This window comes from Emydura macquarii, unplaced genomic scaffold (assembly GCF_026122565.2).
Source record: "Emydura macquarii macquarii isolate MOO-44397 ecotype Brisbane River unplaced genomic scaffold, CSIRO-AGI_Emac_v2 contig_3530, whole genome shotgun sequence".
Taxonomy (NCBI): domain Eukaryota; kingdom Metazoa; phylum Chordata; order Testudines; family Chelidae; genus Emydura; species Emydura macquarii.
The window spans coordinates 6759760-6831848 of record NW_027133667.1 but is presented as its reverse complement, the minus strand read 5'-3'; the positions used below and the strand labels follow the sequence as shown (position 1 = coordinate 6831848).

Sequence of the window (72089 nt, the reverse complement as noted above, 5' to 3'; positions counted from 1 at the left end):
CCCACTGAGTCAGCCACATCGAAGGATGCTGGAAGCGCTGCTATAGCTACCATGGTACCCTTCTCCATGATAGTATTAAAATCTATGGCCTGGTCTTGGGGCAGAGCCTCAGCAAAGCGTCTCAGGGAGCCCCACAGGTTAAAATTATACCTGCCCAGGAGAGCCTGCTGATTGGCAATCCTAAACTGGAGGCTTGCCGTAGAATACATTTTTCTCCCAAATGAGTCCAGCTTCTTGTTATCCTTGTTCTTGGGAGTGGACCTGGGCTGTCCCTGCCTATCCCTCTGGTTGGCAGTGTCAACCACCAGGGTTCCAGGGGCAGGATGAGTAAACAGATACTCAAACCCCTTACCTGGAACGTAATATTTCTTCTCGGCCGCCTTTGACGTCGGGGCGACCGAGGAAGGGGTTTGCCACGGGGCCTTCACTATTTTAAGGAGTCCTTTGTGGACTGGGAGGACTACTAAAGGTGGGGCAGCCGGCGCCGGTACATTAAAGATACTGTCTACGGCCTCTTTCAGTTCCTCCACCTCCAGCCCCAAGTCAGAGGCAAAGCTCTTGAGCAGCTCCTGGTGCACCCTGAAGTCATCCAGTGGTGCAGAGTGGTCCTGGGAGACTGCCACAGCTGGCGAGGAGGAGGAGGATTGCATGGGTGCAGCCTGCGGGAGTGCCTCCTCCTGGCGAAGTGCGGTACCTGCTGAGGTTCCCTTACGCGGCTCTGACTCTTCATCCGAAGAGTAATGCCCATGGGCCTTCTCCAGTACCGGCGGCATGGACTGCATCCCCAAAGATTTGGTTATTGGGGTGCCCATCCTACCTGGAGACCCCAGGGGGCCCAATAAGGCCATTGGGGTGGCCACTGTCCGAATCCGGGGGCAGCATTGGGAATGTCAGCTCACCTGATGACTACTCCCTCCCCCCGGAAGACCCTGAAGCAGCATTGAAGTCCGAGGCCCTGCTCCTGCAGTACTGTGCTGGGGGTAGCGGTGTCACGGGCACTCCGCCTTACTGGAGAACGCCCCCTAGATGCCTCCGACTTGGAGGACGATGAAGGATGCCTTCGGCGCTGTGAACAGTGCCGATGAGCGGGGTCACGCTCTGAAGAGCTAGAAGTACCGGAGTGTCGCCTTGGCACTGACGATTTCCAGTGCCACTTGCCCTGTGGCTCCGTAGCAGCCTTCGGTGACTCCTCAGTACCGATCCAGACTCCAACGACTGGGTTCTACGCTTCCTCAGTGGTGCTGGGTCTTCCTCCAACAACCAGGTTCTGTGCCGCCTCAGTGCGGGCCAACTCCTTGGTGCCGGTGAGCGGGAACGGGAGCTGTCTGAGTGTTGCTGGGTGGATCTCGACCAGTGCTGACTCCTAGCTTGAGCTGCTTCCAGTGCCGGGGATTGATGTCGGCACCTGGAGGGAGACTCCAAGTTCTGCGTCGGAGCAGGTTGGCCTGGAGCGACTGCTAGGGGACTGGCTGTACTCTACCCTAGGTGACCGTCTTGCGGGAGATCCTCCTTCTGTACTGGGGATCTCCTCTACTATTCAGGGGGACCCAGTGTGGGTTTCCCCTGCGGCAGCATGGGTTTCCCCTGCAGCACTAGCCCCTTCTCCCTTGGCAGAGAGCGGGGTGCAGGCGGCATAGCAAAGCCAACAAGGCTCTTGCCCCCTGAAAAGCCTCCGGCGTCACAGAGACAGACTTCCAGGAGTTGGGGGAGGCTCCCTAACTGGAGATGCAGCACCAGAGAAAGGGTCGCTACGGGCCGAGCTCGGTGCGTCTCGGTTCTCAACCCCCCCCATACTGATGGCGTGGCGGGGATGTCTGCGTTCCATGTGCTGCTTCTTCCTTTTCTTTGGCTCTGGGGTAGCGGCGTCATGCTGACGGTACACCCTGTACCGATGTCACACTCGGTATCGAGACGGACTGGGTCGGCTTGGAAGCCGGTCAGAGCGCAGCCTCCATAAGGAGGTCTCTCAACCATATTTCTCTGTCTTTCAGAGTCCTCGGTTAGAAAGCCTTGCAGATTTCACATTTATCCTTGCGGTGGGCTTCCCCAAGCACTTAAGGCAGCTGTCGCGGGGGTCGCTAAACAAGTGCCGGGTAACTGTGTACGTAGGTGTGCACACACCTATAATGGAATGGACTTGAGCAAGCACGCGAAGAAGTACAAAACCTTACTCCTGATTGGGTTATATCTCTGAAGCAAGCAAATAAACTGAAATCCAGCCTTTGCTCCTAGTAGCCTCCAATAATGAGATTTTGCCTTTACATCTTGTGCTGAGGAATAGAGATATTATTACATGAAATGTAACTTAAAGCCTAAAAGAAGTAATATTTCTCAGTCAAAAGGTGTCCAGGTCCCCTTTGGTACATTGTACTTATATCGATAGGACATCTCAAAAGAGATGCAGCATTTCGGACCCAGTCTTTTTTTACTCTTGCGATTAATTGCAATTATTTTTTAATCATTTGACAGCCATTCTTTTCTCCTGTAAACCAAGAAAACAGGAATCTGAAAGTGATTGGGTGAATATATGTGGATCTTTATGCTGTCATTTAGCCTCCAACAGGGTTAAAGTAAGGTTCCATTTTCTAATGTAGACAGGGGCATAACCATGTTTAACAGTTATGCTACAGCCTTGATATGTCCTGGACATACACTGGGGCCCAGAGCTTCTTTTCAGTATAGAACCGCACTTTAAGAAGATCTGATGCATTTTTAATATTTGCATGGTATGTTTGTGTTTGAAAATTCAAACTGTATCAAGTGCTTAGCCCTAAAAAGATAGTCAACAAACTTGAACTCCTCCCTCCTATGCTCTCAGGATGGTCTCCCAGAGTACAGTTTGCTTAGCCATTTTCTAAAAATCGGGCACTCTGTAGTCATGGGATGGGTCCAGAGAGCATAAGATATCTGAGTCCTGCTACAACATCAAAATGCTGAAAATGCAGCCAACTAATAGCGTTCTGCCAAGCCAAATTTAGGATTGATGGGTCAGACACGCATGAGTGGTTCAGGCAGGTTCACATTTCTGCCTGAGCCGTTCACCCAGCCCTAATTGCCTTCTGTAGTTTTAGCAACCCTGAGAAAAATATACTTAGACTGCACTGATTTTCTGAGACACACTTGTGTAGCAGCAGCAAGTTGGTATATCAGCCTCCTGCAGTAACCACTGAGTCTTGGGGGAAGAGGGAGAGTCAATCATTGTTACTACCACCACATTCTGAATTCACTTAGTGCTCGTGGTCCCCTTGTACATATGCATTCTGACAGAATCTTTAATTGTGTGATCACATGCTATTTTTTTTCCAGGGGACCCCAGCCTCATTCAGTGCATAGGATGGATGTACAAGATGGCAGAATTAAGGTTACATGGGCAACCATAAAGCTGGCATTTCCTAACTTTTGACTTTGCAACCTGACTAACATTGTTAGGGTTTTATTTTGTATGTAAATAATGAGGGAGCAGCTGAGGGCTCTATCTATTTTAACCAATTCTTTTCCTCTCCAGTAACTGCCTTGGGGTTGCGGGAACTCCCTTGGTAACGAGTGCCCTGGGCTAGCATGATGAATGAGGAAAATCCTACAGTCAAACGTGTAGGAGTGTCTAAATATACTTCATATGGCATTATCTGTCAGAAGGGATAAATGTGAATGCAAAACACAGCAGGTTGTTATTTGACTTTGAGGGTGGAGTGTTTTCCAAAAGACAATGCCGGCTATATTTACAAGCAGTCAGTCAGAATGCCATCTGGTCTTTTGTTGTTTTGTTTAGAGATGGGTTTATTTTACTAGTTATGAAATTTTTACATATTACTTGGAGGATGTGTTTAGCACCTGTCACAATGCCTTGCATGATCAGTTTCTCCAGAATATGAGCTGACGTACTATAGTGTAGTCCTGAGTCACTGGCATGCATGCAAAAAATAAAATAAAATCATGCTGTACTTTTTGCAAGGGCTGGGTGGTAAATCTCAGAGTGCTAGGCGGCCAGATTCAGATCCGGTAATTCCATTCAAATTGTGACAACATGGTGTGGTGTCATGTTTACCAGGCTAGCTGCCGTTCTGTCATCTTCCTAGTCTCTCTGACACCTTCAGGTGTCAGGCCTCCTGGTTATACCTGTCCCAGGGTCAAATTCTGCAATTCTCCCCAGCTTAGACCAGGTTCTGGGCTACAGTTCATACAGCACCTATGGTGCTTAAGTCGACCTACTGTAAGATCTCTAGTGTAGCCATAGACCAAATCTTCAAAGCTAATAGTCCTGGCATTGTCATGTAACAATTCTCAAGTGTTTGCTGAGACAGTCTTGAACTTGAGCTTGAACTATTCTTTCCCTTCCTGACTGTTTGCTGGGACAGTCTCTGTGGTGTTAAGCCAATATAGTCAGACAGTGAACATTACAGCGACCAGGTCAACATACACTGTTCAGAAATTATTGCAGAGCATCTCCAAAGCCATCATCACATCATGTTCCTTCTTTTTTTTCCCCCTTTTTCTCAGTTTTGTTTCTTTTACGTATTCAGCAGCTGTGACACATGGATGTATGGTATAATCACATATATCTTATTCCTATTCAAATGCTGTTCTTCTCTGCCTCTTGCTGGACATACTTAAAGAGCTGTGACACATTCCAAAGTGATTTAGCTAATGAAATTCAAGGGATGACTATATTTTTCGCTTTTAAAAAATGGACACTTTTGTAATAACATTTTGTAGAATTGTGATATAGTCAGACAAAGTGTGCTTTAAAAAAATGACTTGCTATTGTTACTGCCCGGTTCTAACTCAATAGTGACTCGTAACTATTTTTTTGAGTGGAGGATTTTTGCTAGTAACATCCCACTCTGAATGAGTTTAGCTTTTATGAGTTTATGTCAAGGAGTCAGCTTGGGTCCAAGGAGTTGCCTTCTCTCTCTGATGGCAGGGCTGCCCAGTGGCAAGAGTCCAATGCGCTGCCCTCTCTCTAGTAGCATGCCCACACAATGGTGAAAGTCCCATTGGGCCGATATAGCCAGCGGCAGTATGGTCCAATGGCTAGAGTCCTAGTGGGCCACCATGACCAGTGGCAGTATCATCCAATGGCTAAAGCCCCAGTAGGCTGCTTTCCTTAGCAGCAAGGTCACCAAGCGGGGAGGGCAGGGGAACACAGGCCCACCCTACTGCATCAGGTTTCAACCCATGGCCCTTCAAAACCAGTTACCCTGTTAAAAGGCTCAGGCCCTCATATCCCCAAGCGCATTCCCTGTGTCGCTTCCTACCTTTTGCTCCACCTCTGGTATCTCCTCTGTTGGCTGCAGCTCATTCATCCCCTTTGGCACAACTTGGGTACCTGGCCTAGGCGGTTCAGAGTCTCAGGGACCGCTCAGCAGGAGGCTGCAGCACATGTCTGCTCCCCTCCTCTTCCAGCCCAGACTGACCTGTGCTGCTTATATGTTCCCTCCACTGGGCGCATGCCCAGTGAAGGTGAAGAGGTGTGGCCTCTTGAACCCAAAGCAGTTTTGGCTTGTGTTGCCAATGCGGGGTTGATACACCCCGTCACAGTTTATTTATGAGTTCAGGGTGACTGCTGGTGTACAGAGACCACTGCCTAGCATGCTGACCCATACTGTCTCACTGTTTCCTTTAATTTCCCATCTGACTGTATCCACCTGTTCTCTCGCATCTTATGCTTCAGTTGTAAGCCCATTGGGCCAAGGACCATCTTTTTGGTCTGTGTTCGTACAGCACCTAGCAAAATGAGGTCCTGGTCCATGCCTGGGGCTCCTCAGTGCTGCAGTAGTACAAATAAATAATACTAATAACAAGTAGTTCCATGTCCCAGTGATCTCTCTTTCTCGCACACTAAAAACCTCCTGGGGTGGGATAATTGCTCCATCATTGTACTAGCTGACGGCAGTGAAAACTGGTTTACGAGACTGTGCTGGACTTGGAAGGCACCAAGTCAACTGTACAGTTCACTGACGCAAAGAACCTTTCACAAATTGAACAGAGCTTTTGTAACTAGATTAACTATGGAGGTGGGAAGATAGAGTACAGTGTGCAAAGACAGGTAAAACCGGTTGGCTTGGGGCTACAGTACAGTCTGAACCATAATATTGCTCTGCAGAGCGAGAGACAGGACGAACACTCAGTTTGTTGAAGCAGCTATTGTGGGTGTGGGTGTGTGTGTGTCTGCTGACGATCAGAAGCCTAACGTCAGAATGGAACCCTTTTGCCAAATGGTCCTAGACGGCATTTTTCAGAACCTCATAATGCTTTAGAAGCCCAGAGGCTTGCCTACACTAACAGTGCTGCAGCAGACAACCCTGTTACCTCTTAAGTCTCTTATAAATCATCAAGCTATGACTTAGGGGTAACTTTTTCAAAAATTCCTAATACACATGGGCTCTACTGACTGGACTGTCCTGGTTCTGCCATTAATTGCAATTTATTTTCTAGGGCAAGATGGAATGAAAGCCTTTGAAACTGCTTTTGAGCAATGTAAGATTACTTGTAATCCCATAACACACCTGGGCACCAGGTGAACTGCCCATTAGGGGAGGCTAATCCATAGCCCCACCCCTTCCATGAGGCCCCGCCCCTCCTGCTACCTCCTTTGCCATCGCCCAGAGTTGCCCTCATACTGCAGCTGGAGGAGCCCCCCCTCCAGAGCCGGGCCACCCCTGAGTCCCGACAGGGCGGTCCTGGCACCCCCAGCCACACATGGCGCCTGCTGCTGAGTCCCGGCCGGGTGGCCCCAGTGCCGGGTGGCCCCAACCACCCCGAGTCCTGGCCAGCAGCCGCAGCACCAGCAAGGCGGCCCGAACCATGCATGGCTCGGGCCGCCCCAGAGCACTGGCTGCACATGGCCCTGGCCACCCCCGGAGCACCAGGTGGGCGGCCCTGGCTATGCCCGCCGATGGCTCCAGCCACCCCAGAGCACTGGGGAGGCAGCCCTCGTGCCAGGTGGAGTTCCTGCCACCCCAAATTCCCACTGGGCGGCCTCAAGTCCCAGCCAGCGGCCCCAGTGCCAGGCAGCCCGAGCCAGGCAGTCCAAATTCTGGGTGACCCAGACCAACTGCTGGCTCATCCCCCTCCAGGCCCACCTCATTCGGGGGAGGCTGAGCAAGGACAGGAAGCTGCTGAAGAGCCCAGCGACACAGCAGGAGGGGGTGAGGCCTCGGTGTGGAGCATGGATGGGGCCACGCCTGGCTGTTTGGGAAGGCTAAGCCTTCTCCTGCCTATAATACCTGACACCCATGATAACACCTCGCATTTATAAGCACAAGGCTAATTATTCTATATATATTTCTACAACATCCATCACAGAGTATCTGGGCACTCAGGATGCAAGGCAACTGTTCACTATCAGAATATTTCTTGGGCAGGATTGACAAACTGGGAACAGACTTTTCAACACACCGTCTTCTTTGAATAGCAAAGGAACCCATGCGTTATCTTTTGCCAATCCATCTTCATCATAGTGAGGGTAGCAGAGTGTTATGATACTCTGACCTGGCGGCATAACAATTTCTGTGTGAAGTTCTTTCACCTGATCTCCTTAAATACAGTCATTTCATTCCACATTGTGGTACCTCTCTCCATTCCTTTTGCTCAGTGTCCAGGATTTACCAAGTGCCAGCTGCAACGTCAGCATAATTCATTTATTTAACCTATTGTCTGTGGCACCTAATCACTTCAAGCAAAGCTGGCACTTGCCTTTAACCCTACAATCAACTACATTAAGTTTCACGGAGGTGGGGCTAACTTCTCCCATTTAAAGCTACAGAAAAAGGAAAGCAAAGTTGATCTGTCTTTCTGGTTTACAATATATTATCAAGGGAAGGTCTACAATTTCTAAACGGATTGATTTTCATAGTACAGTTTTGGAGAATTAAGGATTATAATGCCTTTTTCTCTGAGTAATATAAGCCAGTGGGAAGAGATAAGGCCAAGATTCTCAAAGATATTTAGGCATCTAACTCCCCCTGAAATCAAAAGGAATGAGACATCTAAATATATTTGATGATCATGGCCTGAAGCTTTTAGTAATCCTATAAGAATTTACAAGACCACTCAGCAAAACGGTTTGCATTTGCAGAAAAATAAGCGAGAAAGATTTTGACTCCATTGATTAATATTTTATTAAAGGTCCCAACATCTGGAAAATAAAGTGGCTTTGGGGTTAGCACTTGAAAGCAATCTGTTGATTAAAGCATCCCAAAATGATTGCATAGAAGTGTTTAGCCTTCATTCTTTTCTCAGTCATCCTTGACATTTGGCTGATGCTCTTCATTCATCAGCTAAATGAGACTCTAACAAGTTCTTTAAGAGAGTTGGATTCTTCTTGATGTGGGGCTTATGTCTGATTCTCTGATTAATGAGATGGTTAAAGGCATGGCTACAGCTGTCCCAACTGGCTTCACTGTGGCTTTTGGAGCTGTAACATGAGAATTATAATGATGGGGCTGCAGAAGGGAAGAATGACAAGAAATACAGGCAGGTGATGGTGTCGGGGAAATCAAGAACTTGACAAAATATAATAAATGAGATATGGTGAGTCCTTTGAAACTACTGATTTTAAGACTCCTTTAAAGAGACACTGGCAAGTTGCTTTAGTCTCAACATTCTCATTTTTAAAATAACATATTTTACAAAGCCTCATATGAACTGAAATGGTTTTGATTCAATTAAAACAAAAGCCAGTAGAAACATTCGAAACTGTAAACATTAAGCTGTGGTGTGAACTCAAACACAACAGGTTTGTTCCAGCTTTTTGAATGAAAACCAGAAGGAGAAAAACTGATTGAAATCAAAGTGAAACTGAGCACCCTAGTTTCACTGTTCAAGCAGAGTTACTGCTCAAGTTAGCTGAAACAAGTGCTGTTATGGTCTCCCTCATGTCCGTTGGGCCATGATCAAGCAGAAACTCCAACCACTGAGCTGGGTTACATTCAGATGGAAAATACCCCACCACAACCAAACCACAATTAACTCAGATTTTCTCCTTCCCATCCCCTCACACCTAAAATGGTCCATTACTTCCTTTCAGCTCCCTGCTTTATGCCAGGGAATTTTTAAAATCATGTAGAAATTATACACAACTATTTCATCGGGAGTACAATGGGCACTAGTTAAAAATTCAATTCAATGGCAAAAAGCTACTTTAACGCAGAGTTCAGGTTGCTTGATGGTATGTCGTCTTTTTGCAGGATGTTGAGTTGGGTGAGAGTGAATGGATTGTAAAAGGAGATAAAGCATGTGTACATTTCAGCAACTGTGCGGTACCAGAGTAGGTCTGTGTGTTGATGGGGCATACTGATCAGTGCTGAAAGCAGGCAGAGTTAAGGTTGCATGGGCAACCTTAACTGTTTATTTCCAGGTTTTCAGAAGGTTGAGACTTACTCAACTCAGCATGATGCAAGGGGACGACATACCGCCAAGCAACGTTAACTCTGTGTTAACATAGGGTTTTTTTGTCATTGAATTTCCCACTTTTTTTTTTTTTAAACCAGAAAAACAGATGCTGTTGGTAAGATTTAGTAGTCATTTAGGCAGCTGTACATACCATGTCTCATAATTTGCATACCGAGCCAGTCAGCTTCTGCCCCCCCCCCGACGAGCTGGCCCCACCAGCACTGCTACAGCACACCTCCCTTGTCATATCCCTGACCAATTCACTGCGTTTCCGCCCCCCTCACACACACCAAACCTGGCCATCTCCCCATTACTGTGCCCAAGCACTCCCTCTGCCCTGCCCCCGCTCCCCGTGCAAGCAGGGAACTCATCTCCCTGAAGTCCTCACTTTCTAATATTGCACAAGTCTACAAAGGTTCAGCTGAGAGATCTCAGTGGCAGGGTGATCATCAGGGGCAATGGCATCAACACATTCCCTCAAACTACCCGGGTGAGCATAACGTGCCTGCACAGACACACTTTCATGGTTTTTTTCTTTATTGGCACATATGCACTGTAATCCTTCCAGACTACGCTAGTGAAAAAAAGTGACCATTCTTAAATACTTCTCTTGGTTTGGGTCCTCCAAAGACTTAATGGGGTCTGCAGCTGCGGATGGTCTTGTCTGGTTTCGCCATTGCCACTACTGGCACAGCTCATTCAGAAAACTGCACTGGTGAAATGACCTCTCCTCTTCCAGCCTGTCTAACTCAATCCCAATCTTTTTCTCTGAAGACACATGGAACTGATCTTGCTTTAAGGTATTTTAGCTTGAGCCAGTCCTGGGTACCATCTGTTACATCTTCCAGCGTCCCTCACCCGTCTTTAAAAACGTCTGGGTGAATGTTCAGGACTTCTTGGCGTGCTGCTGTTTTGCTACGTTCTACTTTGAAAATTTCCTCCCAGTTCAGTTTTTGTTCTTGCAACCAATCTCTGCCTAACAGATTTTGCCTTTATCTCTGGATCACTAGGATCGGTAACTTTTTATTTTGGTTTTTATATTTTACAGGAAAAAATACAGAACATACCACATGGACGGGTGCCCTGGTGTGGGTACGCAGTATCCTGCATTCATGAGTGGGCTCAGTCCTGCTTTGCGTTGCTGCTATGGATATTCCATTGATCACAGGAGCTGAAGCCCCGGTACCTACTTCCCTTTGTACCGATTGTTTAACTCTACCATTTCTTTGTACGGGCCCACATGCTTGCCTTTAGAAAGCACATATTGCATAGCTCTTTTTGTGCATCTTCCATCCCCTCAGGGTGAAAAGCCCTCTGCTTTCTTCCTTGTTGGCTGGTCTTTTGGAGTCTAGCCTCTTGGGCTTGAGAGCTGTTTGATAGTCACCTTTGCGTTTTCTGGCCAAGTGTCCAGTCTTGAGGCATATATGACACCAGGCTCTTTTAAGTTTACAAAAAGGTGCAAAATGAACTCAAACAATTCTCAAACACCACATTCTACAAGACACTACTGTCCGACCCCACTGGAGAATACCAAAAGAAACTAAAACATCTACTTAATAAACTCCCTAAAGAAACACATGAACAAATCTACACAGACACACACCCCGAGCCCTGACCAGGGTTATTCTATCTGCTACCCAAGATCCACAAACCCGGGAATCCTGGACATCCTATCATCTCAGGCACTGGCACTCTCACTACAGGTCTATCAGGCTATATGGACTCTCTCCTCAGGACCTATGCCACCAGCACTCCTAGCTATCTTCATGATACCACTGACTTCCTGAGAAAACTACAACCCATTAGTGATCTCCCAGAAAATACCATCCTAGCCACTATGGATGTAGAAGCTCTCTACACTAACTTTCCACATAAAGATGGACTTCAAGCCATCAAAAACACTCTCCCAGATGATCATGTCACACCTCACAGCTGAACTTTGTCCTGACCCACAACTACTTCAGATCTGGAACCAATCTATACCTCCAAATCAGTGGCACAGCTATGGGCACCCGCATGGCCCCACAGTATGCCAACATTTTTATGGCTGACCTCGAACAACGCTTCCTCAAAACTCGCCCCCTAACACCTCTTCTTTACCTACGCTACATTGATGACATTTTCATCATCTGGACCCACGGGAAAGAGTCCCTCGAAGATTTTCACCAGGATTTTAATAATTTCCATCCCACTATCAACCTCAGCCTGGACCAATCCACACAAGAAATCTACTTCCTGGACACTACAATAAAAATAAAGGATGGGCACATTAATACCACCCTATACCGAAAACCAACTGACCGCAATGCATATCTTCATGCCTCCAGCTTCCACCCTGGACACATTACACGATCCATTGTCTACAGCCAAGCCTTAAGATACAACCGGATTTGCTCTGATCCCTTAGAGACAAACACCTACAGGATCTCCATGAAACATTCCTAAAACTACAATACCCACCTGGAGAAGTAAAGAAACAAATTGACAGAGCCAGAAGTACCTACTTGGGTACCCAGAAGTCACCTACTACAGGACAGACCCAACAAAGAAAACAACGGAACCCCACTGGCCATCACCTACAGTTCCGAGCTAAAATCTTTCCAACACATCACTAAAGATCTACAACCTATCCTAGCAGATAATCCATCTCTCGCTCAGGCAGTGGGCGGCAGACCCATCCTGGCTTACAGACAGCCCCCCAACCTGAAGCAAATACTCACCAGCAACCATACACCCTACAAAAAATCCTACCCAGGAACCTATCCATGCAACAAACCCCGTTGTCAGTTCTGTCCACACATCGTCTCTAATGACATCATCACTGGTCCTAACCACATCAATCACACCATAAGGGGCTCATTCACCTGCATATCCACTAATGTTATATATGCCATCATGTGACAGCAATGCGTCTCTGCCATGTACATTGGCCAAACTGGACTACCACTACGCACAAGGATAAATGGACACAAATCAGACATAAAAAATAACATCCATAAACCAGTGGGAGAACACTTTAATTCCCCAGGGCATTCTGTCTCTGACCTGAAAGTTGCTGTACTTCTCCAAAAAAACCTCCAAAAACAGACTTCAAAGAGAAACTGCTGAGTTAGAAATGATCTGCAAACTTGACACATTCAAACTGGGTTTAAACAGAGACTTGGAGTAGCTGTCTCACTACAGAAGGTAAATTACTTTGCTCACCCATTCTCACCTCCTACTCAATGGTCGTCATTAGGTCTTAAGTACCGGACTCCACCTCCCCCATTGTTCTCAATGCACCTGGATATCTATAAGATGACTCTGTGTTACCTATTTTCTGTATTACTGCATCTGAAGAAGAGAGCTGAAGTCTCTCAAAAGCTTATGCCTGCAAATATTAAATTTGTTAGTCTTTAAAGTGCCACAGAACTCTCATTTTTCCTCCACAAAGGAAACACACCTCAGGAGCCTGTATCCCTGGCAACTGGATTTGTATTTTGTTTATTGAGTCAGTTAGATTCTAAGCACAAATCTTGCTGTTTTCATTGCTGTTGCTAATTCTACTGCCTTGGACCAGGTTAAGTTCCCTTGTGGCAAGCCATTGCCTTTGAATTCTCTCTTTATTAATACCATAAACCAAATCTGTCCTGCAGCATATCCTCTAGGATGTTTCCAAAGGAACAAAATTCATTCATCTTTTTAGTGAGGTCACATACCCAGCTAGTTTCACCTTGGCTCCTCATTCTGCTATGAAACTTGAAATGTTCTACAATAATGCTTGGCTTTGGTGGATAGCGTGCTGTTAGGATCATCTGCAGACCTTTCAAATTTTTATCTCCTGGTTTCTGTGTTTTAATAAATACTTTAAAAAAAGAACAGGTTGTACCGCCACAGGCACGGAGGAAAATAGCTTTCTGGTTGTCCTTATCTATAATCTCATTTGCCAGAAAATAGTGGACCAATCTTTCAACATATTGCTGCCAGTCCTCATTTTCTGTATTAATCGCCATAATTTTCCCATAATACTCTGAGCAACTCCTTGATGACCACTTTACTACACCTTGCATGAACTGCCATGATCTGTCCCCGGTTGCAGGGGAGCCAGTAGCAGTTTCACTGCATTTAGGAGGAAGAATGTGTCTCAGACTGGGCAATGGTGTAAATTCAGGCTATTGGTCTCTGTCCTAGAATCCAAGGAACAGGGAACTCTGAATTTTTGTTGCAGGTTGAGATAACCCCTGAGATACACTAACATCCAGACTAAAGAAACAGAAGCAGCAATCCCTCAGCTTTAATAAGCTGCTTTCTAGGTCACATTACCAGGCTAAGATATTTTTCAATGCTACAGGGGCTGGTGTTCTTGTAGTCTCAGGGGTCATCATGGTTGCTAATTTTTCTCCCCCGCTGAGCTTTGCATGGGCACCGGGCTTAACTTAATATATACCTTATCATTTCTACCCCAAATTGGAGGAGAAAAAAAATCAAAACAAACCCCACAACTCCTATACACAGTCAATGCAGCAGGGCTTGGTTTCACAACATCAGAGAGAAATATTCCAATTTTAAATACCTGTTTTCAATCACATTTAAAAAATAACGAAAACATTTTTACATACATGAAGTTGTTGCTAAAAGACTACAAGGGGAAGACAGGCATACATCTATATTTGGGCACAGAACTTGTGGAAAATGTCCCTTTAAAAATCAAATTATTTTAAGACTCTCCCACTTGATGCATTTGGCGTTAGCTATTTTAAGCAAAGAAAAACCCACAATGAATATATGGAAATGATCTAGGGCAGGAAAATAAGTGGTGTTTGTTAAACTTCCTGGGACAAATTCTGCATTGGATGCATATATGTGGCTCCCACAGAAGTCAATGACACCTCTGTACGTCTGAGAGCAGAATTTAGCTCCCTTGTATCCAGTATTTGCATGTGCTGCCGTGCTGCAGCTCGTTTGGTTATAGATTTAGGTAAGGTAAGATGTGAAATCTGACAAAGTGTTACAATGAATGGGTACAATTCTTGGTCCATTATGTCTTTGCTCTAGTCCCCTGGCAAAAAGAAGACTCTGTAGAGGATTTCTATAATGTGGAGGAGTCCTTTGGTGGATCATGGCCACTGTGATCGCTCCGGTGCCAAAGGCTGGAAATGAAGATGCTGTAAGGGTGATGACTGGGCAAAAGAGGGTTGTAAGTAGGTAGGGCCAGATTCTTAGATAACATAAAATTAGTGTAGCTCCACTGATGTCCATGGGGTGCCAGCGATTTATGCCAGTTGGCAATCTGGTTTATAGAGTTTTATACATTAAAGATCAGCTGTTGACTCAAGGAAAGCTGTGACAAATCTATTAAGACAGTTTCTTGCTTACAGAGGGCATGGCATGTTTTCTGTATTTTAGCCGACTTCTCCTCCTCCCTTCTGCCAGGAACAGGATCATGTCAGAAACCCCTAAGACTTTTAGACTTTCATCTCCTGCTGTTACCTATTCCCACAGCTGACCTCACACTCCTCTAATGGTCATGTTGCAACAATTAACTGCTGGAGAGAAATTAATCCATTTGTCCATACATCCTTTTTGCCAATGGACGATTTATGTCTGCAAGTGAAATTATATGAAGTGGGATCAGATGAACTCCTAAGCAGTAATGTCCCTAATCTCATACTTATATCTTTAGTAATAAAGATAAGGGACCAATCTCCATTCTCATTACCATTTATAGCAGTGGTTCCCAACCCTTTTGGTTTGAGAGCCATAAATATAATTTTTACAACCCTGAAGGGCCACCAGTCTCTGCCAGCAGTCCCCTTCCGCCCTCCCACTGCAGCCAGAGGGAAAGAGTTCAGTGAGGAGGATCTCCCGTCCCCCCTGGCTGCAGCAGGGAACCATCTGGGTCCCTAGGCAGTGACTGCCTTCTGCAGCCAGGGGGATGGGGGAGATCACTGCTTCCCTCCCTCTGGCTCCAGCAGGGACCCAGTGCCTAGGGACCCTGGCAGAGCACTTTGCCATGCTCCCTGCTACAGCCAAGGGGAGGGGAGCGCTGATCTCCCATCCCCTTGGCTGCAGCAAGGAGCCTGCACCAGCAACATGCTTCGCCTGGGTACTTAAGCATCAGCTCCCTTCTGCAGCCATGGGCCACTCAAAAACCCCACAGGCCAGTTTTGGCCCCCAGGCCACAGATTGGGAACCACTGATTTATAGCTATCAACAGAATTATTTTTACACTGAGTGTTGTCCATGAATCAACATCAGTTTTTTAACCCAGTTAGCAATGAATGACACATTCTAGTTCAGCCCAATGTACCAGACGGACACTTACTGATGCAATTTAAAACTCCTTCTGGGACACAGCAAAAAAATTCTGGAAGCAGCGAAAGGTGGGGAGGACAGTGGGCTGAAGATGTTACTGTCAATTATGCTATTGCTGCTGAGATCCCAAAGCAAGAGAGGCTGTTGAGCTGCTGAGCACATGAATACAAGAAATAGAAAAATATAAAGAAAAAACAAAGACAACCTCTGCCTCCGCCCCCCCCCAAAAAAACTTCTAACTTTCTGGATGCTTTTAAAAAGCATATAGTAAAAAAAAAATCTCTGAATATTGTTCCATTTTAGACAGTGTGGAGATAAATCTTTAGTGCTGCGCATGCATGATGAAAGGAAGATTACAACTGCCATTACCAAAAAAAATCACTATTCCCTGAGCAGCACACTTGAAATGTACCCCCTGGGGAATTCCATGTTTAAAAAAATAGCCTGCAAAGAATCTGTTGCATCTCAGAATTTCAAACCTCTCTGTATAAACGCCTATTACACTAGAGGCATTTTCTGTTTGAAACACTGACTAGAATAATAAGCTTAACAAAATTTGCAGTAGAAATCCCTAATAATACCATCTTTGGCTATTGGTATTTTGAAGGACACTGAGAACAGTGTGATATAGCGTAAAGGCAGAAGACAGCAGCAGCTTTCTTCTGGGCATCCAAGTCACATACAAAATCAGTCTCTGTTTTGTCTGATACTTCACAGTTCATGGTGGCTAGGTGTCACTGAGGATACAAATCCACACACAGTTTCTAATATATTTGTAGCCTGCCTTAGTCTTTCAGTGAGTTGTACGCTCTTGTTGTCCGGTTATTGACGAAATCTATCTTCTTTAAGTCAGCCTTTGGAATGAAACAAAAAGATCCAATTACAGTTAATGACAATTCTGATAACTAAGAGAATGCACAGGACAAAGACCAACTGCCAGCCACATACAAAGCGTCTGAAATGTTACTGTAAAAGAATGATCCAGGATTTTATTGATCTTATTTGGTCCAGTAATTCCTCTTGCTACTTTGTCAGCCTAATTTTTCAAAAGTGAGTAGTGATTTTGGGTGCCTCAATTTTTCATTGCCCACTGAGACACCTTAAAAGGGCCTCCTAATTTGCAAAAGGAGAGTGCTCAGCATTTTCTGAAAACCAGGCCCCTTTAAAGGGGTCTCAGTTTGGGCACAAAAAAACACTAGTGCCTTTTGAAAAGTCAGGCCATCGGCCTTAATCTTAACTCTACGACATTCTAATGAATTTGTGGTTGTACACAATGGAGACTAATGCTAAAGGTGATTCAGGTACAGCATTTTACTCCACAATCTGGATTTCCAGGCATATATATATTGCTGTGTATGCAGTACTGGTGAATGAACATGCTATATACAGTGGGGTGATGCTATTTTTTTGGGATGAGAACATGAGCTCCAATTCTGCATGTTGTCTACTGTAACTTTGCTTTTTGCTACTGACAGGAGGTGCAGTAGACTTGCTTGCCAGATGTTATTACTTTTATGTCTGCATGGAGAGCTGTGACAGATTCAACCAATTTATTACATCTACAGTTGAGTGATGCCCTACTTTCAGACTGGAAACAACAGGCAGGGCTAACGGCTGCTCGGATCAGGGGAGGAATCCCAGTCCTGTGGGCTGGGGCGTGACATCACAGCTGGTCTCTTATCACTGCTTTGCTACGGTAGCTCATGCACCTCTGGACAAGAGTTGTACAGATCTTTTACATGAATGGATAATCAGCACCTCCAGGAAGCTGAAAGCTACAAGTCAGAGTGGGAAAGAATCTTTAATACTCTAAATATTCAGGAGTCCTTTGCTGCACCTGCCTCTTTGTCCACTTGATCATAAATCTTGGACCAGGCTCAACAGACTACACTCTAGTTCATCCAGGGTTTCCACAACAATGCATTGGCTTGACCTGGTTTCCTCTCCACTCTGTGACTGTGTGGCAGCGCTGCAGACAATAACTCATGTGGTGGTGGAGCGCCCAATTTGACATCTGGAAGGCGGTTTACAACGCCGAGCCCTCCTTGATACAGAGACTATCCTCTAGTTACAGAACCTGGACACTGATGTATGCATACAACTGGAGAATGCCATTTTTGATCAGATTTCTTGGACAAACTCCAGGGGCTTACACTATATTTTTGGTTAACTCATAAGCCTGCTGAATGGTTGATCTCGCAAAGCATCTCTCTTTTCTCAAGGACTGAACTAGATAATAAAACAATAAAGCCCAGGAAGCTGGGTTCATTTAATTTATTGAGAATTTTAGAAGGTGACAGTTATAAACAGCAGGAAAAAAGAATGAGGACATTTTTAAGAAATGCAGGGAAGAGGCACCCAAGTCAAACAGATTTAAGTGATCCCCGTTTGTGGGCTGAAAAAAGCAATTGCGTAGGTTCCAAATGGAAAGAAGGGAGCTGGTTTGTTAGCCAATTCTGTTTTGGGCGTTTCCTGTTGGTTTGATTTGGCCAACACTCCTTTTGTTTGAATAGATGTAAGATCTGGGCTTTAAAACAACAAAACAAAAAACAAACAAGCAAAACCCCACAAAACTGCCTTGACTGAGGAGCCTCACCCTCCCTTTGTTTTGTTGGTGTCTTATTCTATTGCTACTGTCCCAGCAAACAACAGCATCTACATCAATTTTAGCAGCACATCGGAAGCCCAAAACTGAGATGATCACCAGTCACCAAATCAAGAACATGGAATTGCCCCAGGGTGATCCACATCACGGATCTGTTACCAGCAGTGCAGAACTGCCAGATGTTCTACACTTGTTCTGTATATGGGACATTACACACCATGAACTGCACAAAGAAACCCCCAAAGGAGTTTAATCTGAAGGCAGATTCAATGTTTGCACTAATCCAGATCTTACCTTTTTGTAGGCACTGTGGAGATCAGTATGTGACCACATGGAGTACAGGAGGACTGAGGCAGCTTTGCTGGCTTTGCTGAGTACATTACTGCAATTTGTAAAAATAAACATTTAAAATTCCAATTTGTGAACACGAGTGTTCAGATCTACAGATACGATTGTTTATAATCAGTTTCTCCTTCATTTACCTGACAAGAGTTGAGTTCAAGCTTTCAGATCGCCCAGTATAGCTCGTGGCATCTGTAGCACAGGAAATGCACCTCCCTGTTTTAGCTATTAGTGATGATATTCTCAGCTCAGTCTGAATCCTTCACCATTATGGGGTCTTCATTAAGGGTGAAATACACCACAGCACCGTGGGCCCATCAAAGGCCCTTTGTATCAGTTAAACCCAATATTAAGGGTTAAAGTGATTGGCTGGCCAGCCCGGGGGTGCTCAACAGCTGATTGGTGGCCAGCCCCCTGCAGCAGCTGAAAGCTCTGGCAGCTCTGTTTTTCCCCCCTCCCGCAGGGTGTTTTTAGTAAAAGTCAGGGACAGATTGCAGCTTCCATGAAGTTTTGTTTATTGCCTGCAACCTATGCCTGGCTTTTACTAAAAATACCTGTGACAGAAACTTGACCTCAAATATAAGGTATGTTTAGAATTGCTCCCTCCTTACGGTGGCTGACAGAGTACATATGTTGCACACCCCACCTAATATGGGTATAAAAAGCAATGTAGACAGTGAGACACTGCTTAGGCAAGTAGAGTAAAGACATGTCTGAACCCCATGGATATGTACATAGCTCTCTACATGTGCAAGCAGTGCCTCCCCGTCTACACTACTATTTTTAGCAGCGTAGTGTCCCACTGCTTCCCTGCTGCTGGAGCCATTCCCCACTGCCTCTCTCCTGCCAGAGCCTTTCACTGCCATGTGTAGCTACACACCGCAGACCTACACACACAGCCTGCTTTTCTCTGTTGTGTGTATCTACACATATCTTACACGACACCACCAGAGGTGTGCAGTGTAGACACAGCCATAGCATATCCCCTTCTGAGAAGCCATTTAAAAAGACAGAATAGAGCAGTTATTATAAAGGGCTTCATTGTTTGACCCAATGTGTTTGATTTGAATCACACTACAATTATTATTTAGGCTGTCTATTCCTTTAAGTTACATTTTTTCCAGTGGGTGTTGCTGCTCTTTTATCTCGGGGGGAACTTTATAATGGCTTACCTGTCACTCATGCTGATGTTCATTATCTTTGGTAGGCCATCTGTGTTTAGGAGAAGCCGTGCATTTTGGGTGCTGTTCTGAGTCAAGTTGTACAAGGTGTAGCAGACAGAGGCTGTGGTCTCATTGGCAACATCTGATCCTGGGATAGAGTCAGGAAGCCTGGAGACCAAATCTGTTAAGACGTTTCTGGCTAGAGGATGAAAGGGAAACAAATTCGATTACAAATGTACCACACATACACCACACCACCACGACACGCTAATATCAGGTTTACTCCACCTTTGTTACTGGGTGTCTGCTAATAGGAGGGCTGTCACTTCATAAGAAAGTGGATGATTGTATTTTATAGCTAATTGTGGGTATAATGATGTCTAGCTATAAATGTCGTTAGGCTGATAATTCCTCCCTACAGTATATTTTGCAATGCCCCCCATCCAAAGCAGATTAATATAAATTATATTTTACTCCAAACCATCCAAGATGGAGACGCTTCACTAACTTGCAATTTATTTCACGTAACTGTTATAAAATATTTTTGCACTAATTGTACAAGGTGTGACTATAGCATAAATGTTAATGTAGCAATTCTGAACTGCAAGGTATATTCATTATGGGTCTGATCATGTGAGCTACTGACTTTTTGAACTCTGACTCAAGGCCCTGATTTAAGAAAGAATTTAAGAATGTGCTTAAACCAATCCCTAGTCAGGAAGGCATGTAAACAGCGGCTGAATTTTAAGTGTGCTTAAAGTTACACATGTGCTTAAGAGCCTTTTCAGGAAAATGATGCTTTCCTGCATTGAGACCAAATCAGTGGGTGTTTTAGTACTCAGCATCTCTCTAGAGATGCACAGCAATATGCAGAATGGATCCCTACAATAGAATATATTCAACATACTGGATTAAATGCTGCACTGAGCTGCCTTGGTAAAGTGGGTAAGAGGGCATAAGGAGTCTTCTGTGTTCGTGCTTCTAATCATGTTTATTACGGTAGGGCTTAAGGACTAACTGAGCTAGGCCCGAAGCGTACCTGGTTCCTGTCTGAAAAGCTTATGATCGGAATAGACAAGAGATACAGGATGGGGAGAGGGGCAGAACACACAAGTAGTGTCGACAATAGTATGGCGGCAAACGTCACGTTAATTTCATGATGTATTTTGGATGGGTTTACAGGGTAGAAAGAAAAGGATAGCAGGTGAGGGGGACAAGACAGGGTAAGGGATAAAGCAGGGAAGGTTCGTAATGAAACCGAAGTGAAGAGATGGGAGTGGGGCGTGAGTACTGGAGCAAACAGCCAATCAACACAGGGCAGAGAAAGTCAGAGAACTTTCTACAGTTTTGACTGGAATGTCCAGTGGGTCCCTTCTTTGGCCGCTCTTATTCCTGCTGTCTGGAGTTTGGCTGGCTCTGCGCTGCAATTTTCCCCCAGTGCCCCTCAGCGGGGGGAGGGGAGGCACCAGCTGAACCTAGTGCCCTGTGTGTGAGTGTGTGTGTGTGTGTGTGTGAGTGTGTGTGTGTGTGTGTGAGTGTGTGTGTGAGAGAGAGAGAGAGAGAGAGAGAGAGAGAGAGAGAGAGACACCCAGCAACGTTTTGGGTCCAGAGAGGTTCTGAAGTGAATCATGGCCCTGTTGGGGCCCCATCCAGCCCACTCAATGCATGCAGCAGAACAATGTCTTCCATGAAACTCAAAAGGTACCATGGGCAAGTGTGTCACCCCATGAACAATGTCCCCATGGGGGTAAGGTCCACTGGTTAGGTGTATGTCCTATCAATGCAATTGTTAGGTACCAGAGTCATAGGCGCTATACAGAAACCTATGATAAATAGAGAGACCCATCCCTTCATCGGGCTGAGAAGGTTGTTGCAGTCAGCAGTAAGCTTTAACCAGGTGTTCACTTCTCAGAGGAGTCACCGGTAGCAGCTGGCAATCGTTTGTGGCAACTTGCCTGCCAGGCTTTCCTTGTCCTAGATGGGAGGCCAGTACAGTCATGATTGGCTTGCCGCCAGGTGGCTCTCAGATAAGGGCAGGATTTGCCCACTGTGGACATTCCTTTATGCACCAAGCTTCACACAGACATGAGACAAGTTTCCTATGTATTGGGATAGAACTGAACTGAAATGACAAACTATAGATTCGGAGGGCACCTTAATTTCCCAGGATGCTGTGCTAAATAACTACCAAAGTGATCATGCCAACCAGGAGAGCTTGTTTATTTTTTGCAGGGATTCTGAACATAAAGCATCTTACATAATAGTGTATAAATAAAAGAACGACATGGAAGGTTTCTTAAATTATGTAAACATTTGGTTGTGCGACCTCTAAGCTAGACAACCGGGAGAGACATCACAGAGGCAGGGAAAGAGAAGAAGAGACCCCAATCAGTGCACAAATCCTGAAGTGCTGCCTAATGGAGTCTCCCTGTGGCCACCTAACGATTAATAGAGCCTGCCTTAATTCACATTGACAAATTTGGCTTGATTCTGCACATACTTGCATGGATTTTACACAGTGTAATTCTACTGATTTCAATGGCATTAGACCTGTTTTACACTAGTGACAGTGGGAAGAATCGAAATGAGAATATCTGCCAGCATACAGTGACCTTGACAGGGAGCGGCTACCCTGGAAGGGCCAAATACAGGAATATAATTAATCCTGGGAAACCTCTGAGAATGTGAATTACTTTAAACACAAGACAATCCTCCCTCTCCAAAACTGGACTGATTGAAGTTTTCATTTAACCTTTTCTGAAAACGTATGACGAGAAATACGTAATACTGCTAAACAGAGAGAATTTAGGCCGATGGTCCTCACTTGGGCAAAACCTATATTTTAGTCAATGGGAGCTTTACATGTATAAAGACTGCAGGCACTTGGCCCTAAATCTGTTATATCGACGAATCCTATCTTTTTTTTTTTTTTTTAAAAGGAAAACTAAAAGTAAAGAAGAGACAGAGAGAAAACATGAAAGAAAACCTTTGCTCACCTATTTCACTCTGCAGAGAGGCGTTACGAGACAAGTTCCTGAGCAATGAGATGGCTGCCCTCCTTACGCTTGGATCGCTTACATGCAGCATGTGTTGAATACTCTGAAGGCCATTTGCCTTCTGGACGACAACAGTATGAGCTGTTGAAAATGGCATCTGTCATAAGGCACACAACTTTAATGAGTAATCGTTATGCTTGTACTGCTGTATAAACAACCACCACATTAAGTTATCTCATTTTTTGAAAAATGCAGGCAATGCAGTTACAAGGTGCCCTATAAATCATTTTCAGGAATGTTTGTAATATTAGTCCAGATCCTGAGCTACGTGGAAGCTGGGACAGGAGAGACGGGTGATGCCATAGCAGCTTTAAACCCCCTTTGCACTATCTGATCCTGGGATTGTTTGACCAGTCCGTGGCATACACCAGACGTGTCAATTGATGACAAGGGAAATGTCTCTAAAAAGACCTTGGCTGTGGATGTGCCAGAGGGAATTCTCTACTCGTTTCATAGAGAAATCATTATACTATTAGAAGAAAAAATGTTTTGCATCCTTCTTATACACACCCATGTCTTCATCCCTGTCCCAATGAATTAGCCTCTTACATAGGAGACACATACAGAGAAGGAACAGCCCTTTAATGTGCCATGCAGGAAGTATCCACGGTTCTTAGCCTGGCTCCCCAACTTCCATATTCTTAGATTCTTTCTCATTGATCAATTCTGTGAACTTGCAACTTCACAATGGGGGTCTGAGCTCAAAGCTGTACACATCTCACATTGCAACCCTACTCTCCACATTTCTACATTAAAGAAAAAAGAAACAAGAAACATGACGACTTACTGGTCCACTGCCAGCTGTGAGGTTCTGGAGAGCTCCCAAAGATGCTTCTAGGGTGTAGTTTCTTGTACTTTTTGCTATTAAGAAGAGATATATCCTAATAAGTGTGGAATGCCAGAGCGATTCTACACCTTTGGGACTGCCCTTTTCCTCGGGTAGCAGAGTATCCTGTTGTTTCTAAACATGTAAACAGATCAAACCTTTAGAACTAGAGAACTTATATGACCAGTGCATCACAATCTAAAGTAGCCATTCTGTAACTGTAGCCTAATTTTGCTTTCATTTTTACTAATGTCAATCCGGAATAATGCCCCACCGAAGTCAACAGAATTAAACCAGTGTAAAACTGGTATAAGATCACAATGAGGTTCATTGCCTGGCTTTTCAGAGCCCCAAATACGTCAGACTTCAGTATGTTGTGGACTCAAAGAATGGTTTATAAAATGTAAGTATTTAAAAATATTGGGATATCAGACATAATACTAGCAGCAGAGGCTCACAAACCCGCAGGCTTCTGGTGAAGTGTCATTCACTTTGAAATAAGTTTGTCTGGCTCACGCTGCCAGACAAATTATTAACTGGGAAGGACCCCAGACCTATTGCATCTATCATCAGATCACCATTCACCACCAGCCTCACTGGAACTGCCTAACAATTCAGAGTATAATCAATTCACACATTACCACTTTCATTGTCCTGCTGCGTGTTCCAAAGCACCCCATGCTTTTATCATTGGTAGGAATATTTTTTCTTTGCACATACATGTTCTGGGTATAACTGCTAGGCAGCTCTGACTCTAGCTGGTAGGAGAGGTTGTGAAGAATGCACACGCAGTTCTCTGTGGCCTAAAATAATGGAGAAATGTCATTATAGCTCTCTGCGTGTGTCAAAGAGACAACATAGACATGGGAGGACCGTTTGATTCAGGATCTTCGTGGCCAGCCTTTGGGTTTCGCATAAAGAAGAAACAGACAATAGTGATTAGGCCACTAGAAACTGTAGATGATTTTGAAGACCCCACTAGCTACCTATCTACATCTTTAGGCATATAAATACATTTAAAAAAAATCTAGCTCTAAATCATTTTTAAAAATATAGGGTAGTTTATTATATTCACTAGGAATTTTTGGAAATTTACTCTCTACTTATGTGTGTTATCTTTATAGGACAAAAATGATAAATCCATTATGAAAAATGTCCTATCTGAACTTTCATCTCTGCTAAGTGAAAATTGGTCGTTCCTTCACATTCATTCTCATATTTCGGGGTCTAAGAAATAAATGGCTTGGTTGCCCACCCCAATTAGTACTGGTGAAGAACCCTTTCATTCTGAGGAGTTACCTTGTCATCAGGCTGGTGGTCTGCAGTGGTTCCTTGGATGTAATACACAAGAGAATCAATTAATCCACCACAATCTCTCATCTTTTTCCTTCCTTCTGGACCAGCAGAACTCATGTTTCTGTCCGGAAAGGAATCAATTGGTAAGAAGAGATTTATTCGTAGGTCACTACCTTGTCTCCCTCCCACTCTTTGGCTAAATATTAGAAAAGATATTGAAGTTGTGGGGCCGTGACTTGACTCCTCTTCTGGGTGTCACCAGACATTTGGTAATCAAAAAGTCATCAAATAACAAAAGTCTCTGCTAATTAATATGGTCATCTCAAAATCCCAGAAGTACTCCCAGACAATATTACATACAGTAGAAGGATAGGTGACTGTTTGTGTAGAATAAAGACCTGGGTCAAACCTTCATGCAGAAGCTGAACCAACCCTTTTTTAAAGTTCATACAAGTTGGGTAGACTTTTTCCATTATTTAATTTCCATGTTCCTCTGAAATCACTTAGTTCAGCTCAGAACCGCAAGTGGATGTGTCAACATACCATTTGAAAGAGTATTTTATGATTTCAGCCATGGCATGACAAACTTCAGGTCTTGATGAGCATCCAAACTTTGGGGCATTTATCCAAATCAATTCAATCCTCCAAACCAAGATCACCCATCTATAGTTATACATGGTAAGAAGTTCTGCAATATCTGTACATTAGTTATAAAACTTAGGTGTTGAATAATGGAAGACCACTCCCCTTCTCCATAGCCTGCATTCCCAAATTCCACAAATTATCATAGAACAAGTCAATATTTCCTCAGATCATTGTAATTTAAAGTCTTAGTTATGAGGCCAACTTCTGTAGAGTTTTTTTTTTTTTTTTTTTTTTTTTTTTTTAAGTCCTTATGTATCATTCATAGCGAACTACGTACCAGCAACAGAATTTATTAGGCTGGTTTAAAAGAAAATTATAGAATTTAATAGAGGATTCTATAGATTACATGACCTTTATTGGCTTCATTCCTATTATATTCTCATTTCTATGTTTGTACAACACCTAGTACAAAGGGGTACCAACCTGGTTGGTGTCTAGGTGCTACTGCAATATAAATTATAAATAATAATATTAGGATTTTTAATAAGGATTGCCAGTAGTTCCATTGGAGCTGAACTCCAATTAGGAGTTTGTTCTTCAAATTCACTTTTAGAGTTAAAATTTTAATACTGCATTTCCTCTTTCCCCAGCCTCTCTCTCTACTTCCTGATGCCTGAAAGTAGACACCAGGATGGTGTTGGTGTCACCCGCTGTTAGGTTTTTTGGTTTTGTTTTTTTTTGCTAGCCCAGACTTCAGAGTCAGTAGCCCAGCTACTGCACTGGGACAGTGAACAAGTGGATATTTCCCTCCCTTTTTGTGGCCGTCTTTCACCTCACTTGGTGAGCAAAGGAGAAGGAGATTAATTCTGCTGCAGAAGTAACTTCCCAAACTTGTTGAGTGTTCAAAGGATGCTCAGAGCTCCTGCGAGTGTAAGGCGAATTCAGCCCAGGAGGAGAAAAGGCCCAGAGTGTCTTCATAGCAGCAGTGATGGAAATGTGGCATGAGGAAGAGGGCCTTCCCTGGAAGCGACAGCAGCAGTCTTGCCTCACTTCTTGGAATAAAGAGTTAGGAGATGAGCCACTTGCTGCTGCTGCATGCAAAAGGGAAACATGAGAGGAGGCTTTTGCTAGATCCATTAGGGAAGGCTCCCTTCCCTCCCCGTAGCAATGCTATGAAGAACTGGTCAATAGCCAAGCACCTCCTCCTTCCTCACCTCTTCTCCTCAGGTGGTCAAGGAGGAGCAGAGCAGAGGAGTTTGTTGGCTTATCACCTATAAATATTTAGCTCCCCTTTACTCCCCTGAGTGAAAAGGGGGGGAGGGGGAGAGTATTTACACTCACCTGGTTTAGTGTTCCCATATGGGCACCTAGCCATGATTCGTTGTTTGCTTCAAAGCCCCTTTATGCTGCTCTTTTGATATAAAAGGGGCTTAAAGGCAGCAAGTGAGTGTCTTCACAGCAGGGAATGCCATCTGCATAAGGGCAGCTGACAGGAACACTTTACACTGGTCTCCCTCACAGTCGCAGATGAAGGCGGTTTGCCCGGGGAGTAGAGAGGTAGGGGACATGAGCAGAGCATACTACCCTCTGGCTATTCTTTGCTTCCCATGGCCCATAAGAGGCTACAGGCAACTGGAATCTAAATTAGTTGAGCCCAGAGATGGAGGGCTCCTGAAGAGTTCCAGAACATAAGGCTTAAAACACCGTTCCTTCCCTCCCCCATTCGAGCACAGAGTGCCACTGAATCTGTGCTGCATGATTTCTTCTGCCTCACAGATCAACAGGGAACTGTCCGCCCCAGCTTTTAATCAGAAGATCTGTGGTTTGGGAGATGTACTCTTAATATGAACAATAAAAGTGATTTAAAAACCCAGAATTCCCATGTGAAGTTGATCCCCGAACGAGCTACCAATTTATGCAGACAGCAACGAGGCCAATGCCTTGAAGGCAAACTTATTTCTATATTGAATGTGATCTGAATTTCAGAATGCTGGCATCATAAATCTAAGCCTCACCATTTAGGCCCTAGGCAGTTCTGCTGCTTTACATTTCAGGTTCTTGGCTGGGAAAGAATATAAAATGCAGTCTGATATCGCAGCTCATCACAAACAAAGAAGCAAAATTTCCCTTAAATGAGTCACTCATGATAAATACATCAAAAAGGTTTTACACAAGCAGGCGGCAAATTACAATACATTTAAAATTTTATTATTGCCATTAAGCTGATGAGGTACCACTTTAAAAGTTCCCTGTAGTTTATGCATTGTAAAACAGATATGCTGCCAATGCCGTTCTCGTGCTTTTTTGCCTGTGGTGGTGTTTATACAGTTTAAACAAGGCTACGCTATAACTGCAGTTTTCTTTCAGGTCACGCTTTGTTGCTAGTATCCATAATTCTGAGTTCATTCGTTCTCTTGTGAAATGATACTGACTAGATTGAATTCACTTGGAAATCAAGCTCATTCACGAGGACTTCCATTGATGTCGTTTTGCAATATAATTTTGCTCAGACACAAAACACTTGAAACAAATCATCCCTTTTGCCAGTTTATGGTTACGCTGATAGAGGAGCACACGTAACAACCTTGTCTGTGCACATCAAAAAAAAGTTTCACGTGCGAAATTTCCATTACCAAAGACACACTAGCTGATATGGAATTGTGCTGGTTGAAAATCACTGCACAAAAAGCATCTTAACTTACCAATTTTTGACAGCAACAGCCATAGTGCTTGGATCTGTAATACTGTTAGATCTTACAAAGGGCTAGAGTGCAGCCTTACAATGTAAGAAAGAAGGGGTAGGCACATGGCTGCATGGCCCAGGGAGCAGAACAGAGAACAAATGATGATTCAGAGGCACTACTCATCCTCTGATCTTCCTTTGCTCTGGGAAGTTATTTCATCCCTTTCTTTATTCTCCACTGTGTGCCCAGCCGTGCACGTACACGTGGGGGGCCATTGCTCCTCCTGCTGCCTACCACAACTGGAGCAGGAGAATAACAGGGTGGAGGGAAGCCTCACTTACTTACCAACCAAGTAAGGGCTGTGACCGTGGCCCTAAGCAAGGTCAGGCCAGGTCAGAATGTGAATGAGAGTCCTGCAGGGAGCACCCCCACGGCCAGCGGATTTTGTGACTCTGCAGGCGGTGCTTTTTGTTCTGAGGCTGTAGTGAATCGATGTTGCAGCACTTTCTTTTGGAGGACTCAGAACTGAGGTTTTGATCGCCAGGACAAATCTCATGGCACTTGTCTGTGTACAAGCGTTAGTCCTGGTGATCTGGCCAAACCTGAGCACACACTGGTTTGGGTAATTCTGCCCACCCTAAAGTGCCTCATTTAATTTCCACAAAATATGCTTATTTTGCCTCAAACCCTTGCACAGGGTGATGTCCTGTTGCTGAAGCAGTCCTTTCTCTCTCTCACAAGGGCGTTTCTGGACACTCAACTAATTCTTCTTTGTCAAACACCTTTGGATCCTGAGATGAGAGGGGCATATTAGGGCAAAGGATTACTATAAAAATAAAAAAAGAGGAAAGATTTTTTGAAAGAAACCAAATGATAATCTATGTCTTATAGTACTACCAACAGGAAGGTGGAACTGAACCTGCGGGGCGGTCCGTCCAGCAATGAGACCCATTGGCAGGGCATTGTGGGAATGCTTGTACTGTACTTTGATGGCCTGTGCACCAGCTGTTCTGCTGATAAATGCAGGACTTTGGTACTCCTGCCGCCACAATGAAGGTCGCCGAAATTTTAATTTAAAAGGTGAACTGACAAGCTTTGTGTGTGAAGGCCCGAGAGCAGTGCCTTGCCTTTCTGCGTCATCGGACGATGGCTTTGCGAACACCTCAGGAAGTTCAGGGAGCTGTATACCCTTTGTGCCTTACCCAGTTTTGAAGTGCGACGGCAGCCAGTGCTAAGAATTCAGGAATGTATTTAGTAACCGAGTAAGGCGCTAGGCTGCAAGCTGCTGAGCTGGAAAGAACAAGGAGGAAATGAGTGCGTTGTGAAACTGAAGAGATAGGGCCCTCTGGCAAGAAAAGATAGGGATAACTGGAAGGAAACTTGAGAGGATGGAGATGATGTAAAAAGGTCCTGCAGCAACAGGGGTCAGAGAGGTGTAATATCATTACTAATTGATATTACAGTAGCATCTACAGGTGCCAATTGAGATCAGGGCCCCTTAGGTGAGAGACAGCCCCTATCCTAAAGAGCTTCCAGTCTAAATAGGCCAGACAGAGAAAGGGTGGAAAAAAGGAAATATTATCCCCATTTTATAGATGGGGAACCTAGGCACACAGAAACTAAGTGACTCTTCCAAAGGTGTCACAGGAATTCTGCGGCAAAACTGGGGAATAAATCCAGATCACCTAAGGCCTAGGCCAGTTCCTTAACCAACAGGCCATCTGTCCCTTCAAAAAATGGGGACGCATTCTGCTGTGGGACATTCTAGCTATAAGGTGACCCAGAGGAATGATTTAAAAAAGCTAGAGCTCCTCTACTGAAATAAGGCAGATTGGCAGCTGCGGTATACTGAGTGCTAGCTGCTACACCCTGGTTTGTGTTGTTTGAAAGGAAGAATGAATTCGTATGGAGAAGCAGAAGTGAACAGTAAAGGGGGAAATTAACATTCCAGTGGTTAGTAAGGGCAATACATAGCTCTGATAAGGAAGCAGCCTTCCTGCTCTGCAGTTGAGTTCTGCCTCTCAGTTGCTTCATATAAATCTGCTTCTGCCGCAGCTCAGGCAGAACAATCATGTTCTGTCCACCGCAAGGCATTTATCTCCCGTTATTCATGAAGAACCCTTGTGAATAGGTATTTCATGCCAAAGGGGAGATCAAATTCTCATCAGTGTTCAAAGTACAGCAAAGAAACACAGATAGTCTGGCGTTAAGAACAGGGGTTTGTTTTTTGTTTTCAAGGCAGAGTTATGCCAGCCATGCACTGAAACATCCAAGACCATATATTCAGTATGTAGTTGCTACCATAACATACAGGCTGTGAGGCTACCCAACCCATCTAGTTCCACCCGTGGGAACGAATGAAGCCAAAGCACAGCAGAGCATAATACTTTCAGTTCAAGAGAAAGACATGCAAGTTACCTTTAAAATCCACAACAGGTTCAGTGCCAGGCCTGCAGCACTCCTTTGATGAGCTCATTAAATAGTAAAGCCAATTTTATATATTTGCCTGGTTGGCAGGCAACACACCCTTTCTTTTGATTTTCCTAACTCTGCATGGCAGGACACAAGCCAAAGTTTAATTCCCTTTCAGATACAAATAATGCCACTGTTTCTGTTTCAGGGTCTGGCAGCAACTGAAACATGCCTGATCATTTCCTAATGTTTAGGTTTATGACTGGCAGGATTTGCAAAACTGAGCAAAGGGAGCAAACAATTGGAAAGGGAATCACAAATATCGCAGTAAATAGGGATTTTGATGTTCTGAAAATCACAACGTATGATCATCAGATCACATGCACAGGCTTAAATATTGCAAATATCTTAACATTCTAAAGCAAAATACATGAAAATCAGTTCAACCTTCATTCCTCCCCACCACCCCATTCATGGGCCTGATCCCGGGCTCAAGATCAAGGTTCTAGGTTTCTCCTGACAAAAAGATCACACACATTGGAACAGAGGCGGTGAACATTTTCCTGTGCTCGTTGCAGTGTTTTAGCTATTTGCAATGTTATCACAGCTATTGAAAGCGAATCTTAAATTTAGGACTTATCTCGTATGTAAAAGAAGGAATGAAATATTTTAAAATATTTCAACGTCAATTTTTAAAACATTTTTCTTATTTTTTGTGTCTGCATTTATCTTCTGCAGCTATTCGTTTAGTATCATGAAGAGTGTGTTAATTTTTTGAAAAGCAGCTTTGCAGTTCACCTTTAACACGAGAAATGTGCCATGTGTAATTTTTGAACTTCAAAGTACAGCTTTCATGCTGCAATACAGGCCGCAGGCTACAGACTAACAACAAACATGTCAGTTATTACAAAAGAAAGGACTAATTACAGATTTATACTCTGGCAATATATATATATACACATTAAAACAAATGATTTGCCAGCATAGCACCTTCTGTGCCGTTTTTCACTGTAGCATTCCTGTACTTCTGTAGCATTCCTTTGGATTTCAATGATCCTTTGAATCAGATTCTCCCATTTTTAACACAGACATACAACAGGGGTGATTCCATTGTAGTCAGTGGGACTACAGCAATGTTGAAGTGCAAGAGAAAAATCAGACTATTTCTCTTTATCCTTTATCGGAAATGGACAATTTTATAAGGCCTGGTTTGGGAAGGATCCTAAATTTTATCAGAATATTTTTTTCACTAAGAACTGGGCTACACAACCTGAGTGGTCAGCCTCATTTGTGAGTGTCTCAGTACTATTTGATCTCATTTTGGTCAGAAATACATCTTCTCATGGTATTTCATTACACAAAAATGGGAAGGGCAGAAGAGCGTAAACAAAAAGTATTTTAAAAAAAAAGGTTAATCAAAACTTGGACTCTGAACAGGTTTGTAAATTCCACTGAACTCCATGGAGCTATCCCACGGATGAGTTTGACTCAACGTCCATTTTTATTTGATCCAAAACAGTTCACCCATTGTAATTCTTTATCCTTTACATATCAAGGTTTGTAAAGTTGCCACAATATGCTTTGTAATGAGTGCCCTGCCAGTACTGGGAATAATTCAGTGCCTCTGCATCCTGGCTGACTGTGAAGTGGCTGTTCTGGGTCATATATGCAAGCAAGTAACTAATCAAGCCTAAAATGACAGATGCCCATTGGAAAAGGACACAATGAACAGGCATTTCTATTTGCATGCACGTATAGCTTTGGCACATTTATAGATCCAGGGTTATATTTTTGTTTCCAGGTACAGTACTCCATAGTAAACATTAATGGGGACACAAAAGTTTATACCAAGTAGTTGATGTTTGTCTATATTTGGTTTTATAACCCTCAAAAAATAAAATGTTCTGCCTTGTACATGGTTAAATATTCCTTAGAACTGAAGTTAATTAGTAGTTAGGTTATCTGTGGCCTTGCAGTGCTCCGAGGGGAACAGAATCCTCATTGTTGAACACGTGTCTGCTATAACTACCACTATGTGTGCGCTGTAAAACCAGGATATTTGACAAGGCCGAATGGCTTATGAAATACATTTAGAACAGGAGCAGTGGTTATGCAATATATCCGCAACTACTCCACTAAAGGAGATCTATATACCAAATCCAAAGATAATTTGTTAACAAAACACACATCAGCAAGCTGAAACAGGACAGCTTCTCAGTCTATATTACAAGTTTCATGTTCAGTTCTAGGGACTCCACTGAGGCATGTCCAAAACTACAGCCGTGCTATTTTTCTCATATAATTGACTCATAATTAATTGCAATCTCTGCTCTACTATACCTCTTCTGGGACCTGCTAGCCAAAAACATAAATCTCCTGTGCTTACACTTGTGTTTAGTTCTTGCAAGTCTAGTTCACCTGTCTGAAGTCATAAAAAGGGAATGCGATGCAGAGCCCAATCATCCAGTTCTTCAATGATTTGAACTCCTGGAAGTCAGTGGAAAGACGCCTTTTACTTAGTGCTGGATCAGAACCTAAATGTCTTATTGCTGAATTCACAAATTAAACTGTTACCTATGGTGATTCTTTTCAGTGGGCAATATGTGTGGGGATCTCTGGAGTACAATCTCACTCAAGCAGATGCAGTACAGCAGAATGTGATAGAATTATTTTGGCCAGGTCTTGAGGACCATAAATAATGCAGCTGTGTATCTGAAGTCCTTGCTACATCACAGCTTTGCAGCACTATTACAACAGCTGGGAAGGCAGAGGAGCAAATTCTGCTTGTGATTGATCCCAGTGTCAGACTCACCACAGAAGCTCTTGAATTGCTCATGTACTTGGAACCCCCTCTCCAGAGGGTGCACGAGCCATTTTTTACAATATCCTCAGCTTCATTAATTATAAATGTGACCACATTGCTGAAGCCCTGCCTGTGAGTTGTCAGTGAATCCAGAACTGCAGAAAATGCCCCCATATTAGTGAAATCAATATAACAGGCAGCCTTCTGCCTTGTTTGGCAATATCTTAAGAAACCACTGCAAAATAGCTATACATGTACATAATCTGCTTCACCTTTAATAGAAGGCAACTTTCTAATCAAGGAATTGATATATCAGTCACTTGAATGCTTAAGACAGGTTTCCTGTATGTATGTACTAAGGATACTTACTATAATTTGGAACTTTCCATAACAATGTTTCATTCTAACAGAATAAAAAATAACTAAACAAACCTTACTGGTTTAACTTTTACGTTCCACGGGCAACACTGAGCATTGCAATATTACTTTGCAAATAATAATGCTTCATTTACAGCAATCCTAAACCCACCCTGCTATCCAGAGGGACTGACAAATACCCAAACTGTGTGTGAGTATGTTAAGTATTTAGGGTGTGTATGGCTAGGAGAGAGCAAAAGGGTAGAAACATTTTTGAGAGACTCCCAAATGTAGAGCCACTAGGTATCTGATTGAGGGCTTTGTTGTTCCTAGAAATTATACTAAACAAAATTAAACAGGCATTGATTTTGCAAGTGACATGATAACTGTGTCAGAGACAATACTTTTGTGGAGGAGATACATGTGCTCCGACACCACTTCTCTGTGGAGACCATCACTATCCTTCATCACCTGTAGTTTAGATCAGGAGGTGATAGAGCTTTGCTGCCATGGGTTTGGAAAACCACTCTCACTGGATATCCACTTTCACCCATCCCTCTACGCTTTTCAAAACTGACTGGAATAGTATTTTTTCAATTTTTTTTAAAAATGACTCTCTTCCCTTGTGTTGGACTAACAGACTCTCCCCTGCTCCACATTGACTTCGCAATGGTGCACCTATGATTTTTGAAAAGGCATTTAATATTATAATGTATATTTTGGGCCCAATCATGCAAACCACATCAACAGTTCCCACTCACATGAGCAATCCCCTTGATTTCAATGCGTGACTATTTGCAGGAATAAGGCTTGCATAACTGGGTCCTTGATTACTGGTTATTTTTACTGAAATATTTTAGCCTGTGCACCACTCCTTGGAAAGGATTGTAGGAACTTTATAAATAAAGTTGTTGTTGTTGTTATACTGAACAGCAGCTCTTCAGTTCACATACTAAGTTAGGCATTTCAAAATCTGACCTAAACGTTGGCCTGAAAACAAGATATTCTGCTGTGCTTGGAAGCATGTAAAGTTCAAACACAGTGTTCAGCCCAGTTTTATTATCAGTAGCATTTAGGGTATTTGTAGATTAAAAGCTCACCTCAGGCTTCCCGTGGCATTGTAGAAGATATCGGGGTCAGATACAGCACTCAATTTTGGGTAATCTCTATCTGGCCAACCAGAGTAGGGGATGAGAATGGTCTCGGTCAGTGGCTCCAGGGCGTCTTTGATCAGAAGGGGTTTCAACTGGTCACTGGAGGACAAGTTCCACAGCAAACCTACAATAGCCAAAACAAATTAGAATGGCCATAAGAACTCCTCATACTTTTCAAGTCCTAATCCAAAATCCACTGAAATTAAAGACTCACACGGACTTCAGTAGGCTTTGGATCAGAGGTGAAAATTTGACAGCCTTCTTTTAAAAGGCGGCTCAGTCCCTGCCATCCGCAGTTATGTTAGACCTAAAGCATCGATATGATGGAATCACTATCACTAATTCCCAGTGCACTGTTGGCAAGCTGAGTACCATGCACTGAAGGCAAGGCACAGAGATCTATGGTATTGTATTACGTATGTTTAAATTTAAACAGGAATTTTAATTGAGCAAGTCAGATGTTTAATAGTTCATTTAACATTGAATCGGTATTGCACCGTTGATCTTACTATGCTTACAAACCCTAGCTTTTAACTCAGAGGACTGACAAAGGACTTAAAACAAATTTATTTGATGTCCACAAGCTAAGACTTTGTCCTTAAATATAACTTTGGTTTTTTCCTTTAAAAGGAAATCTCCATAGTATCAACCAAGTATAGAAGAACCTTTCCCCTACGCAGCAGTGACCAATTAATGAAGAGCAATGCCAAAAATCAGGAGACATAGGCAGCTAGCGGGTCACAAGGATCAAAGAACTCCATTTGGCATTTACATTCTTCCAGACACTAGGACAAGCAGGTAAGAAGTTCCCACAGGCCTACATGGTAACAGAAGTGGCTGCATGCTTCTGAGTTTTCACTCAGAGTTTATGGTGAGTTCTTTATTTACTTTCCTTGCTCTCTCTCTCTCATGATATATATTTTATCATGCCATAAAAAGGTAAATGATAAACATTTAAAAAAAAAAAAAAAAGTTCCATGATGTAACTAAACACACAGCTCAAATGAGTGAGAGCTTCCTTCTCCCACCATGGAGCTACTGTAACGTAGTGTAAACAGTATGTCAGAGGATAAAGACAGAAGGATCTGAACCCCATGCTGGGGTTCCAAAGCCCAGCAGGGGATAATGAAAATCTAGGATTTTACATAGGCAAAATATGAAATAGGTATCTACTGAGTCACATATCTACTTTCAAAGGAAATGGAGAAGAAAAGGGAGTGAAGGCACAGAGAAACTGGTTTGCTCTTTCTTCTGTATATAGATAAAGAAACTGTTGGTCACGTAATGATGTCAACAGAGCTATGTAGTACCAGTTCCATTCATGCTACCTGAGAAACTGGTCCTAAGTCTCCTAACATCTTACATCTGTACTCAAAACTCCCCCGGATACATCAGTGGGTGGATTATAGTGAGTATGTGCCTCTGAGACTGAATTGCCGTTCAATTTCTAGAAGCAGCAGTGGAAGCTGTAGCCTGATACTGCAAAGAGAACTACCTGTCTGGAACATGTACGTGTATGAATATGAACCATTGTGTAATTATTACTGTCATTGCATTTTCTTTATATTTGGCAGGTACACAAAGAAAGCTAGATATAAGCTGCTTGACAAGAAACTCCCAATGTTGAGGATGCGGGTGGGTGTGACACACAGGAGATGGTGAGAAACAGTAAAATTCTTTCTTTTTGGGGGGTGGGGATTTAAGTCTGTTTTCCAGAAATCTCACCTTTTCCTATTTTTATTCTCTTTCTAGGTTCACCCCATCAGAGTGCCTCAAATATACAGACAACTGTATCCTCCTAATGCCCTGAGAGTTGAGGAAGTATTATTTCTATTTTATAGATGGGGAACTGTGAGGCACAGTGTGACTGATTTGCCCAAAGTCACATAGCAATTAAGCCCAGATCTCCCCATTCCTCGTTTAGTGCCCTGACTGGAAGACCATTCTACCCCTCCCCTTCACCCCCCGACTCCAAAGTTGCATTAATCTTTCATTTTCTTGATTACCAAACTCACACAAGTTCTTTTAAAAAAGATAAGAACACAGGCAAGCATACCTCAGCTAACTGTGCCTGGTTCAAGGGATGGACTCACTCCCTGCAGATGCAAGTTGGGCAAAAGCCAGAGTGCTGGAGGCTGGATTCACGCTTGAGGATGAGGAGGCAGTATGCCTTGGGGGTTATGCAGATGTGGGCACTTTGAAGTTCTGCTTGGTACCCCTTGGTAGAGGTCACATTGGAGATGCACTGAATCAGCAGATCCTCTGGCTACCTTGGTCATACCCACTTCCATCCCTCCTGCCTGGTCAGTGGGTGGAATTTTAACCAGCAATACTTCACTATAGAATGTTTTGCACATCATCATCATACACTGAAGACACCAAGATGAGAGATTCCTATTACCAAGTTTCTTCCACATTTAATAGCAGAATTCCTCATCTGCCAGATGGTCAGCCAAAGGAAGACTTAGGAAGAGGTGCTGAATACTGTGTATGTTCATAGTCTCTATAGCTAGTTTTAACTAGTTAGAATGGTGTAGCAGAAAAATTAACAGATTAAGGCAGTGATTTTAAAGAGATACTGGATGCTTCTTCTGGGTAAAATATGTAAACTCCTGCTCTGCATTACAAAGAAAATGATTGTTTCTCCAGCTTGGTGCCCTGACTTTCATAAACTTCATCCTTTAAAAAGCAGCATAGTGCAGGCTGATGTTCCTCTTAGCAGCTTATGTATAATGTCTCCTTTATAATACCTAGATACAGTATGTGTTCCAATTACAATAATTACCAGCAGTGGAAAAAACCACTCCATTTTTGGAGTGCTGCCACACCTGTGTATTATGAGAACCTTAAGGAAAAATGAAAATCAGTACAGTAAATAGCAAGTAAAATGGAGGGTCCAAGTAGGATATTTGTGAACTGGTTTGTATAAAACAAAATTCATGTGACAAAACAACATACATACATTTAGCACAGGAACACAGATATTATATAAAAATGGGAAAAATAAATAAATAAAGCACTTTGAACAGAAGACTCACAACTGCCAAAATATTATTTAAAAGGGTGCTGATACTGCAATCACACCCACACATGCTTAATTTTACCCATGTGAGCAATCCCATTGACACTATATGCATGAATCCAGTTACTCACATGCGAAAATGTTTGCAGGATCAGGCCCTTTACATTCAGATATGCTACACAGTATGCTAATAGTGGCGTATATTTCTCCCTTTGGGCTGATTCGTGCAAGATGGGAGGGGTTTCCTTTTAAATTTATATTTCTTTTTATGACAGTTCAGCCTGTCTGTGCTGTAATCCTGCCTGCAGGAGAAATTTTCTTTCATTTTAGATGAATGTTGCACAATAACAAGCTCAAGAGGTTAGACACTCCCCTGCATGCTTATCTGGCTCACCTTCAAAAGCTGATTTTTTGTTTTGGGTGTTATATTTTCTGTTCCCTGCTGAACTCTCTACATAATCAGCAAATATGCTGTTTCAGGCAGACACGGCGGTGAAATGAGGACAGACATATTCACGAATTAAGTGGCAGGCTGCAACTTTTATTAAACTTTAGCACGGGGGAGGATTGCTACCCATCCATCACCCAGACTCTCCTATACCAGGCATTTAATTGGCTCCAGTGCAGGGCTTACAGGGCTCCTTACCTTATAACCGGTAACGTGGGGTAGGTTCTCCTCAGCTCTCTCGGAGTCCTAGCACTCTTCCTCTTGCAAGGGCCACAAAGTTTGACCCTAGCCCACGAGGGCTCATCCTATCCCTTGAACCCAAGGCCCATCACATAATCCCAGATCTTTCACTTCTGGGAGCCATTCATTTTATCCTTTTTAAAACGCACTGGGAACTGGCCACAAGTTGCGATGAATTAACAACTCAACCCAAGTACTTGAGTTAGGCACTAAGGGCATTCCTGCTTAATCCACTGGGGCTTGAAGGTGCTGCAAGGAAGACAAAAAACTCCCTGATCACTGCCAATTGGCCTAGGAGAGAAAAAATTCCTTCCTGGCCCCCAAATTGAATAGTTCCAAAACATCTGTCAGGCCAGGTTCCCGTTCCCATTCCTAGTTTGGGATGGGTAGGGTAAGACTGCTGGAATGGAGCCAAAACAGGCTCCACATGGCCCCTGCACTGGGTTAAATCCTGGGAGTTGGGGAATGCCCTCCCTCTGCCCCACCAATGGCTCCCAGGAGCGGAAAAGCTACCTAGTGTCCCTCAGTGAATGTATCCCCTCACCACCGGTCCCATCGAGTTTCCCCCCTACAGTGAGGCAGGCAGGTGACATTTCTCTCAGCTCCTTCACTCTCCCAACCTGACATACTCTTCTCCTACAATCAATTTGCAACTTCCTTCCCTGCCTAAAAAGAATCTGAAGTTAATTTGCTTGCATGTTAAGCTGGGGACAAATCAAAGTTTTTCCTTTCTTTAACAGTTACAATGTAATTATGAAGCCTACAACAACACCATGGCTTCCGGTGTGCTGTGAGTAGGTTGGAGATCCACAGAAAATGCCACAGGGAACCCTGCAGTTGTTTGCTAGAGATGGATAAAAACACACTGGTTTGACACTACTTCCGATCCCCAGTACTTGCATCACAGCCAGGCAGGCTGGCCGTGCTGGCATGGCTTCCTGCTGACACCCTCTGCTGGGGTTCACAGAGTGCATGGTAGGAGGCAGCACTTGCTGTATGCAGTATTAGCTGCCAGAGTTTCACAGCATAATTTCTTTCATTAAGGGGTACATAATATATAGCACGATTGTTCCAGTCCCCTTTTCCTACCTTGTGTATCCGTCCATGCCACCCCTTTGCAGCGCACTACTTGTTGCCTGGTCTATTGATTCTGTATTATTATATTAATTAACTAGAGAAGCCAGCTAATACTGTAGTTTGGCAGAGTTCTGCCCTGTGACCAGAACCAGAAGTCTTGGAGTTATGAGATCTCCACTGGGCATGAGAAAGATAATTACACTTAGGAAAGATACTCTGTCTCATAGACGTTAAGGCCAGAAGGGACCATTGTGATCAACTAGTCTGACCCACTGCACATTGCAGGCCACAGAACTTCACCCACCCACTCCTGTAATAGATCCCTAACCTCTGGCTGAGTTACCGAAGTCCTCAAATCAAGATTTACAGACTTTGAGGTACAGAGAGTCCATCATTTACTCTAGTTCCAACCAGCAAGTGACCTGTGTCCCAGGTTGCAGAGGAAGGTGAACCCCCGCCCCAGAGTCTCGCCAAACTGACTTGGGGGGAATTCCTTCTTGATCCCAAATATGGTGACCAGTTGAACCCTGAGCATGTTAGAAAGACCCACCACACAGACATTCTGTCTCCCCATCTAGTACCCCATCTCCAGTCACTGGATTTTTGCTACTAGCAGTCGCAGATTGACTCCATGCCATTGTAGGCAATCTCATCAGACCATCCCCTTCATTAATTTATTAATATCAGTCTTAAAATCAGTTAGGTTTTTCGCCCCCACTGCTCCCCTGGGAAGATTGTTCCAAATTTCACTCCTCTGATGTTTAGAAGCCTTCATCTAATTTCAAGCCTAAACTTGTTGATGACCAGTTTATATCCATTTGTTCTTACGTCAACATTGGCACTTAACTTAGATAAAACTCTCCCTCCCTGGTATTTATCCCTCTCATGCATTATAGAGAGCAATCATATCTCCCCATAGCCTTCATTTGGTTAGGCTAAACAAGCCAAGCTCCTGGAGTCTCCTCTCATAAGGCAGGTTTTCCATTCCTCAGAAAATCCTACTAGCCCTTCTCTGCACCGGTTCCAGTTTGAATTCATCTTTCTTAAACTGACAAGCATTGCAAACAGTATTTCAGATGAGGTCTCACCAGTGTCTTGTATAATGGCAATAATACTTCCCTATCTCTCAAGGCAGGTGGTAACATGAGGCTTCATTTCCAGTTCTTAGGAAGCATAATATTTCAAACACTTAAAAGACCTCTTTAAGTGCTATTATTTTTAATAGCTTTTAAATTCAATTCAACATTTTTATTCTCATTTGAGAGAAAAAAAAAATCTTAAAATAAAGTCCCTTCCATCTCCCCATTTTATTTTTCTCCATTTGTGAAAGAACACAGACATGTTTTTCCTTTGTGCGTTAAAGAACATTAACATGGATCCCTGTCTGCTTATTTTCTAGCTTGTACACAAATTATAAAAAGCAGTATCGGGGAGAACGTTTGTCCACTGACTGGCAGTGCTCGCAGAATGATCTGTGTGAAACAGTGACTTTAATTCTCTCACGAATGGATCACTAGATTGTGTTCCTCCTACTGCATATCAGTGTCTCTGATCAGAAGAACTTTGCCTAAACAAATCATCAGGGCCATAACCTGATGTCCTCCCTCATTTTAAACATGGCTCTTACTTAGGCAAACTCATATTGAAATGAATGGGGATATAACTTCAGGAAGAACAGAGGCAAACCTAAGTCATACCACTGGTCATATCATAGTGATCTGTGCATGGGGGAGGACCTCACAGGAGCGCTTTCTCTTCTCACACAAAAAGGCGGTGGCTGGTATTTCTGTGGTAGTGTTCCATGCTTGCCATTGACCCACAGAAAGTCTTCCGCAGGTATGGGGATACTTGAGCAAGGAGAGGATTGGGAGTGGGTGGAGCCAAGACAGGAGTGCATGGTGTTAGGGCCGGGGGGTGAGGCACATTCTATCCCTGGCACCCAGCTTCAGACGAGGGGGAGGTTAACAGAGCCTCTGAGGGGCCACCAGCTGGGGCGGGCCTAGTAGCGCAGCCCCATTGGAGTCTTGATGTCAGGAGGCCAGGGCTCTTGATGTCAGGAGGCCAGTGGCACTCTGTCCCTACTGGATTTCTCAGTGCAGCATGGGTCTGAATGGTCCCCCATTTTTTCTCCAGAGATGTAGGCCATTGAGCCCCTCCATTGTAAGAAGTCAGAAGAAGATTAGAGAGGTGAAATTGCAGTTTCCTGGCCCCTATGTGGCTATTACTCCCTAGGAGAACAAACTGGCCTTGAATAAAGACTTCAGGGTTTGGCCGAGGATAGGGGTCCTAACCAGTTGACAGTGTCCCTTTAAATCCTTGCTCCTCTCCCAGTTTTTTTGACTCAGCAATCATTCAGCTAAATAAACAAACAAACATGTAACATGTACACGTTACAGCAGGCGTGTGCACTGCAAACTTGCATGCAAATACTCTGCAAGCATTACCTGTTATTTGCTTTTTAGTCTCCAAGTCCTTGGTTTGTGTAAGTACATGAAGCAGGACTGGGATCCCGTTCTGCTCAGACACTTTTAGCTTGTTGTTATTGTCTTCATATGCCAAGTTCCTCAAAGCTCCACAGGCCACCCGCACAACGTCCTTATTCGGCACATTCAGGAGCTGTATAAGCTTAGGAATACCACCAAGTGAATAAACCTGGGCAACAAAACCAAAGAGAAGTGTTTTCATTGTTTAGGTTCTGGAAAATAATGCCTTCTCAATTATAGCTTCTGTAAGCTTTTTCATTTGCTTAGGTCTGACTGTGGGCTGAAAGATTTGAACCTCTGATTGTTAAATAGGTAGGGCAATGAATCAGCAGTGACTGTAACTGGACCTGAGTGAATAACTGATTTTTTGGTTCAGTGGATGCACTGAAAAATCTGGGAAAAAATGATTAGTTTTGAACTGAAAATAATTTTTTCCCCTAGGTTTTCCTACTGAAATGAAAAAGAAAATAATTTTGTTTGGGTTTAACGAATAACATTTTAAAACCAAATAGGTCATTTAGAAAAGAAATGTCGAAATGCTTTGTTTCGAAAATGTTTTTGGCTTTACAATTTTTTCCTAGTTTTTTTTAATCTAGCCTAAATTATTCACAAAATGTGATCCGAATTCCTGAATGGTTTCAGTCACCCCCAAACTGCACTTCTCAAATGTGCTATCCACTTGAACCTCCCCCCCAGCTCTACTTGTAACGTTTGTTACAGATCTCATTATCTCAGGGCTTCTGTGTACGTCACAGTCAAAATCCACAACTAAGGGAGGTAGGATAGTTCAAAGTGTGGGGCTGGAATTAAAGAGAGCAGGGTTCTGCTTCCAAATATGCCACAGTCTTTTGCAATCTCACATCAGTCATAGAATCTTGCTGTGTCTTAGCGTCCACATTTATAAAATGTGGATGATAATAATTCTGTACATCACAGGGTTGTCCTTAGGTTTAATTTAATAGTATTTGTAAAATGCCTTGAGCTTCTTGATTGGAAGGTGCTGCAGATGTCCAAAATTATTATTTTCCCACGCTAGCCACTGTGCTGGGAAGGCTGCAGCTTTCCTTGTCCCCAGCTGCATGGGCTGAAGGCATAATAAACAACACATTTTACTTAGTAGGCACTTCTGAGCAGTAAGCGCACTATACAATAATTTAATAAAAATACAAAAAGCACCAAAATACAAATAATTATAAATTAAATCAATAAATGTAGACAATTCTTAAGTCACTGCAGCGCCTAGGGAAGAGAGCTCTCTTCAGTGTATTTTTAGAAGACAAGGTAGTGAGGATCTGACTCAAAAAGAATACAGAATAAAAAGAGCTTTTTACATCACAGCAGCAGTAGGAAAATCAAATCTTTTTCAGGGTTTACATGCTGTGGCAAATCTCAATATCAGTTATCCCAAGATGTGGTGTAAATGAGCTTTGGCTTCTTTAGGAACAGATTTCTTATGCAGTACGTCTTGAAGCCGAACACAATTAGGAATGGTTTAATCCGGTACCCCATAATGCAATAGGATCTTCTAGACAAACTCATCCTTGTGTAGCAGGGACTGTACATAGAAGACTTAGAAATGTGAGATAACTATTATGGGTCGCATGGAGCCTTAAGATAAAAAGAATTTAATCTAACTGGGAGGTACTGAGATCTGGAAGAAATGAAATGCAACAAAGCCTCCTGTTATCTTCATGCCCTGGCAAAGCACTCTGCATGCCTGCCTTTGCTTTGACTCAGCAGCGTAAAAGATAAAGTTTCCTGCTAATACACTGCTGACTTGGTTCCCTGAGCTTTTCAACACTCGTCTTGATTCTAATAGAATGAATTGCAGAAATGTCCATCTCTAAAGATAAGTGGAGCACAAACACTCGGAAGGTCTGTTTTCTCACTGCTACAAAACTGACATGTCCTTCTGACTCCGCTTTTGTTGTTTTCCTTTAAATATTTTTACTGGCTTTCTTTCTGTAATGGACTGTAGAGCTCATGAAAGCTACTGGCCTATTTGGTACCTGTGTTCTGGGCAGAGTCCATGAAAGCTACTGGTTTATTTAAATCCACCAAACAGAAGGCCCACACTCTCAGATGAGGAAGGGGCCATAGGATTTAACAGATTACAGGGGACAAAGAATAAAAATGCGGGGACAGGTGTAGGAGGAAGGGTTAAAACAAGGGACCCAGAAAGGGACACAAAGTAGAAAACCCCAGACAACAGCCACTACTTTGAGAAGGAATGCAAGGAGTCAGACTACAGTCAGCGGAACTCTACCTGAATGTGTGAATGGATCAGGGAAAGGAAAAAAGCCCTCACAGTCAAGCTTCCAGACTTGGAGGCCGAACTCTTCCCTTTACCCACACAAGTACAACACAAGCAGCAGCAATGCAAGCTTCCTTCACGATGCCACACAAATTCTTAACTGTATTCTGCCAGCACTACTCTCCGAGGACATTTCATCCTTCACAACCATTCTGTTCTGAGACTCTCTGCCAAGACTGAAAAGAAGGGTGCTAGTTATACCGGCAGTTTTTAAAATGCAGACATTGGTCCAGTGGGAAATAGATGAAGACTGCCGAAGTAGTGAATGCCTTTTGGTCTCTGCTGAGCTAGCTTTTTATTTAGGTTTCTGATTTTTAATTTTAACTGATCAACACCCCCACTACCAAAGAACCAGTGTTTATCTGATAAACACTGGAAATGGTTACTGCAGCTAAGGGCTTGTCTACCCGGAGCAGTACGCAGAATATGGGGGTGTGATTTCTAAAGCTCATTAACGCGTGCTGGTGCACACTAAATTTCCTGAGCGTGCTTTAACATAGTGCTGTTTGAAACAGTACTCTATTAAAAACACAACAGGGACATTACAAAGATTACTCTTCACAGTAGATACAGGTTTTTTGGTGGTGTATTAATTTCATTTTTGGAATTTATTTTTAGTAATTTGTGAGTTTATGTAGATGTCCAAAACCTGGGTATTTGGAGGCTCTCTGGGTATAGATTGTAAAGAGTAATGTATATTATAATGTATATATATTACTCATTACAGTAGTACAGTATCTCTTTGTAATGTTCTCTAGTGAGCTTTAACGTTGCACTGTTTCAAAGAGCACTACATTAAAGCACAGCAGGGAATGTTTAGTGCACATCGGCAAGGTCTATACAGACCAATTAATGTGCAACGTGTGAGTGTGCTGAGAAACCACACTCCTGTATCTGCATTACTGCTCCATGTACACAAGCCCTTCCAAACAAATAACCACTTCTGGAGATTTTTCCGGTGTTTATTGAATAAATACGGATTTTTTAAAAATAAGGGGCATTTTATCAGTGTCTCTCAGTTAAAGCCAAAAATCAGAAGCCCTAAGTATATGCTACTGTAATGTAATATCCATTACTTATCACAATATATACAAGGAGAAAGCCCAGAAACATGCTGATTTCTGGACATCTACATAAAACTCAAACTGCTAAAAATAAACCCAGAAAAATAAAATGAATAAACTCAGAAAAACAGAAACCTAAGTGTATCTGAGTTGGGAAATAAGCAGGAAAACGTTCTGTAACCAACACAGTAAACCATATAATCCCTTCAACAGCTGGCATTTAATGAAACAAACAAGTAATGATCCATACATACATAAGATTCGTATGCACAGCAACATAACATGTTCCCAGAAAAAGACTACATTAAAATGGAGTTAAGGTTGAGAGTACATATCAGTAACTCAGGGTAGACTACATTACAAAGATGTTGTAATTACCTCGAAACCAAGAAAAGCAGAAAATTCACACAAGATTAAATGTAAAGGAAATCCAAACATGTTATGGTTTGGTAATGCACAGTTTAGGGCACCCAATCAACATTAGCTCTACCCTATACGGACACTAAAAAAGGGAGAAAAGTCAAATGCGTCTTCAAAAATCATTTAATCTAATCAGGATCCACAAACACCAACAAGCATTATTGTATTGATCTTGCATGTTGTCACGTCAGCGCAGAATTAAGATTTCGGCAGCAGGAGAAACTTTCAGTTACGATTTGAAGAATAATGAGGAAAAATAATGAGTATTAATCTGAAAAAAATTCAAATGTAGCTTATGAGTTTTAACTATATGGGAAGACTGAAGGGTCTGTGACAGGACAAAGTTAAGGTTGTCCTGGAATTTCCTTGTTCATTTTTCAATTAAAAAAAAATCACACATGAACCCTAAAGCAGAAACTCAAAGGGAATGTTCCCCTGTGATATTTCTAGCGATTTGAAGATATAAAGTATCAACCTTTTTTATACGTATATAGTAATTTTAACTTTTATGACCAGATTCTCTGCCCCACTCTGGAGCAGCAAATAGCAGCCAGAGCATATGGGGCTAGTTAAATTAGGTTTACAGCTGCTTTATAGCTAGAGCAATGCAAAACAGCCAGAGTGTACACCCCATTTTCTCCTCCCTCAGGTCCTCCAAATCCCCCCTGCCTCTTCCAGCCCCCTGTATTCCCCCTGCACTCCAAACCTCCACCCCTCCAATTTCCCCCTCCCTCCTCCACCTCTGCACATTACCCAGCATATACAAATGTTTACTTCTGCCTTCTGCACCCCTACATTTCTCTGTGCACACACCCATGCATGCACACCCATTACTTTCCCTTTTCCTCCCGGCCTACCTGTTGAGTACATTTGGTGAAAATGGCAACTTCTGAAAAGATGTTTAGGATTAATGGTCATTTTTTGCCATAATTTTCCATAACTGAAAGTTTGTCTCAAAGAACTGCCCCTTTCAAAATGGCTACCACCTCCCCTTGTTCTCAATGGGACTGAAGACACAGCTGTCCTCAGGAAAGACTCCCATGTTGGTCCCCTAGGCTGTGCAGAGGAGGACACACTCAGAACCATTGAGAACAATGAAAGAGAGAGAGAAGAGGTACCTTTCTTAAAATAGCCACCAGCGGAAGTCAGCTGTAATGTCAGTCCCACTGACCAACTGGGGAATGCTGCCATTTTGAAAGAGGGAGGTTCTTCATGGTATTCTCTGTAGTAGACCATTTTATTTTTCAACCTCTGCTGAAGGAGAAATTTTTAGTTATAAAGCATAATGCGGAAAAATGACCATTAATCTCTCTCTATTCAAAATATCAAGATTTCAGTGAGTTTTAATTATATGGGAAGCTTGAAGAGTGTGTTCTATTCTATTACTGAGATTTTTTGCAGGAAATGAAAAAACAAGACTGATACTAAGTAGTAACTTCCTTTATCGGCCCCCTTTTTTAATTCCTAAACAAATTAACAGATTTACTTGTAAATTCTCAGAAAATCCATTCTGTATTAAAAGAGTAAGTGCAGTAATTTTGGGGAGGATACACTGTATTTCTCTTATATAATAAAGAGGTTGATTCTCTGCTTTAAGTGCAAAACTCAACTCAGACACCTTCACAGTTACACAAGATCATAGTAATAAATAAAGTATTCCATAACATCCCATATATTGTGAAAATTGGTCACACAAAATACTCAGTGGCTGGGTTCCAGATGTCATAAAACAAGGACTACAAGGATTGGCATGGATACAGTATACTTTTTATACTGCATCTATGCCATATACTATGAGGCAATATATTCCTGAAAAAGCTGCTGATCCAAGGATAGAAGAATTTGCTAGGGAAACATTAAGCAGTACATCATGATCAGCATTTTTACTGCATGGCACAAGTGGTTTCATAATCAAAAGAGAGAAAAATGCTTATACTGTCAGTTAATGTTTTTATTTATCACAGTTTTCTATTTCATTCAAACTTCATATAAAATAACTTAATAGGGCTCTTTAAAAAAATCTGTGCCACTTATGTATTTGCTATTCCGATGGTTAAAAGTCTAGTAAGAGTGACTAAACATTACTATACAAAACAGTCAAACCCAACACATACAATACAGTCTACACAATGACTTCATAAAACAGCATGCTGAGCTGTAACAAGAACTATGCATTAATTACTGTTTCCACTTTGTGTGACTTGGGATGGGGGTATGAACAAGGATTATTTAGGAGGAAGGTGGAATTACTACTTTTACGTTTTTTTTCAGGCTTTCATTCCATTAAAAAAAAATCCAGCAAGACAACCCCCCCCCCCCCCCCAAATCTAGGTTTTTCTACACTATCAACATTTGAGATCACCCAGTGCAATTCTTATTACAATCCCACTTCCGATAACCACTGGTCTTTGAAAATGTCTGGCTCTGGATATGAATTTAGCTTCTGGACCCATCTCTACAACTGGCAGACTCAAACTCCTAGACTCAAACTATTGGGAGTGAAGTCATATTTAGGTCAAATAGAAGCCTGCCATGAATTTTAAGAGTCTGTTCTGATAACATTTAATAGCATAAGTAGAACTATGCATGTGTAAGGAATTGTAGAGTAATTATGTTTGTCAGAAAAAAGAAAAGAAAAAGTAATTAAGATAATTAATTTTAAAATAATTAAAAAGCTAGAAAAGACCATTTTGAACTAACACTAAATCTGTACTGACGGGAAAGGAGAGTCAACATGGAAATGAAAGATTAATATATATGTATATGAAAAGATAACAAAAATGTATAAATAAGTTTGTGTAATAAAGGGAGCTTGAAATTCTATTGTCTAGTGCTGGGGGTGACTGTAATGAGATTGACCTGATGAGCTTCCCACTTGTAAGTAACTGATCACCACTTACTGAGGGTTTTGCCTTAACAAAGCTTTGTTAGACCCATCTGCTGACTAAGTGAATATTAATCCAACGTAAACACTAGTCCTAAATCCTGAAGACGTACAAATCTAGGTCTTAACATTGCAACTCAGGTCCATATCACCTCAACTATAAAGAGGATACAGTCATAAAAGGCCTAGTTTTCAAACTTGGGTGATCAAACTTAGATGCTCATATTTGTATTGAGGCACACAAATACCTGTTTTAGACATCCAAGTACTGGTTTAGGTATCTAATATCGACACTTAGTTGCCTAAATGTGGATTTTGACCAAGATTTTTTTTTTTAAAAACATGTCTAAAGTGAGACTTTAAAGATCATAATTAGGCGCTCATGGAAACTGCTGGGGTGCTCAGTAGTTTTGAAAATGAAGCCACTATTTTGATGCCTTAACATGAATTTAGGAGCCTAACTCTGGGCACCTATCTTTTAAAAAAAAATCTGGTAATTAGTACCTTACTTTAGGCATGCAGCTTTGACAACTGGCTCCATAACTTATTGTTTTCTTCTCAAATGAGGCATCACGTTACTCACTTTACTGTATTCACATGTAAATTTGCTGAGCTAGGTTCAGCAGGTTATGTAGTTTTGTACGTGGTTTTGTTTGTTTGTTTGTTTGTTTTTTTAATTTATGTGCCTAAACCTCAGATATTGTAGTCCAAAATATCTGGGCAACTGATTTCTCAACTTAAATGAGAAAGATCCTTAGATCACTTTGCTCTTTCACATTATCCCACAGGTGTATACTCCTGTCCAAACACCACAGCATGAGATTTCCTGTAGCACAATGAAAGTACCCTATTTTCTTTCTACCTAAGTGTTTATAAGGCTGTCATCACCACAGTATTTAAACATCTATTTTAATGAAATTGTCCCTAACGTTTAGAAAACAGGAGAGAAGGGGGAAGAGAAACAAAAAATACATATTAATTGTATGGTAAGCACGACTGCCTGGGAATACTAAATAGAGGGCCAGATTTTTTGCTGGTGTAAATTGATGCCACTCTATTGACTTCAATGAAGCTGCAGCAAATTGCAGCAGAGTCTGGCTTACAATGTTATTTATTGTATCTCATGAGCTTCTTAAAATGTATTGGATCCCATGAGGCATCTTCTCTTTCACTGACAGACAACGCAGTACAGTAAATACAAAGCATTCCTTGATCTACTAGCATGAAGTTGATATGAAAACAATTACTCACTTTCCTTCTGGCTTCTGCTTTCTGGAAGCACTCATGCTGTATAAAGGTAACTGCAGCAAGGATCATGGGTAACGAGGATGCCTTTTCAGTATCCAGTATGTTCACTGCACGCTCCAGAGTCATCTCCTCTTCTGGATTCCTAAATATACAGCCACAGAAGTCATGGTGAACCAAGATGGCAAAGTACCAGCATTTGACCAGCGGTTTTTACCAGGCTACTCATAACTCCTAAAAAATTTAGTTATACCTCAAATACAATGCACCTCCCAGTAACAAGAGAGCTTAGAAAGGTCATGATATCCATAACATCTTGAAAAATGCTTTGGAAAAAAATCCTGACTAGTGGAGTTGTTGTAACATGAAGAAAGTCAGTACAGAATAAATCCTGCCGGAATTACAAAACTGAACAAGAAGTTCCAAAGTGCCCATGCTTGTGAGGTGCAGAGCAGCCTCCGCTCCCAGACTTTAGGAGGTGGACAGCACCAAGAGTATTGGGCCCCCATGGAGGACAAAAGAGGCAAAATTAGAAAGATTGTTTGTTAGTAACTTTCAGAGTTCTCTGCTGTTTATTCTTCTCTGAGATGCCATTATGATGGCATGTAGTCCTCATACTTTTTTAATGCCCTATCTTTTCTTAGCTGCTCTAGGTATGGAACATCTGCTGCATTGGGCCCTTGGATTTTTTTGGATGCATGATAATTGCTTCAACAAGGACAAGTGCAGGTTCCTGCACTTAGGATGGAAGAATCCCATGCACAGCTACAGACTGGAGACTGACTGGCTAGGCAGCAGTTCTGCAGAAAAGGACCTGGGGGTTACAGTGGATAAGAAGCAGGATATGAGTCAGTAGTGTGCCCTGGTTACCAAGAAGACTAATCTCATATTTGGCTGTATTAATAGGAGCATTGCCAGCAGATCAAGGGACGTGATTATCCCCTCTATTCAGCGTTGGTGAGGCCACATTTGGAATATTGTGTCCAATTTTGGGCCCCCCACTACAAAAAGGATGTGGACAAGTTAGAGAAAATCCAGCTGAGGGCAACAAAAGTGATTAAGCGGCTGGAGCACAAGACTTATGAGGAGAGGCTGAGGGAACTAGGCATGTTTAGTCTGCAGAAGAGAAGAACGAGGAGGAATATGATAGCAGCCTTTAACTACCTGAAAGGGGGTTCCAGGGAGGATGGAGCTAGACTGTTCTCAGAAATTTTCACTGAACTGAAATTCAGTTTCTCAGCCAGCTCTGTTTACATTGTAGACAAATCATAGAATCATAGACAATTAGGGTTGGGGGATTAGGGACCTCAGGAAGTTATCTAGTCCAACCCCAACTAAACCATCCCAGAACTAGATGACAAAACTAGGAGCAATGGTCTCAAGTTGCAGTGGAGGAGGTCTAAGTTGGATATTAGGGAAAAGTTTTTCACTAGGAGGGTGGGGAAGCACTGGAATGGGTTACCTAGGAAGGTGGTGGAATCTCCATCCTTAAAAACCTCTAAGGTGTGGCTTGACAAAGACCTGGCTGGGATGGTTTAATTGGGGTTGGTCCTGCTTGAGCAGGGTTGGACTAGATGACTCCCTGAGGTCCCTAATCCCCCAACCCTAATTGTCTATGATTCTATGATTTGTCTACAATGTAAACAGAGCTGGCCAAGAAACCGAATTTCAGTTCAGTGAAAATTTCTGAGTTTTCAGAAAAGAAATTCATTCTGCATTGGGGGGGAAAAAAAGCCAAAAACTCAAAATTTCATATGGAACTGAAATCCCACAATAATTCGTTTTGGCAACATCAAAGCATGATGTTTCCAAAACAAAATATATTTGTGGAATCCCTGGTTGCTCACCTGGTGAACTGCAGCTGAACTGAGACCCAGGAAGCCCTGGCCACTCCTCACTAAAGTTAACATGAATCTTATCAGTTTTGCTTCTGCCCATGGCTGAAAAACACTGTGAAACTGACCAGATTTTTGTTGTCAAGTTAACAGTGGAGAGCCAGCTGCCACAGGAGTCTGGAAACCTAAAGGTCACCGACCCCAACGCAGTCCAAATAGTGGGCTGCCCTTGAGCTGCAGACCCTGGAAGCTCTGGTGTTCCCCACAACCCACCAGGTGGATGGCTGGTGGTGGTGGTGGCAGGAAACAAGGCAGGTTTCCAATGGAAAAAATGGTTTGTCAGAGTTTTTCCGACCAACTCTCACTGTAAATTACAATCTATTGCTGCTGGAAGTTCATCAGAGGGCATAAGATGGGATGAGTATGGCTGCAAGAACAGCAAAGAGAAGGAAAGCAATTGTGACATCCATATCATAATGAAATTACACTCTTATGCCCTCAGGTCTCCACTCTGTTTTCATTTATTATAAATCATGCAATCTCCTGTCTTCTCTTCTTTTCTGAATTAGTGTTTTGAACAGATCTATTTAATAGACAGGTGCCAAGGAGAGCTCCTGTAGGATAGACACACCTGCTAGGCATGTCAATAACACCTAAAAAGGATAGTACCAAAATGAAAGCTGAAGTGAAGGAGAAACTGGATGAGGGGGTCAGATGAAGGGGCTAGATAGAAACAGGTATATAATAATACCAATGCAGGCTAGTTTCTCCTGTGCACCAAACTCTGCTTGATGCCAGTTACAGAACCCTGATTCTCAGGGCTGGCTCTGGCCCCCATGCAATTTAGAGCAGCTGCTGAGGTACTGTAAATTACAACCTCGGTGTAAGGATCTGACAATCAATCAAAATCATACATAATGAACCTGAACGGCACTGAATTGATAAAACCGAATCACATTTTGTTCTTATTCCCTGTAATGTGAGCCAGAAAAGGACACTTTTCATTCTTCTCTCTTTGCTATAAAGGAAGGCCCGACAGAAGGACGTGTACATCAGGAAGAGCTAACCCAATGCACTTAGGTCAGTCAACAAAGACAAGGTCATAGACTACCCAAAATAAATATGCATAACTTCCACTGAAGCCAGGGTAATTCTGTATGGAGATCAGAGCAGTATATGGGTCACTGAAATTCTTTCTTCATCGCTGATATCCGCATTCACCTGCCATACCCCAAAGCCTCCACTCTGTTGTTGTGTACTGCAGGACTATCATTCATGTGCACAAGGTTATAATAAGGTTAATTATAATAGGTCTGAAGCTTAGTCTGATATTTTACATCACTGAAGCTTATCTGACAGGTCAGTCGAACGTGTTATCTGTGGCCTATTGCATGGCATATTTAAAAGTTCAAAACACCCCAAACTTTTGTCCAAGTTTAAAAATCAGAATTTGTTGCCATGGTCCTATCCTACCTTCAAAACCTTCACAGATGGACAAATACCATATTACTAATCAGCAAGCAGAGGGTATATAAGCGAATGAACTTCCAAGATCCCCATATCTCTTCCAGACCTACTCCATGAGGGCACAGAAAGAATTATGACTCCACGAGGAGCTGCTTTCTGAACATCTGTGTAACATCAAAGGGCAGCAGTGCTCCAGGGACTTTCCAAACCCTTGATATGAGAGTGATTCTGGTGCATCATCCTATTGGCATGTTCAAAAGACAGGGTTAAAGGTCTCTCTGCCTTGTGCTCTGTATTTACAGTTAGCTAAAAATTCAGTAACTGTTTTAAAATGCTTGTCTTTAATGATTTTATATCCTCTCGGTTAATCTTTAAAGAGACCAGAGTAATGAACTGCAGCATGACTTAATCCTTAATTTTTAAATACCTTCCTGCTCATAGCTGTAAAATACATAATGTGCGCTTTATTATAAGGCTAAATGCTGAAATTTGCTAAGGCTTAATGCTGAAGTTTTTACTCACATCTTAGATTGAGAGATATTTGCGGAAGAGATGGTCTTACTCTGTGTGAAATCCTGCCTCCATCAAAGTCAATGTCCAAACTCCCATAAACTTCCATGGAGGCAGGATTTCACCCTTTGTGCCTGACATGAGTAATACCCTGATCCTACTCTCATTTACCTAATTAGTGCAGGATCAGACCTCCAAGATTCAATAAAGGACTACAGAATTGGACTCAACATTTAATAATCCAGCATGTACTCCCAGACTCTGTCTACACTTACCTCCAAGATTCGGCAGCAGTCGATGGGAGTTACGCAAGCTACGCAAAAAACGTGCGTAATTCCCGTTGACTTCTCTGCTCCTCTTCTGCGCGCCGTCTTTACTGCACTGCGCCGACAGGAACCGTGTTCCCATCAACGCAGCGCTATGCCACTTGTGAAGGTGGTCTTAGTACGTCGATTTCTGGATCGACTGAGTGGGTCTTCACTGACCACTCAGTTGATCCAGAGAAATCAATCTGACAGCGGCGACTTTGCCGCCGTCAGTGTAGCTGTGGCCCCAGAGAAAGATCTGTCTGATTCATCTTCATTTGTGATGACTGCTGTTTCAGAAAAACATTTGCAGGGTCAAATTTTGCTTTTGGTATCACTGACGTAAATCCAGAATAAGTCAATTTCTGATCACAGTTACTTGTCTTGACTTTAGTGTGGTGGAATCTCTTAAATACTTAATTCTACATTTAGCTGTACAGTCTGTAAGAGTAGATTGACCATGTTAATATGGGATAAAATAAACTGCAAAAAATACTATACTTAAATATTAGGCACTTTTTCTAGATAGTGGGAATGTGTAGAGTTTGTAATTACAGTTTTTGCAGGTGCCTGAACATAATACACCTGCAGAACACAGGCATATTATTATACACTAGCACCTGTAAACAATCTCTTCTTAATTCAGTATTTAAAGATGGTTTGTATGATAATTTATTCTTTACTTTTTGTGTAAGATCAAGTGATGCAGTACATCTCTTTTCAGGGACTATATCTTGACTATTTGTCTGTTCCCATCTCTCACTAATATAGGTTCTTGTACTTTGAGCAAATGCTGTGCCCTTGCAGAAATTTAAGGCTAGATTTTCATAACATGACTGCAATTTGAAGGTGCAATTTAGGGCACATGAACATCTAAACACAGAGCATACAAGTACTTCGATACGCAAGTGACCTCCAGACTCCCCACAATTATATGTGCCTGTAATTTATGAGTGCAAAAAGACAGAGTACCAGCAAAAGCTGGGCTGAAGAACTGTCTGTTAATGGCTACATTTTCAAAGAGGGCCTCAACTTGGTCACTAATTTTGCCTCTGTACTTGAACCTGGGCACAATCAGTTACAGGCACAACAACAGAATACAGACAGGTGTGAACAGCAAATTTGCCAATAGGCTTTATAATCTGGCGTCTAAATTCTACTATTTTGTGCCCACAATTAATTGCAAACACAAAAGTTGTTCCAGCACAAAACTAAAGGATTTTTATTTTGTTTTTAAATGGTGGCCCTTGAACTGTTACCTGCAGGAGATACAAGCCAAGCTGTTTCCTAACTGGATTTTAGCATTTACTTCTAGGGTGCTGCCTTGAAAACGGACCCTCATGTTGTCTAATTGTGAATCGTTTGTGTATTTTGTTCTATGCTGCTCTTCTAATTTTATAAAAAACCTCTATTAAAAAAAAAAGTTGGTACTAGTGTCTGGGTAAAGCACTAGTCTTTCCCCTGAATGAGTTTAGTTTGAAACAGGTCATGATTCTGGAAAGCACTTAAGCATTTGCTTACTTTTAAATACAAACTTAAATCAATGGGACTTGGGCATGTGTGTAAGTGCTTTCATGAGTCAGGGCCTTCATGGAGAAAAAGCCATTTCAATTACCATTCAACAGTTAATAGCAGTTCATACAGGAAAATATGAGGGCCTGATTCATTCTGCCTGTAGAACCCAAGCTGTGAGCATAAGCAGTAGAAATATCCTCTGGTGTTGGGAGCAAGTGGTACAAACATGTCCCCAATCTGTGCACTGCTGGGGGAACTGGAGCTAGCTGGCACTGCTCAGACAGCGAACAGAGTCAGCCTGGGAGAGCATGGGACCAAGGCACCTGGTGGATGCACTGATTTACCATATCTTTTTGGAAGTCTTTTACGGTGGCTGCTAGCAGAACCTTTGTGGGAGGGCAGCAATGTGTCTGCCTTATCTCTGGGATGAATGTGTCTGCTGGAACAGCCGGCCCAAAGGTGAATCAAATCCATCATTTAACACAACTGAAAGTCATACAATGGAGAAGTAAACTGGCATGGATAAAGTAAGAACTGGCTTAAATCTTAAACTAAAACTCAAACCTCTCCCCCCACCATTTTTTTTAAAAAAAGTGAGACTAATTTTTATCCTCATTGTTTCATTTTCCTGTGCTTCTGTACTTTCTGGTTCTGACCACAGCACCTCAAGATAGACCATTCTCAGAACTGCCCAACTGGAAACAGGAAGTAAGGAATGTTCATGAGACAGGCTCTTCCTGAAAGTTTTTCAGAACAATTTTGCAGACCAACCAACGTTCAGATGTTCCTTTTCAGGTGCAAATAAGCATCTGAACTTTTGGATGCAAATCCCAGCTGAACACAACAGGAATTCAATATTTTTGTTTAAACTCCATCAAACAGAGCAGCAAACATAAAAATACAAACAAAGAAAACAAAATAAAACAAAAAATACCAAAGCAAATAGAGCTTTGGGAAAAAGGAGTTTGAAGACTACACTATTGTTTAAAAAAAAAATGTCCTAGTTACACTGTTGGTGCTAGCAGAACAATTAACATTTAAATTACTTAAAATAAAACATGAAATAGGAATGTGAAGTATAGTAATCTGTGCAACAGTCATTTGGTCATCAAGCAGTTCAATCTGTATCAGAACAGCCAAATGAACCAGAGCAGAAATGATCTGATCTACCCAGGCCTATCAATATATTATTGCAAGCTAAACTGTAAATTATTCAAAGCAAATAACATCTCCCTATATGTTTGATGCTAGTGCCTAGAACAACGGGGCCCCAATCATGAGGCTTTGGGGCACTACAGTGTATAGATTTCAACAACAACAGTTTTCCCTTCTTCCTTCCATTCATCCAAAACTGGAGTCCGAAAAGAAAGCATAATTTGACTCTTTCACATTAAAATATTTCAAAGTGAGTCAGCTATTGAGCTACTGGCCAGAAATGCATCTGATGGACTGGGATCATTTCTTTTTGACTGGGAAACACATGGGATACAGAATCAGTAAGAAAACTTCCAGGTTCTTGTGAACTGGAGGAGCTTTAGAGTCCAACTTACCCCAGCTGAGCGCCACTGAAGACTACTTTTTCAGTGCGTAAGGGACCATTTTCTGCTGCGGCTGCCATAGCAGCAGTCATTGCCATTCTCTTCCCACCTGTTTCTGCAGTAGCACCGGTCACTGAAATTTCCCTTGTGGGCTGCATGCTTCTGAAGGTACTTTGGTGCCAACTGGACCTCAAAGCCTGCCTATTCTGAAATCCAAGTTGGGAAGCAACTGGTGATCGGACTTGTCCCACGGCACTACCTGCAGTCAGGTAGTTCTCTTTCTCTAAAAGAGTATTCATACTGCAACTGTTCCCAGCTTGTGGGGGTATAGCTGAATTTGGGCTGGCGGGGGCACTGTCAAAGACTGTGTCATTAATGCTCTCTCTATGGAACCGCGTTCGATAAATGTGCTCTCTGATTGAAGAATCCCGATTACTGTGACCAACAATCTCAGAGCGAGCGTATCTTGGTGGGTCAATAACATTGGATCTCCTGCTATCTCCAAGCCTTGGAGTGAATCCAACTTGGTTTCCCCTGGTGTAGTGGAAATCACTGTATACATATGCCAGCTTCTCAGGATCTTTCTGGGGAGAAACTTCTAATCTCTTCAGAGGCTGCCTTTGAGACCTCTCTTCCACTGTCTTGTATGAATTAAATTGTGTGGCTCTAGTCCCCCAGCCATTTCCATAAGTGACTGGTGAACTCACCTGTACAAAAGAAGCAAAAAGGGACAAGAATCACCAGAAGAACAGAGCTTTTTTGTTTTTATAGCTATTATTTTATAATTTGGGTGGGCAAAATTTTTTGCCAGTTGCTAGTAGAATAGTACAATAAAATGTGAACTTCAGTCAAAGATGCAGATACAAATTGGTTTTACTGCACTTGTTCATTAACTTCCCACTGAAACTAGAAGGGAGTGAATTCTAGTGGTTAGGAACCAGGACTCCTGGTTCTGTTCCCAGCTCTGCCACCAACATAAAGTGTGATCCTCAAGTCACTAAGCACTAGATATTCAAAAGGGCATCTTCGTTCCAGGTGTTCAGCTTGACACATCCAGGGCTTGATTTTCAAAGATAAACACCCACATCCCCAGGTGAAGCTAAATGCCTGCAAAAGATTCTGCGACCTTCAAACCCATGAAAGATGAGCGCTATGTCAGTGAAGAGCATTATTAACAAAACTCTAGTCAGATTTGTAAATGAAGTCAGTTTATCTGACCTTGCACTAGAGCCATGATGAACAACTTTTCTGTCATCAATGGGACTATTGGCAACTTGTCAAGACCACACCTTGTTTACATATATGTCATTAAAAGGTTAGTGTAAATTATGAATTTAGGATGGAGGCCATAGCAACTAGGGGCCAGACTGCAAACTCCTTACTCTCACTGATGAGGAGTTCCTCACAGGGGTAGTCTCACTCAGGTCAGCAATCCCATTGTTAACTTCTCACCAGTGGAAAGAAGGGGGTGCACAATCTAGCTGTAGGATGGGGTCAGGTTCATGGGGTTGGTTGCATTTGTTATTGAAGAGATGTACGCAGCAATCCCCACTCCCTTGATTGAAAAAGAAGGCTGACCACCCTAGCTTGTACCTCTTCCTGTGCATCACTTATTGGAAGGGCAGAGAAGCCTATTTAAGGGCAATATAGGGAATTGCAGGGGAGAAAGGATGCCTCTCATTTAAGGAGTCACTGCCCCTCATTGTGACACTGAGAAGCTGCAAGGCATTCTCCCATGCCATCCACTCTCCGTGGTTCTTCCATTTCTACCATCAAAACTCTGACATCTTCCTGAAGTTGCTGTGTTACCTCCAGTTCCTCCCTCCTTTCCAGAGATGTCACTATTCATTCCGTAATGTGGAGTAAAACCCATTTGAGATATTTTCTAATTGGGCGGTGTGAGAGCATAAGGGTGGCAGTGAGGCAGGTGCAGATATGTAACTGGTTGTGAGGGTATGTGAAGAGGGTAAATAGATACATTAGAGAACAGATACTGTAATTAAAACTGGGTCCTACTTATTTGACCAGGCAGTGTGGGTTCAGTTTAAATGGTCTATTTCCGTTGTTGAGGACCATACGTGTCCTCTGGGACACATGAACAAGAACAGAACTCCTACTGACTCATATAAGACCAAAAGATCTAGCATATGAAATGGGAATTAGGCTCCTCACAGGTGCAGGTCTTATACAGATACCCATGAATAAAAGTCATGATTAGTTACTCTATGAAGCAATTCAGATCTGAAACAGACATGTGGTGCTTTTAAAGCCCCAGGTTTCCATTGAGCCTATATGACAAGGAGACCCCAGCAGAAATTTTTGTGTTTAGTAATGCTTAAAGTGATTTTTAACATGATGGGGGGGGGAAAATCAAGCCATTGCTTGTGGCAGCAAACAAACAAGACCTGAATTTGCAATGCTACATATTTCCAGTTATTACCTGCATTTTCCTTACCTGGAGAGAAGGATAATACGCGACTCCATGTGCAGGTGTTGAAACAAAATAACTGTCAACCAAGTCCAGGTTATAAACATGTTCTGGAACACTGGCGGCCCGATGGAGACTGCCTGTAATGGAAAAAAGACTAATGTAAGTACGACCTTAAGGAAACACTATTTTATTAAAAAAGGACAATATATGTCCAGGCTATAATGCTAATACTATACATATGACCTGGAGACTGAACAAGGAGAAATGGAAAAGGTGTTAGGCATTCACTATATTATATTCAGGTAGTGGATAAGCAATGTTTTCTGATGGCTACAGGCAATTTTTTTTAAGTCTCTTATATTACAGATATTTAAATATAAAACATTAGATCATTTTTACCTCTTAGCTTACGGCAAGAAGCCAATAAAACTATTTCATGAAAATATTGTGATAACAGCAAGTGAGAATTTTTAGAAGCATCCTATGCTCTGATGGATGATTGACTAAAGTAAAAAAGGGATTATATTAATATGGCTTCTGGCAGTGAATGGATACTCTAAGGAATATTTTCAAACTACAGAACAATTGTTTTCCATGATAACCCACAACATCAGTCAAAATATACATACAGAGTTACAATTTTAAAATCAGGGTCTGAAGCACTCACAAAATATGCAAGCAGGGCTGAAAACAGAAAATTGCAGATGGAAATTGTTATTGGAAAAATGCATGCTCATGTGTGAATTCTATTCCTTCTACATCTATTGCAGGTGTAATTTTGACACATCTTTGAAAAATGCAGTACACATGGAATATATAATCTGCACTGCATACTTGCCTAGCTCAACTGTTGATGTTTCTTTTTCCTTAGGCTCTAATCTAGTGGTAGCATATTGGAGCAGGCAGTGCTTCATTAATCCCTTGAATTCTGCGAGCAGAATGCAGTAAGAGGTCATGAGCAAATTCTATGGATTATGGAGACATATGGCATAAAACCCTTGGAGAGGAAATGGGGTTAATGACGGTCCCAATCCATACCTGAAAGGTTAAGTAATCCTACAGAAAGAGTGGGAGACATGCAGCGCTGTCTTTCTCTCAGCTTTTATCCAAGGTCTAGCTAGAAGGTGAAACTGTGACTCAGGGTTATTTCCTCGTTTATAGTTTGATTCTTTTTTTCCATTTAAAATTCTTTCAAGTTGAAAGTCTTTAATTAATATAATGTTTTCTAAAGGTAAAGTCCCTTGCTTAACAAAATGAACACATTTTTTGACTATGAAGTGGGTATTATTGAAATTATTGCTCATAAGAGTTCACTGGCTATGAAACTGCAAATACGGTTATATGGCCGTCCAACACCTTGACAGATGAAAGGAGACATGACAAAGTCGGTCTGGCAGTGGTGCTTAGCAATGGTATGGGAAAAGAGCCCATTACACAAGTGGCAAACCTTCCCACAGTGGTTACACTTCCACTCACCAGATGGAAGCTGTGTATAATACTGTTATACATGTAAAATATACAAAAGTGTTTAAAGGGGTAAATTAAAAGTCAAAAGCTCAAGGAAGGATATGACCGAAGCATAATCACATTAGTTTATGTAGATAGAAAACTAGTCTTCAACCAGGGAGAACCCAGACTAACTGACCAGTCACATCACTGATTCAAATGGCAGTTTGTCCTCAAATACCAGCCAGATGGAACAGAACCAAAGAACTACATGGTTAACTGAGCCAAAACTGGATGAAATTTGCATCTTTTAAACTATAGGAGCTGGATTTACAAAGATATTTGGGTGCCTAAAGATACGCACTTAGTGGGATATGCAAAAACACCGAAGTGTCTAACAACCATTGACTTTCAATGGGAATTAGGCATCCAACTAGGTGAATCTGGCCCTGGAGAACTATTTTGAGATTGGCAAAGGGCTTGGCAAGAATGAAACAGACCAAGAGGGCTGAAAAAGGGCAGCTGTTATGGATTTTCACTGGAAAGTAAGAGTGTATGGATAAATTAGATAAATTCAGTCATATATTCCAGCTGCTTTGCTCTGTCACTGTAAATCTGCATGCGTCTTTTATACCAGGCAAGGGATACCTAAGTATTCGACCAAGTGGAGCCAGCAACAGCTGGTTTCTTCTACAAAACGCATGCACTCTGGTTATTCTGCCTGCCATTGTGCGATACCATCTGAGCGCCCACATGTTCATGTAGTTTAATTTATAGACTTTTTATACAACACATCACTGTCCTGTCCTGTGTTCCCAGTAGGACTAAGATGTAATTTACTGGTATAACTCCTTCAGCAATTATAAATGTTTCTTGAAGCCTCGCAGTATTACTTCACCACTCAAAGAAATGCTGCTATTTATTTATTTCTTAAAAATACATATATTTGCAAACCTGCTGTGTCATTAATCCACTTTCTGTTTACCCAGTGCTTTATGGCTGGGGTATTTAGAAGGAGAACTAGAGGCACAATGCACCTTGACTTTCAATGGGACTTGGGCATCTACCTTCCTTAGATTCCTTTGACAATCCCAGGCTGTATTGTCTATTATTTATCTAGTTAAGACAAGGCTCCGGTGAGCAAGGCCCCATGTCTCCTGCATGTTTTGTGCAGCTTTGATCTCCCTGTCCACACTCAGCAAATAACACAATGATGAATATATCACTCTCCATTAACTAAATTAGTCTCAACTTCATACCTAGCATAGTTGTCCTTTTTGCAAAGCCAAAATATTGTTGATCAGAAGTTGTAGCGTTCGGAGATCTTTTACTAAACAAAGTATTGTAGATTTTAACTGCGAACTGGTTTGACCTTCAGTGCTCTTGTGAAACTGCTTCTAAAAGAAATGTTGCTACTTAATGCTGGATTTCTCCATGAGCCCGAGAGGAGGCGATCAAAGTAAGATTTGCCTTTGCATCCCCTGGAATAAGGAGACTGACTCCTTCCCCTGGGTTCTGTGCTGGACAGAGATACGCTTTTCATCTCTAACTCTTAGCCCTGGTCTATAGCACTACAAGTGCAGACAAGTCCTTGAACTTGCAGTTTTGCCAACTCCAAATATTAAAAAAAATCATGAGTCAGGCCCTCAAAATCAGAAGATCGGCATAAAAACCGTGAGATTTAACAAAAAATATAAATGAAGTCTGGGTGTTTGATATTTGCCTTCTGGTTTTTGAGCCTTTAGATAGGGATGGGTATCAGGATGAGCAAGAAGGGCACATTCCTTACTGTAGGGTTCAGATTTTAAGGCTTTACTCTGCAACCAAGAGGGCTCAAAGCTTAATTGCAGATTTCATTTTAACAAAAAGGCTCACGTAATCACAGGACTCCAGAAGCTGGTGCTTTTAAAAAGAGCCACCAAACATCACTAGATTTGTGATAAAATCATGAGAATTGGCAACACATCTTGTGTAATGCAGAGGGAATCTTGAAGAGGCTGAGTAGACTCTGGGGAAAGCCCTCACCCATCTTCTAAGTGTTTCTCCACCAGCCCCTGTTGATTCCTTGGACATGGTACCAGAGTTTTTCATGTCTCAGAAAGACTTAAATTTAAAGTGCTTTGAATTCCTCCCAATAATCATGGGTCATGAATGGTAGCCTGTCTGCAGCTTGCAGCCAAAGTCCACCTATCTACTCTCCAACCTTTAAAATCATGGTGACAGTAGGACATAACTGGATGTCCCTGAGACTGCACTAAATATGAACACGACAGTCAGTCTGTAAAGATTCAGTGAGCACCAAATGCCTCAAACTGTGTGCGTGGTCACATTCCAATTATAAGGTTCTTTACCATTTTGGATGGTTAACACAAAAACCTTGTGATTTAAAAAGGGAATTATTCTTTGTTTTTAAATGAGAGAGAGAGAGTATAATCCAACTTCTACTGAAACATCTACTCAAACTAGAAGAGAAAATCAGCTAAACGCAAAGGAGAAAAATCCCATTAAGAGCTACAAAAATGAAGAAATGTAAGGGAGACAAAAAAAGGGAACCTAATCTATAACTAGCCTACACCCAAAACTGTCCACCAAAACCACAAATGGTTTAAAGGCCTCTTACTCATAAAATTGAACCTGAGTCTTTCAGTGAAAGTAATTACAGAGTCACAGTTCTTTTTGACAAGATCTGGTGCCAGATCCTGGCCTTCCGCCCATTAATAAAATTGGTAAGGATGTAAAGGAGTGTGGACTTTGGTCAATTACTAGAGGAAGGGAAATGCCAGATACAGAATTAAGTAGCCATCAAAGAGATCCAGATTGGTGACAAGGAGAAACATAAATATAATGTGGTCTAATCTCTTGAAGAGCACATGGAATTGCTGCTACTATTAAATTACATGTAAACTAAAGGGAGGAATTCCAGACCCATTACTGCATAACATTTTCACTACTACTACTACTACTCTCCTTGTGATGATAAACCCTCTGCCACCTTAAAACACAATTTGTTATTTATTTACACATCTAGAAATTTATTTTGATTGTTTTAGTATTCAATTTAATTTCTTTTAATTTCTTTTTAACCTATAAAGATTCAGCTACTAGTTACACAGCAGTTGAAAATTATGTCAGTGTATTGCATTTAATAATATAATATATATATATATATATATATATATATATATATATATATATATATATATATATATATATATAATTTGACAATGGCAATTGTTTATTGGTATTGGTGTTGATCACTGACCAGGTGCTTTTCTTTTAAAAAGGAACAGAAGCAGCACTTAATTTTAATCATGTAGCAACTAGAGTAATTCTCCTTTCTAGACTAATGATATATTTTCTCAAGGAATAAAAATGCACATATTTAAAGATGGACCTGAACTTTTAATGTAAAAAAAGAAGCAGAAAGAAATCTTAAAAAACCCTGCAGTGAAACACTTTCAGGTCTCTTTATGCATTATAAAACAGCAAAAAAAAAAAAAAAAAAAGGGCACAAACAATCTATTTCCTTTTGTAGATCCCATTTAAGGCTAAGCTGGAACCATTAATCTGATCCCCTTTATAGAAAATATATTGTTTGATGCTATATTCCTTGCACACCCAAAACTTCCAATTCAGTTAATGGAAATTATTGGTGCACAGGGACTATAAGATTGGGCCCTTAGTGAAGTACAGATCATTGATTCCTCTTTACACATGTAGAAAATTGCTTATGTGCTTGCCTATCTTTAAGTGAGTTCTACACTTACGCACATGCTTAAGTGGCCTGCTGAACTGAGTCTGAAATGCTTATCAATGGGGTATTTATATCACAGGGGATTGAGCACTCTACTTTTGAAGTGCATGAGAGTTTTCCCATTGACTTTAATGGGTGCAGGATTAGACCCTTGGTATATATTTAGCCAGTGGCGTCAAAAGCAAAGTTTGAAAGGCTTTATAATTCCAGAAGATTGTTTTTTCTCTCCAATCTAAAATAGTATCAAATCTCTATGGATGGGGCTTATTTAAGTATAAATAAAAATATGAAGCAAATTCCAGTTCTCTTGGGTCTTTCTGTGCTTTGAGTTGGAAATAACCCAAAGTGTGATAAATTGAGCACACATACATATTGTACAAGAAAGAAGTTTGAAGAAGAACTGTGGTTCAAAGTCCTTATTTGCATAACTAGTGCACATGTTACAGGCATTTTCTGTAGCATTCTTGTTTGTGAAGACTTTTTAAAAAATTGCTGGCATTTCAAGGATGCTCTCAACTACAGTGTCAGCCATAAAATAAAGTAAAATAAAAATGCATGTCAACAGAACAAATAACTGTTAAAATGTTTGGAAGCTTCTTTTATAGTGACGCTCACAAGCTGGGAATTTACATTTAAACTGTATTCTGGCTAGAACTATGGAGCACTTGATTGTGAAACCAAGGGTATATGATGTTGATGGATGTTTTGCAAGGTTTTTTGAGGAAGGTAGGGATGTGACTGCATCCCATTCATTTTTAGTGGTGAATTTTTTTAGCGGGAAGCCACCAATAGCACTAGACTAGAAATACTTTCTTTTGCTGGGAACAAGACAGCTGGAAGAATTATATTTATCCGTAATGAGTACTTTCTCTCATATTTTTATGCAAACAAAAATGTGACAGCTTCAACACTTAAAACTTAGTTTAAGATTCTTCATACTGATGGAACTCCATACGATAATAAAGAATGAGTCAATAATTCTCATCTTTTTACTAAAAAATTTGGATTAAAGCTTCCATGATTATGATCCTTATTATCCTCAGCTTTTTGGATGCCTCTGTTAAAAAATAAAAACATGTTTCCAACACCAATTAATACCAATATAGTGCCATATCATGTGAAGAGTTGAATACGCTAAACAGCTGTACTATGAAGCTCTCAGTGCTTCACAGGATCAGGGTTTTAGATCCTGACATTCCAACTAGATCCACATGGCGTGCAAAGGGTGTGGCTGCATGAATCCAATTGAAGGATCAGGACCTCGGAAGGTAAGCTCCTAAAGGCTAGGATTGATACTCTTCTATTTAACTCTAAAGCACTATGCACACCACTGCGCAGTGTGAAGAATAATCTTCAATGGTATTATTGCTTCCATATCTCCTAAACACTCCTTCCCATGTTTATTTTACTATGCCTCTCCATTGTTTATTTTAAGTTTGCTGCTCCAAGGCAGGCAAGACATTATTTTCTTTATTTCTTTCCATTTTCTTTAGCAAATGCGGACAGTTAGAAAAAAAAGTTATTAAAAGAGGATTAAAACCAAACATATTGAAACGGTTACAGGATGGAGGAGGGGAGAAGATGTGACTCTTCTTTCAGACTGTGGTAAACCAGGAATAACACAGCTTAGTTATACTACTGTGACAATACTGTAGCAAGACAGAAAAATCAGGGCTAATTTATTTAATCAGAAACGAGAGACAAAGAGAGTATTAAAGAAAGAGACTGAACTATGATCTTATGATAAATACTGTAAGAGGCAGGAAAGTCCCATTAGATCATCTCAAGAGCCATTTTCCCTTCAGGGCCAGCGCAGTTTACGGACACTAAAAGAACATAACTGACACTGATCTTAATCAAAAGGCCCACAATCTTCAAACGTATTGATATAATATAAATCCCATTAACTTTCAAATCAGTATTGTGCCCCCCAATCCATTTAGGTATTCTTAGTATATTTATATAGCTACACTTTCAACTAGAAACATTACCTACAGCTGAAAGATGAGAGAAAAATGGAGAACTTCACAGCTGGTCTTCGCATCACAGCCCATAAGGGGGAAGAGAGGCAGAATGGTTTGAACAGTGGGGGCTGGGGCAGGGAGGGGACATTTGACTCCTGAAGGTGATTCAAACTTTTCTGTAGGCAAGCTGGGAATAGAGAGAGCCCTGGAAGATCAGCATCACATTCAGAAGGAGCCTTTGTGCAGGATAAGGGTGCCCTGGGAGAGGGCTGTAAAGAAGAAAACAAAATGTACTGACTATTGCTATTAACTTTGGTAAGGGGGAGTGAGGGAAGAATCAAAAGAACAAGGAGAATGAGGAGGAGGAGGAGGGGAAGATGGGACAGAAGTGGTGAGGAAAGGAAAAAGAATGCGAGGGGGGGAAAGAGATGGGGGAGGGGAAAGAAGGAAGGGGGAAGAGAGAAGAGTGGAGGAAAGGGGAAAAAGGGGGGATCGAGGGGAAGAGAAGAGAAGGAGAATCAGAAGGGGAGGGGGGTAACAGAGAAGACGGGAATCGGGCGCTGCTTGGGGCACTCACCATTTGCCAGGGAGCCTCTGCTTTTCCTGGCCAGCGTTTGCTGGACTTGCTGCTGGATGCGGAGACTTTTCTCCTCTCCGGCGCGGTTGCCCACGAGCTTCAGGCTGGCCTCGGAGGGCAAAGCCAGGGTCGAGCTGTCCAGCTGCTGCAGGGGCGGGTGGCCCAGGACGGTGCGGACGTAGCTGTGACCGGCGGCGAAGGAGCCGGGGATAGCCATGGTCCGGCGGGGCCGGGGCGAAGCGGTGTCAGCGCGCAGGCTGCGCTGGAGCCGGCTCCCCACGGTACCTGGCCGAGCAGCCGCCGCCTGGCTCCAGCGCCGAGCGCTGAAGGGCGGGAGCGGGCTGGGCAGCCCCCGGCTCTGCCACGCCCTCCCCGCAGCGCAGGTAGCCAGGATCCTGCAGGGCCGGGCGGGAGCCGCGCTCCCGGTTCTTCCCCCCTTTGCCCGGCGATGAGCGCGGGGAGGCGCGCACTCCCGCTGGCTGGGGCTGGGGCAGGGCTCCTGCACGTCCCCCACCCGGGCGCGGCCCGTCCGACTCCGTCTGTCCGTCCGTCGGCTCCCACCCGGCAGCCAGCCGCCGACCCGCTCCGCTCAGCCCAGCCCCGCCTGTGCTCACCGGCGGCGCAGGGCGCGGCCGGGATCCGTTAACCCCTTGGGTGCAGCGCCCGCGGGGCGAGGTCACGTAGCTGAGCCTCCGGCGAGGGAGGTCTGGCGGGAGGCAGCGCCACGGGGGTGGGGCTGGGCGGAAAGGAGAGTCCCGCACACGGGCTGCAGGCACCAGGCGCGCTCTGCTGGCCCAGGAGCACCCCATGGGCCCCTGCCTGAGCAAACCTACCAATTGCGGCTCCACCACAGGTTGGAGCGGAGCCTTGGCCTGGTAGGAGGCCTGTTGAACGGCAGGTGTAGAAGTTTCGACCTACACAGCCACCCGATGGTTTTCATTCACACCTTGAGTGACTCTGGTACAGCGTCCCTGGCCTAATCGACATTTTTAAACAAGTTTTGCCGGCATCCCTATGTCAGTTAGGAGCCTGGAAAAAGAAAAGAAAAGATCCTACTCCCAACTGACACAGCTATGCCAGCAAAAGGCCTGGTGTAGACAGAGCTTGTCCCAGCAAAAAAGTCCTTTTGCCAGCATAGGGCGGGTGCACATAGTGTAGAATAAAAGTGTTCCTATTTCAACATAAACCCACCCATAGTAATACAGACCTACACGGTCACATGCCTTAGTGCATGGACTAGATGACCTATGAAGGTCCCTTCAAGCTCTACATTTCTATGATTCTGTGATTACTCACAAACTCAATCAACCAGCCATAAAGTCGCACACACACAAAAAACTCCTAGGCACACACACGGCCACTCATAAACACACCCAAACTGTCAGCCATAAAGGCACACACAAAAAAGATAGGCAAACAGTCACTTATTGACAGAGACATGCAGCCCCCTCCCCCAACCACACACAAATTATTCCTTATGTTCAGCAACAGGCACAATGGTCTAGGCACTTTCCAAACAGGAAAGAATGTATAATCCAGCTGGTAAGGGGTACACAGATACGCACACACACATATAAAGGACTTGTACATCTTTTCTCCCTCGCTAATTGTGGCCTCGATCTTGCCAACACACAGAGCAGTAAAGTTCAGCAGAAGGGTAAGTCCTGGCAACATCAGGCCCCCCTTGTAGGAGTGGTTGTTTTCCTATCATGTAATAGGTATTATTTTTAGTTCTTTCTCATGACACAGAGATCTTAGGGTGTGGGTATTTAAAAATGATACGTTATTATTATAAATAATGGCAATATGCAATGCACAAAAAGTTATGTTAAAGTTATAAAAGTGCTATAAAAGCTTCAAATGCAACTAGGAAGCCAAGTGCGCAGATTGATTGGAGCAACTAGACAATTAAAAAAAACATTTTTCCCCCCAAAACTAAAAGCAGTGACACATTCCAAGGCATGTGATGCTGTAATAGAAATCATTAGAACTTCATGCACTCAGACCTCAAAACAGCTAAAATATGCTATTATTAATATGTAATGCAAGTTTTGACATGTGTAATAGCATAGCTATATCATGGCCATGAAGTATTGTAAAGGCTATGTTTCACAGCTATGACTTTACAAAAGCAATATGTTTTTTAGAGTGTGAGAAAGCCCAGAGGAAATTATTACAGGCCACGCTTTAACCGACAGGAAGGACTACATGCCAATAAAACAAAGAAATCAGCATAATGATTTCTAAATTATCTCAGATATAATCATCTGGCTGTTTTTGTTTTGAAAAGAAACAAAATGGGTTTTTTTACAACTTCCAAAAGTTTCACTTAAAAATAGTAAACATGCAAACAGAAGGATATATTGTATATGTTTTTAATAAACACATTAAAATATAAAATATTGGGCAGTTATTTAACTCTGACACTACCAAGCTGTGAATAAGGCTGTTTATGCAGGATTGTGATAATTATAAAAATGAAGTCCTATTGATTTTGATGTTTTCACTGTGTGGCAGATAGTGCTGGAACTAGGGATGCTGGGGGTGCTGCTGCACCTCTTGGTTTGAAGTGATTTCCATCATATAGGGGGTTTACACTTTGGTTCAATGGGTCTCAACACTCCCACTATACAAATTGTTCCAGCACCCCAAAATATGGCAATCTCCTGGGAAGATCTTATTGTATTAAGTTCCTATATTAAAGTAGGTCAGGATTTTGTGTAACTTTTCTAGGGGGGAAAAGTGACAGACGTGAGACCTGGGAGGTGTAAAGGAATTCAAAAGACTGTATTGAGAATGTGCCAGACAAGTATGAGAAAGACAATGAGGTAATATCTTTTGTTGGACCAACTTTCTGTTGGTGAGAGGGACACATTTTCGAGACAAATGCAGACTTTTGGGACAGTAATGTCGTGGATTTCCTGGGAAATCCTTAGGGAGAGGTTAATGGAAATTCCTCACCTCTGGCTTTTGAAGCTGTGTCCTGATGTCTGCTGATTACCTGTTACATAAGGCAAAGATCATAAGCTGGACCTGTATAAAGAAATGGCTGCACTGCCCAGCCTGTGTTTTAAGCCTACTGGATCTAAGATGGGTATGAACTTGAAACTGGGGCGGTAATATCTGGTAAACTTTTTAGCATATATGTAGACTCTTTTATTGTAATGTGTTTTGTCTGTAGTGCTTTTACATGTGCTGGCATAGAGGGCACAGTGTGGTAATTTATTAACTATGGGCAATACCCTGGTCATAGCCCTCAGAGAGAGAGAGAGAGAGAGAGAGCAAAATGCCCACTCTTAGGCAGTCTAGCTTGCTGGGGATATCACAGTGTGAGGCAGGGAGCTGTACAGCCTTAAAATCCCCAGTCAAGAGAGAGTGAGTGCTCCTGGTAAACCATGGAGGAGGAATACAAGTGCAGTTGTCTTGAAACTGTGATGTTCACATAATCATTAAAACATCCTGAGATGTGTAAATGTATACATTCATTAAAAAAAATAAAGTCGAAGTTGAATGATTTACCTAAAAGTAAAAAAAACAATGCTAAAGTTAAAGCTCAAATATTTATGCATGTGCTTAATTTTACTCCTCGGAGTAAAGGAATATGTATGCACAAAAGTTTGCTGGCTCAGGGCTTAATTTTGCACACAATCTCAAAACCAAATTTTGATTTTCTGTTTCCAGCTTTTTTGGCAATTGAGTGGTTAAAACCCACAGGACTTTAATTAGAATGGGAAAGTGTGTTCTTGCACTCTTCTTGTTCTAAAAAAGATGTGGACAAACCAGCATTGCTCAATTTAAAAAAATCAGCAACCTCTCAACTTTGGATCAACTTTGGAGATTTTTAGTTGACAAAGTGAATTTTTTCAAAGACCTGGTCTACACTGGCCACGGATTTCAGCGGCAGTCGATGGGAGGTACGCAAGCTATGTACAGTAACTTGCGTATCTCCCATTGATTTCCTAAAGTCTCCTTACAGTGGCATCTCCACTGTGCTGCGCCCATGGGAAATGCCCTCCTGTCGACGCAGCGCTACGCTACTTGCTGGGGTGGATTTACGGAGTCGACTTCTGGGTTCAATTGAGGGAGTCTTTACTGCCACTCAGTCGAACCCGCAAAATCGATCCTGCACTGCTGGCTGTTTCACTGGCAGTGTAGATATAGCCAAAGTTAGGAACAAGTGAAAAAAGGGGATTAGAATTAACACTATTGTGTATTGTAACTATAGTGCTGCTACTCCAACAACAGTAACTGTGAATTATAGAGTTATCGGACCACAAATTGAACTGATATAGCCAGTATTTCCTAGTGTTTTTGCCATACCGACATACCTGTTACACCATCAGTATAGGTCCTCTCCTCTGTGCTGATTCAGTCTGTCCATTTCCCATTTTTCTTCCTGGCAGCTCCCTGCATATCCCTTATAGCTTCCCTTTCCCTCCCCTGGTATTGCCACTATGCTTTTTCAGCTGCCATTTCCTCTTCTTTAAGGTAAACTATGCTATTACTAGGGAGGATCAGACATGATCTGGGAAGGTCTGTGAGGTAATGGGGCTCATCAAAGAGGAGGAGGGAGTGATATG

At 42.4% G+C, this 72089-nt stretch overlaps 1 protein-coding gene across 1 annotated transcript; it reads right to left on the bottom strand.

Moving 5' to 3' along the window:
- Positions 1–15421: 15421 nt before the first annotated feature.
- PKP2 (plakophilin 2) lies at positions 15422–68398 on the bottom strand. The gene is made up of 13 exons (XM_067536092.1): positions 67510–68398; positions 59793–59905; positions 57350–58044; positions 50174–50312; positions 42202–42409; positions 34917–35094; positions 24979–25096; positions 24321–24482; positions 23641–23814; positions 22794–22950; positions 19807–19996; positions 18587–18674; positions 15422–16541 (listed from the first exon to the last, which is right to left on the bottom strand). The coding sequence occupies exons 1-13, from the start codon at positions 67724–67726 to the stop codon at positions 16473–16475; spliced, it is 2508 nt and encodes an 835-aa protein (XP_067392193.1). The 5' UTR covers positions 67727–68398; the 3' UTR covers positions 15422–16472.
- Positions 68399–72089: the final 3691 nt, after the last annotated feature.

Excerpts from the sequence above, each read along its gene's own strand:
- PKP2 (XM_067536092.1), bottom strand. The coding sequence starts at position 67,726 with ATGGCTATCCCCGGCTCCTTCGCCGCCGGTCACAGCTACGTCCGCACC. Across the intron at positions 35,095-42,201 it reads GACTAAAAAGCAAATAACAG|GTTTGCTGTGGAACTTGTCC; the intron begins GTAATGCTTGCA and ends TGGCTATTGTAG. Across the intron at positions 22,951-23,640 it reads TCACAGCTGGCAGTGGACCA|ATGCCATTTTCAACAGCTCA; the intron begins GTAAGTCGTCAT and ends GCCTTATGACAG.